The 50,891-nt window shown below is 36.0% G+C and overlaps 2 protein-coding genes across 8 annotated transcripts; both read right to left on the reverse strand.

The window, feature by feature from the left end:
- Window positions 1–3,421: 3,421 nt before the first annotated feature.
- LOC121316849 (muscular LMNA-interacting protein-like) lies at window positions 3,422–34,648 on the reverse strand. Of its 7 annotated transcripts, none has more exons than XM_041252119.1 (15): window positions 32,701–32,874; window positions 25,137–25,259; window positions 24,498–24,665; window positions 22,620–24,206; window positions 22,156–22,227; window positions 21,123–21,197; window positions 20,955–21,038; window positions 20,790–20,849; window positions 19,658–19,702; window positions 12,208–12,252; window positions 11,366–11,473; window positions 10,011–10,166; window positions 6,624–6,677; window positions 5,558–5,720; window positions 3,422–4,332 (listed from the first exon to the last, which is right to left on the reverse strand). In XM_041252119.1, the coding sequence occupies exons 1-15, from the start codon at window positions 32,857–32,859 to the stop codon at window positions 4,328–4,330; spliced, it is 2,904 nt and encodes a 967-aa protein (XP_041108053.1). In that variant the 5' UTR covers window positions 32,860–32,874; the 3' UTR covers window positions 3,422–4,327. The 7 variants fall into 7 exon arrangements, with proteins under 7 accessions (XP_041108053.1, XP_041108052.1, XP_041108059.1 ...); XM_041252118.1 differs by having other exon boundaries at window positions 10,011–10,238; XM_041252124.1 differs by lacking the exon at window positions 32,701–32,874 and adding an exon at window positions 34,101–34,648 and having other exon boundaries at window positions 3,423–4,332; window positions 10,011–10,238; window positions 25,137–25,210.
- A 2,534-nt stretch (window positions 34,649–37,182) lies between these two features.
- Window positions 37,183–45,991, reverse strand: LOC121316643 (erbin). Its single transcript, XM_041251684.1, has 8 exons — window positions 45,968–45,991; window positions 45,140–45,334; window positions 43,659–43,904; window positions 43,056–43,145; window positions 42,103–42,180; window positions 41,378–41,656; window positions 40,457–40,555; window positions 37,183–37,335 (listed from the first exon to the last, which is right to left on the reverse strand). The coding sequence occupies exons 1-8, from the start codon at window positions 45,989–45,991 to the stop codon at window positions 37,186–37,188; spliced, it is 1,161 nt and encodes a 386-aa protein (XP_041107618.1). The 3' UTR covers window positions 37,183–37,185.
- Window positions 45,992–50,891: the final 4,900 nt, after the last annotated feature.

Genomic DNA, 50,891 nt, shown 5'->3' on the forward strand with positions numbered 1-50,891 from the left:
CGGTTGTGTCAGAAGAGAGCAGGAGAGATTTTAATTTTGTTTTAAATGTGTTTCTGAAATCACACTCACTAGTCAGTTTTATAAGGCGATATTTAGTTTAATAAGTAGAAGCTGCTGCTGCATGCTATGTGAGACTTGCGTGGTGATTTCTCTGATGTCTTTAGAACAGTGTTACTGCAGCTGCTTACCTTCTTTGTTCTGTTCTCAAATACCACAGTAATTCTTAGTGACAGAGATGAAAAAAAAAAGGTTGTTGGGTGATTTAAATGCTATTTCAGTTGTATGATGACATTTTTACCTACCGAAACATTGTTTAGATAATTATTACTATTAAGGTGTAGTAATATTTATAGATAAGGTAAGTAAGTTGGTCTATGATGTCATAGCCGTGCGGTAAGACAATTCTTATCTCACAGTCATGTGATCTTGTTAAACCAATAACAGCACTTAATTTATCCAAGCCATTTTAGAAAATCAGATTATGTACAATAGCTTGTATTTTATTCTCTATGTATGTGTGTATAGTACATATTGGCAACGATATCTGCAACAGTACAAAGCTATGTAACAACTATTAGTTATTTTTTTCTATGGTCCACTATGGTGTGACTCCGCTCATATCCTGTCAGTGTCATTGGAGTGGAGACTACCTGGCTGTTCTGCACTGTCAAACTTCTGTAAAGATTTTCTGCCATGGTTTAAATTGATGCTGTCTATCACAAATCAATAAACTAACATAAAACATACTCTCCTATTTGTGAAGCTTTTAAGGGATTTGTGAAATGGCAGATATACAAAACACTCCAAACTCATTTCTAGGGTTCAGAAAGTACACTTAATAGCCATAGGACCATATTTTATGATGGTCTGTAATGTTGAGCAATTAAAGCCCAATTTCAATCTATATTTCTTTACTTCCAATCTTCATCATCTCTCTATTTAATTGTTGGTCTATTCAATAGACTGCCAAAGCAGATTAATAGTATGTAGAAAAATACAGATACATTTTTCAAAGAGATTTTAAAACCAGTAAATTGTAAGCTTGTATGGTCCTCAAGATATTTTTTCCCCCAGGTATTTCTATTTTTCTAATTTCTATTTTATATAATAATAATAATAATAATAATAATAATAATAATAATAATGACCTTTATTTTTAATATAGCGCCTTTCACAATATATTTTACAAAAGTGCCACAAAGCATTTCACATGAATGAAAACATTGACAAATATTAATAAAAGGATGCAAGATAAAAAAAAAAAACACATAGAACAATAAAACAACACAGAGAATAAAAGGAACATCATTTTTAACATAAAAAACGCTACAATGTAAAATTGTGTTTTTAATCTTGTTTTAAAAGCAATCACACTTGATGCCTCCCTTACAGAGTTAGGCAAACCATTTCACAGTTTTGGGGCTATATAACTGAATGCTCTACAACCTCAGTTTTTTTTATTTTTGTTTGTGGGACAGTAAGCAACTTGGCATTCTGAGAGGAATATATGGTATTAAAAGATCACTTAATGCCTTATAAGTTAAAAGCAACACCTCATAATCTCTCCTGAACTGGACCGGAAGCCAGTGCAGAAATGCTAGCACAGTAATGTGATCTTGTCTCTTTGTCCCAGTTCAAATTAAAGCTGCAGCATTTTGTATAAGTTGCAGTCGAGATTTCACATGGCTATGAGTACCAGAGAATAGGGCATTCCATAATCAATTCTAGAACAGACAAAAGCATGCAACAGTCTCTCAGCATTTGAGTGGGAAAGAATACTTCTCAATTTGGCAATATTTTTTAGATGATAAGATATTTTAGTAATATTCCTAAAGTGTTTGTTTTAGTGTAAAGTAGCCCTTATTTAAGTAAAATACTGGGACACAACATTGTGAAATAGTAGTCCATGATTGTATTGTTAAATACATCAAATTAATAAACAAAACCATGAAGGCTGAAACTACTAAAGGTATTATACTCTTTGTAAAAATCAATACAATTGAAGAGCTGACAAATCCAGACTTTCTTGACATAGAACGTTGATTGCCTTTCTACTGCCATCCATAGCCAATTTCTACAAGTCCTGACATTAAATAGCCATTTTTTTTCCAATACCCCTTTCCAAGCTAATACATTTTTCTGTTCCTTAATTGGTCTGGCCTAAGCTTGTAGATATCCAGAGTCCATCATGAGAAGCTGGAGAATACACAGGTTACTCGGACAGGGACTATGAACTGATGAGAAGTTCCACAAATGGGTGATATTTTATTTTATTCATTCTCTCTCTCTCTCTCTCTCTCTCTCTCTCTCTCTCTCTCTCTCTCTCTCTCTCTCTCTCTCTCTCTCCATTTATTTTCTCCTTTTAAAAAGGAAAACATGGTTTTACCAAAAAGTGCATATTCAAAAGAAAAGGTATTGTAGGCACACTAAAAATGTAAATAATTGATTAACTAAATTTTTTTATATCAGTCCACAATATATATATATATATATATATATATATATATATATATATATATATATATATATATATATATATATATATATATATATATATATGGTTGCCGTGCATTGTGATCAAGGGTTTTTGTGACAACATAAACTACGTGAGCAGAGGCACTGCCAAAATATAACTGGTGGCCGTCTTGACAAGAGTGCAGGAACAGCCTGGAGTCGAGATGGCCACCTTTTGCACAGCCACCTGTTGTAAATTAGACTGGTTGATTGTCAGTCAACCCCTGGCCACGTGCTATAAAAACAACAAAATAAATGTTTGTTTGGAGTGTGTGTGTGTGTGTGAGTGTGGAGAGTTCAGTGAAGGTGTTTCCAAGACAGAACAAGGTAAGAGAAGGAAAAAAAAAGAACGCACCAATATAGCTGTTTTTAGAGGTTGGGATTTGTTTTGTTTGTTCCTGTTTTGTTTTGAATAAAAAAGTGTGCCAAGATGCTGAACTGCAGTTGCTACCTCTGAGTCTGCTATTCCTACCGTTGACCACCAGCCCTGACCACCTGCCACTTTACCACAATATGAATTTCACTCTATGGCAGAGCAGAGCTCTGCCCTTTAGAAATTGGCAGTTATGGAGTTAAATTCCCCTACCTGCCTGGGTTTATTGTGTTCAAGTGGCTGGGGTTGATTAGTTAATTAGAGTAATTAACAATCAATCAGCACCCAGCCACCTGACATAAAAGGAGGCCTCAGCTTCCCATTAGGGAGAGGAGGGAGCTGAGGAAGCAAGTTTGTGTTTGTGTTTGTGTTTGTGTTTGTGTTTGTTGTTTTTGTGAATTTTCTCATCCAGTGAAGGCATTGCCCACCCTGGAAACCTTTATTTTTTGTAATTTTTGCTTTTTGTGTCTTTCTATATTGGTGTTTAAATCCCTTTGTTTTGGCCCTTGTGCCCTTTTATTTTGTGTTTATTTACAATTAAAGCATTATTTTTTTTTAACTGCAGTCTGTCTCTGGGCCTCTATCCACTCGCCAGCCTGTCACACACTCATTTTAAACTACATGCAATTAACTATGACAATTGTTAAGTACTTTTATGAATAGAGCTCTATGTGTTAATTAAATAAATAACAAATGATGTGTCCCCCATATACTGTACATATGACTTCATTAAATTGTCAAACACATTCTTTATTTACATCAAACACTGGAAATGTCAAATTAGATCATACATAACAAACAGTTCCTACATTCTGTATTACCAGTAATATTACTGGTATTAAGATGCAAAGCAGTATACATTCTCTAAATTCTTCAAGGCTGTGTTTTTTTTTTTCAAAACAATTTAGAAATTAGACTTTTGGGATTATTATTGGGAATGGGTAAATCATTCTTATTTTCAGTCCCCTTAGAGCTGAAATTAATTACCTTTGTGCCAACTATGATTCTTCATTAAAACATCAAGAAACACTTCAAATACACACAAGGAATTGATGTTCACAGCATGATAATTTACAGATCGCTGCTGGGGTGACGTTGTCTACTCTGAAAAAGTAGATTATCATGTTGCTGTATGTAACAGCATTGAATCAGTTTTAATTAACAAGTGTGTTCATGTTTAAAAAAATAAATTTCACTTGACTGAAAATGAGTGCAAAGGGTTCTTGTCCATCCCTTGATATAATGTACAGAACCTTTATGTTTATACAATGGTAGATTGCCATGCAGTATTTAAATAACATTTTAAAGAAGGGTTAATCAGTGTTGCATGCATAATATAACATACAATACAAAATGTGTATTTAATAAAGTAAAACAAAATAAAGCAAATATGTCATAATATAGTACAGTCTTGATAATCATCTTCAATTCAACATCTTTTTAAGCTGCAAAATGAAAGTATGACAATGGGGATTTAGTAACAGATCACTTATGATCTAAACAGTAGCAGATATAAATACTGCAGTCCTTAAAATAAAAAAAAGATTGTCTTCAACACTGAAGCAGACAGAAATGCACTAATGAGACTCGCATGTACTATTAGATGTTTGATTGTCATAAACGTGATGCACCAATTACATCTCCTATGTGTATGTCTCAGTCAACGTATATAGATATTCTGCTGATTAATTGAATAGACGCCTGTGTGTTTTCACCAAGTAGTAAAGAGTTTAATTGGAAATCTGACATTCCCTCAGCTATTAATAACATCTTGCAAAGAAGCTTAGCAAGGACATAGAACATGTTCCCTTATGTGTAAAGAACAGGCAACTAGTTAAGGAAACTGGAAACTAGATTTTGTTATTTCAATTTTACAAAAGGGTGACATATTGTAGCTTGTGGGCAAAACCGTATGATCATAGTGAAGTCCAGAGTTACTGAAACTTCAGTTATGCAAGTAGAATGTCATGAATAAGGACACTGTTCTATTGCTTTTGTTACTATCAACTTTTAAATTGCTTTCCATGCCTCAAGATGGCTTCCTATGTACCCACATGGACCTCTCAGAACGACATTTCCCATCATCCTCCTGCTCACATATGTAACTGAGATTGTTGTACCAGTGAGCAGAAGGATGATAGGAAATGTAGTTCTGAGAGGTCCATGCGGGTACATGGGAAGCCATCGTGAGGCAGGGAATGCAATTTAAAAGTTTAAAAAAGTGGTCAAAATGTAAAAAAACCAGTAATTCAAACAATACACACACCTTATGTAAACAGCTGTAGCAACACATGGGAACATGTAACACAATAAAATAAAAAGGTCTTTATGTACCCTTTAAATCATTCTAAAATTATTATAAATGTATTTCCATTTAATTTGTAAGCAAGACTTCAATAGCATCAGTACCAAAATGTCACATACTAGTTCTGGTGACACTTTAGCCTTTCCGCACACAATTCTTGGCAGTATTTAAAAGGTTTATTACTATATACATAAACAATGTAAATAATAAACCAATGCTACTTCACCACATCATTTGTGCATGATATGCTTAAACGCAGTTTGGGGTTAGAGCAAACACTCAGATTTAAATGCTAGTTTACCTACCCATCCTCTCAGCTGCTGAGTTAATAGAACTGGATATGGTGCTTAGGGATGGTATCATACCTGTGGAGGATGAATTCACTTTCTCGTCTTCCTCTTCCTCTTCCTCTTCTCTAATTTGAAGTAACACATGGCTGTGTTCATCAGGTCTATCTTGGAGCCTCATCTTCGGGATACCAGGGCATCCAGTGGCATCTGTTCTGCTGAGTCCTCTCACTGTGTTAAGCTGTGGATGAAATGTCAGAAAAGAGTAAAGATGGATAATAATAATTTTGGCCCTACTGTATCCTCAGAACTTTTTGCATTTCTAGGTTTGGCAAATAACCTTGTACTTGGCTGAAGTAATTTGATGTTAATTCTCAGAAATAGGAGTGCATTGCGTTTTTTTTCCATAGATTTTTGGAGCGGACATCCACCAATTTTGAGCTGTTTTCAGCCCACCAACCAATAGTGATGAAAGTACATTATAAAGGCACTGCTACTCTACTTGGGAAAAATCATAACTATTATTACCACCCTACACAATTTCACTGCTAACTGTAAAAGTAATTTGGTTCCCTGTTTGGAAATGAATAGGTCACCAAACACTTCCGAAGATCACAATCCCTGTTTTCCGGTGGCTGCGTTCTGTAAGGCACCACAGAATTAACAGCTTGGTTTATTGTAGACTTTACATATTGTACCTTGAATAACTTCTGATGCTCTTCTGCTCTACAGGAGGCATGTTTCAGGATTAAAATATATTATTCTCACACCATTTCCTTCTTATAAGGTGCAATATCACAATGAACAATTAATGATAATGTGAGAAAGTATACATTTTACGTTTACATGTTACATTTATTTATGTATCTAGCTTTAAACCCTTAAAGAACACACACACACACATATATATATATATATATATATATATATATATATATATATATATATATATATATATATATATATATGACTAAGTCAGTCTGAGACAAACATTACATTACATAACAGAAAACACTTCATCGGGCCTTGAGTTCTAATGAGGGTATATACTATAAAACAGAAATTCACACACTGTATACATAGTTTTATAGCTTACAGCCTTTGCAAGCAAACAGGACATATTACACAACCAGTTAATAATTACCTCTTTTGAGCTGAGAGCTTCATTTTCATGGATAGTCACTATAGGGTGTTGGGGCTTCACAGGGTAGAAGTCAAGGGTAGAACAGGGAGTGGGAGATAAAAATGCAACATTCTACTGTAAACAAGCAGTGTTCACATATTAATGTACAAGGACATGGAAATAGTAATGCATGCAATCAAAATCATATATTAGTATACTATTGACAACATTTTGGATTACATACTATAAAATGAATACAAAAAAAACTGGCATACTGAAAACTTCTATATTAATGGATTGAAATCAATTGTAATATTAGCATAAAAGATATAGCATTGTAGTGATGCATCCTGTAAAGGTGCTCTGCTTGAGTGCAGGATGTGCCCTATAGCCTGGACGTTGCCGGTTTGAGCCTGGGCTATTCCACAGCCGACTGTGGACGGGAGTTCCCAGGAGGTGGCGCTAGCGTAGCCGGGGTGGGGGAGGGTCAGCTAGGGTGTCCTCAGCTCACAGCGCACAATCGACCCCTGTAGTCTGGCCGGGCGCCTGCGGGCTTGCCTGTTAGCTGCCTGGGAGCTGCATTGTCCTTCTACGCTGTAGCTCTGGGTGGCTGCATGGTGACTCCGCAGTGTGTAAAGAAGCGGGCAGCTGATGGCACACGCTTCGGAGGACAGCGTGTGTTCATCTTCGCCGCTCCTGAGTCAGCGCAGGGTGGTAGCGGTGAGCTGAGCCTAACTAATAATTGGGCATTTCAAATTGGGAGAAAATAACAAAAATAATTGGCAACGACTAAATAAATAAATAAATAGAAACCCTAGTCTGTATGTACAACCTGGGACAATGGCCTGTCGATGTGAGGAGATGCTGCCAGCTTTCAGAGATGTCATTGGTGGAGCAAATAATGCCCATGTACCATTCTCAACTAGTACCCATGGGGAATGCATCCCAAAAGGAAACTATGACAGAAGACCATACCCTATCCGAGGTGAACTTTTCATGTATTGTATTTCTGTGCGGTGGCGCCGATGCCACTGGGCTAGAAGAATTGGAGGTACATGTAAGGATGAGGTGGCCATTCAAAACAAGTCCCAAGTACAGAGATTAAAGAAACTACTTCATTGGCATTCAGAGGTGTTCTCAAAGAGCGACCTGGATCTTGAGGCAGCACTCTATGTAGTGCCCGGGCTCTGCACAAATTAGACACCATGGATGCAAATCCAAGTTTCTTTTTTTTTTTTTTTTTTTGAAGCAAGAACTTCTGGTCTCCAGGTGTGCTTTCCCACTTCTAACATCACCTGTGACAGGACAGCATCACTGACAATGCTGTTTCGACCAGGAAGGGAGACAAATAAAGAAAACACTAAACAGAACAAAACACATTGACAAAATAAAATGGTACAAGAGCCAAAGCAAAAGGTCTACACAAAACACTCACAAAAATGTAAACAAACAGATGAGACAGCACGGAACATGAAATCACATTCCCTCTCTCCAACACCAATACATTAACTCTAACCATTCTAACACCCAAGCTAACCACTTATCCATGTCTTCTGGATGACATATATATTAAAATAAAACTAAAATAAATAACTAAATCAAGGAAACTTTAACCTTTTTTTTATTTTTTTTTTTTTTTTTAAAGCTATGGTGTAGCCATTTTTCATTTAAAATATTCACATGATCACGCTACCCACGCTATTGCGTGCCTTCATAGGAGTTTATGGTATTGCTGTGTTTATGTAAGCAATAAAAAAAAAAAAAAGAAAGGAGAAATCTATATAGTTTCTAAAGAGGTATTAACATTTTGAGGTACTGGTATAACCTTCCACAACAGAATATGGTCCCTATGAACTAAAAATAATATTCAGGTAAAACATTTTTTTAATACATTTTTTTTTGTTTGTTTGTTTCAGTAAATGCAATTATTATTATTATTTTTTAATAAAGACTTTAAATAAATATAAAAAGGCCTTGCTTAGATGTATTTCAATTAATTTGTCTTTATAGACATTAATTTGAATGTTGTTGCTAATTGCACAATTATTAAAGTAACTGTCACATGCTGCAGAAGGAGGCATTAAAGTGCAGGCAGAGGTTTTGCTCTCATCTAATCTTGTTTGTTTATTTGGCGATGCCGTGGACTGTTCCCCTGCCAAGATGTTGGCCAGCATGTTCTATTTTCTAGCGAGGGTGTCCAGTAACTGCAGGGAGGTCTCAAATCTATGATCGCTGATAGACTTCATTTCAGTCGCTTGCAGTCCAGCGTTGGACAGTTTCTGCATTAAGGTACAGCTGATGCTATGATTAGTGTCTGCCTTCCTGTATATTCTACATAGCATTGTTGCTAGGTAATCCATTCCCATGGGCTCTAGCATATACCAAAAATCACTAGAGTTTAAGATGCTTTGTTTTGCTTTGTTGGGATTAAGATAAAAGGCAGGCAGATTGTCTAGAAGTTCTAATACTTATCGAGTGAGGATACCAGGCACAAACGGTTTCCGTTCATGTTGAGATTCTTTGTTCCGTTCATACGGATTTTTTTTGTACTTTCTTTAAAAGCCATGATGGCACACCTTGCTCTGTTTTATAATAGAAGAGTCAGCTTTTAATACAGTAGCATATACTCCATGTACATAGACTTTACACTGGGGGCATGTGCCCCCTCAAAATAAATATTGGAGGGGCAAATGCCCCTTTACTAACTCTGTGCTTATGGGTTATAGTGCTGCACTTTCTGTAATTTTACAGCATTTTTGAAGTGTATGTTATTTTCTATTATAAAGAGTCATACAACAAAATGCTACATAATATCCTATAGGAATCTTGCAGCTGATTCTTGAATATGGCATTATGTGGCACCATTCTGCCCATCTATTTTGACAGTCCTATGCTAACGCTGCCAATGCTGTCAAATTGGTCTATTTGTATTACATTTCCTGGTGCTTTTAATTTTTATTTCAAAAAAACAAGGTTCTTCTGTATAGCTTCAGTGAACTCATAGTCCAATCAAAGCAACAAACTTCAAACTCATTCTAAAATAAAATAATCAATAGTTTGTGCTACTTGACCTTTCAGAAAAAATACATTCCCATCCAATAAGTAAATGAGCCAGTTTTTAAGCAATGCATTCACTAAAGGTTTAGTAAATAGGAGTTATTTTAACAATCTAAACTGTACAGATATTCATACTGCAGCTCTAAGGTGATAGTAAAACAGATAAGGAATTAAATGTTAGGGGTTTCTAGAAGATACAACATGTATTTTGCTAAGGAGGTTACTGTAGTACAACATTTCATATAATATGAACAAAGCAGAAAAGAAGAAGAAGAAAAGCATAACTAAAAATAAAAGGAGAGGGGAAAGTAGTACATTAATCCCAGTAAAGAAACCATAGTAACAGCTCACCTTGTTGTACAATGAGCCAAGACTCAGGGGAAGGTTAGTTTGGTAATTAGGTTGAATGATAGAAGACAAGTGAATGTATGGTCCAGGAGTAAGACATTTCACACTAGAGAATGAGAGTGGCTTTGACAGAGAAATGTTCCTAGGGGACAAGATGGTCTGGCACAGGTGATGATAGAAGGTAGGATGAGAGACAAAGGAAGTCAGGAAGGAGGGGGATAGAGACAGCCTCTGTTAGTAGAGAAAAATGTGATGTATGGTAAAATAGCATTGATTAAAATAAATATGACTCAGGTGAACTAAGCAAAGATTAAATAGCATGGGCAAATGAAACAAATGACAAGATGAGGATTATGTGAGATATATCATTTTTTTATCATCACTAGTCTTTTTATCCCAGTGGTCCTCAAAGCTGTGGCACATGACATATTTGTGCCTATTATGGTAATTTAAACTGGAACACAGTCATTTTATTTTAAGGCTTTCATGACATTTGTAAATCTGTATTTTAATTTCATTTCATTGTATTTTACAGTTTGGAATAATACAATTGATAAATGTCAACAGAGCAAAGTTACCTTTATGCATTATATTTCCCAGGATAAGGGATGTGCAATTTGATTATTATTTTTTATTATTATTTAACAGTTAAAGTAAAACACAGAAACAACACTTGAGCATCATTTTCCTTGAAAAATTAAAAAAGCCATGCTTTATTTTAACAGCACAGTGGCAAATAAATAGAGCCCAGTTTCATATCTTTTCCTACATACGTTTACTGATATAAATACTATATTTAACAACGTTTAGATATTATATATATATATATATATATATATATATATATATATATATATATATATATATATATATATATATATATATATATATATATTGCTGTTCACCAAAGGTCCCCATCCAAATATGCAAAGCTGGTAGAGACTTATCCAGATAGACTCATGGCTGTAATTGCTGCCAAAGTTGCCTAACCCTAACCTTAACCCAAATATTGACTCAAGGGGGTGATTACTTATGCAATCAATTATTTTCTGTTTTGTATTTGGAATTAATTTAGAACAATTTGTAGATTTTATTTTTCACTTTGACATTATGGACTTTTTGGTGTTGATCAGTGGCAAAAACTCCTAATTAAATCCATTTTCTTTCCATGTTGTAGCACAATAAAATGTGGAAAACTCCAATGGTGGTGAATACTATAAATATATCATTTATATTATTTGCAACGTCTTTGTTTAAATGATGTATAGTATTTCTATATAAATAACGTAAATAATATATCAATTAGCTGGTATAGTGTGTTTCATGTTAGTAAGTCAGCACATTGTTTGTGAAGTCACCTGCTCAGCATCTGAAGTCTCTTCAAGGTACTGTCTGAATGGATTGGGCTGATGCTTCTCTTTCTCTCTAGCAATAACTGCCACTGGTCGTATAACTCCAGGCTTGGTCTACAAGCAGGAAAATATTTACAAAAGTTAATGTCTGTTTATCATTGTTAAAAAAAAAAGAAGCATTTTAAACCTGTTACGTGACAGATGTTAATTGGAAACCACCTGACCAAACTCCTCACAACTAAACATTACTATCTGTACATTTGAAATGAAACAGCTCATGGCAGTGAATTATTAATATACATCAGTTGTTGGAATTTCTAAATAGCCATCTCCTTCCAGAGATAAATACCATTGCTTAGGTGGTGGAGGGGATGCGGCGCGGCAGAGCAAAGCACACAGACGAAAAGAACGAAGACATACCACAGGGTTTAATAGGGAAACTGGAGATGAAAGGGAGCCATTGCAACGCCTCTACTAAGGTTATAACTTAAAATGACATTTGGTGTTTTCTAAGATTACTTGATTGATGCATTGTCTACCTAATGCGCATGCAGCTTTCCTCCTGTAAAAAGACTTTCAGTGCTCCATTAAGGGAAAATTTAACAGACAATGAGATGACAAAGGCTTAAGTCATGGGGAGGAGAGATTATGGGGTACTTTAACTGTCAGAACTAATAAAACTTGTTTTTGGAAACAGTCAGAGCAACTTTTCTAAAGGCAGTTAATTATTGTTCCTGTTAAATGTCTTTAAACATGTAATTTTTTAGTTGGACCAGGTACAGTTATTTAAGCAATTTTTTAAAATCACGCCATGTCATTTTAAAAGAAACATGGTTTGTAATACATACCAGTTGTTTCTCAGCAAAACCAGATGGCAACAGATGTGAAGTGGCCTATTAGAATAATAATAGTAAAATGTTAATTAATCTTGCTCTTTGATTTATAGTTGTATTATGTATAGAATGTTCTACAGATTATTTAGCCTGTCCGCAGAAACTCTAGTAGTGTAATTCAGCCCATGGTTATTTTTTTAAAACATCCAGAATATGTAATTGCTTACATTTTAACCCTTTGTATGCCATTTTTGCATGACGGTGACAGCAGAGTTTGCTCCATTGTTGCTTTGGAGCAACAAGACATTAAATGTTTTCAGGATGTACATACTATATTTATTTATTTAAGTATTTATTTAACCAGGAGATTTACCCATTGAGACCAATACCTCATTTACAAGGGGGTCATGGAAAACAATAAACAAAAAAAAATAATAATTGCAATGTATTAAAATTATATGTGGTTCAAACTTAATCAGCAGCATACAGAGATCAAGAATAGTATAAATACGTCATATCTATTTGTTAATGTGGACTGAAGGAGAAGCATTGGCAGCTTCTAAACAATTCCAGAATTCCACGATCTTTAAAACCAGATAAGGAGAAATGATCAAATTCCTTCTTCATACTATGATGGAAACCATTGCAAAAGCTCAAGGCTCGTTGGGTTAAAATAAAAGGTCATTCTGTCATTTATTTTTTCATGTTATAAGGAGAATTGACAAAGCGAGGTAGGCATTTTTTTCTAAACAAGAAATCAGTGGATACAATGCATTTCAATATAGTGGTTTTGTCTTTGTTGTATTTAAAAAACCTAATCTATTTTAAAATAAGTCAACTGTCAAGCTGTAAAATCTCTGATACCGATAATTTACATTTTTTATGTTTCAGTCTTCTGCGATTGTAAATCAAGAAATGATGATGTTTTGAGATGGTACAGTACACACTTTATAAACAGTCTTCATATAATATTTTAATATTTTAGAAATATTATAATAACAGTATTTTTTATTCACACATTCTATATGTGATTAGCTTTCTCACGTTTGTGAAAGTTTACATTATTTCTCAAATTAGAAAGTGCAAATTCTGTCATGCTTTGTGGAGTTTTTTTCCCCTCTCTTTTCATTATTGAGAAATCTTGTAGAAAGTAGAAGCTGTATCTGAGAAAAGGGTGCAACAAGGTGAAAAAGGTGAGGTGTATACAGTTTGTAAATGATGAACACTCCACACGATGAAACGTTAAAAAATATGCGCTCCTAACGACAACAGTTCTGTTCACCAGACCAGTCAGCCTGCCACTAATATTGTTCAAACCTGAAAATTACGTTAACCATGGCTTAGAAAAAGCTCCAATGCCAACAACAAAGCACAAAACCTACAAGACCATGATTTCAGTAGTTTTGACAGGCAATGTTTTATTTGGAGGGGAACATCTTCAACTATACTCTTATAAGGTTAAAAAGTGGCATGATGATAGTATTTTTTTCTTGTTTAGATTAAATTTATATTATTTTCTGTTATAGTCATCACATTCTGGTGATTTAAAAAAAAAAAAAAAAACATCATTGACTTTTCAAAATAATCAAACTACAAGTATATCTGCTGCAACCGAATGTAACCACGAACCTGCCTCCCTGCAACTCTGCACCTAGAGAGTGTAATTAATACATTCCATGTGAGTTCTGTTTGGTGTTTCTTACCAATGCATTTCTTAAACATAATGGAAATAGATTTTTTTAAATAGACTTCTAAGTATGGTCAGTACCACCAACTCTTCTGAACCTCCCTTCTAAAAAAAGAAATTTAGTTTTGTGTCTGGGCTAAATGATCACAGTAAAACTTAATACCAGTGGTGATCCAAGTCAAATATTTATAGCATTAAACTTATTAGAACATGCCATCATGAACCATCATCCAGGTGGTAGGTGGTTGATCCAAACTTCCTGAAAATCTGTAAAGGAGGTGACCATCCATGTTCCTTCAGGGTCGATGGTTTAGTTCTTCTGGACTGGTCAGACCTCAGCTTCATACGTGGCTGCTGGGCCTTTACTTGCACTTGTGTGGCTGAAGGGGCAGGTCTACTCTTTGTAAAAACTAAGACGATCGAGAGGAAGTTGTAGTTCTCTTCCCAGCATCAGCGACGCTGGAGAAACCTCTGTAGTCCTGTGCTTAGAGGCTCGGAAGTGAGTGTGCAGAAGGGCTGCTTCAAACTGCCAACCTTCAGTCAAGTAAGCAAGAATGCCATTCTTTAGAGACTGGATAAGGCGCTTCACGCTTCCATTAGCCAGAGGATGGTACCCAGATGTTCTGATATGTTTGACAGCTCGCACTCCCTGGTAGTGGTAAAGTTGCTGAAATGAACTGGAGGCCGTTGTCTGTAGTGATGACTTCTGGCAGGCCCCAGCATGCAAACAATGAATCCAGCCCTCAAATAACTGCTTGGGTGGTGATTGACCCCAGGGGCAGAGCTTCAGGCCACTTCGAGTACAGGTCATAGACCACCAAGAAGTATCTGGCATGGTCTGGTGTGCCATTTGGTTCTGCACAGAGGTCTACCTGGAGATACTTCCACTCTACCAGAAACAGAAAGGCAGGAGTTGGTTGATTAGATTTGCCCCTGAGAAGACATGCAATGTAGTCCTTGACCATCATCTTAATGTCTTTATCAATGTTTGGCCACCGGACAATGTCCCTGCAGCACTGTTTTAGTTTAACTATTTCAAGATGCCCCTCATGTACCATTCCCAATACATGTGCTGTAAGAACTGCCGGAATCAGGGTGTGGTAGCCCCTGGCAATACAAACATCCTCCCAGCAGGATAATTCTTCCCTCACTCTGTAGGGTGGTAACAGCTCCCTTTCCATTTTAGATGGCCACCCCCCTCTGATGTAAGTGCAGATAGTGGTAAACAGTTCTTCCTGGGATTCTTTCAGCAGCTGTCGATTGACACAACGGCTGTTAGGGGTGCTTGAAGCATGTGCACTAAGTCCTATTCCATGTCCTTCACCTGCTGGACTGTTGTCATTGGTGTTATTGCTCACAACAGGAGATCAGCCACTACGTCCAGACATTAATTGTAGAGTAAAACTGTACTGGTTGAAACAGTCTACCCACCTTAATTTATGCCCCAAGCTGTTGGTGGCAAGTAATGCTGTGAGAGCTTGATGGTCTGTCCACAGCATGAAGGCTCTACCTTCTCACCCACAGGATACTTTGTTCCGCCACAGGTTTTTCTATGCCATTATGTAGCTGGTACAGCACAGCGCCCAGGGAAAACATCGAGGCATCACAGGTGACAATTGTGGGTGCTGTGAGACTCAAGTGTGAGAGTTTAGGATCAAATGTGAGCTGGTGCTTGATGGTTTGTGCAGCCTGTCCACAAGCAGACGTCCATTCTCAAGGCACATCCTTTTTTAGGAAGTGGCGTAGTGTGGACGTAGTGGAGGCATACTGTGGGAGGAAATGGAGGTAATATGTGGCCATTCCAAGAAAAGATGTTGACTGTGGGTCAGGATGTGTGTGGATGGTGTCCATGTGAGACAGTATAGGGGTGATGACTTGTCCTGAAAGCTTGTTCCCTACAAATTCAATCTCTGGAACCCCAAGCAGACATTTCTCTGGATTGAGAGTCACAAGATGGAAGATAGCTGATGGAAAACTTGTAGTAAACAAGTATTGTGTTGCGACTGCGTAGATCCATACACCACAATGCCTGGTATGCTGGCCAGGGTAAGGGATATTCTTTTTTTTAAAGCAGCTGGGGCAGAGCTGAGGCTAAATGGCATACACTTGTAAAACCCCCATGTGTGTCACAGAGGCTGTGAGGTTTCTACTAACAGGTGCCAGTGGCACTTGTAGATAACCATGTAGCAGATCCAGTATGCTGAAAACGGTGAAGCCATGGAAATGTGTGGAAAGTTCTTCAGCCATTGGCAGGGGATATTTATCTGGTATGATGGCTTTGTTGACAGCACATAGGTCTACACACTGAAACAACTTCCCAGATTTCTTCCAGGTAAGGACCAGGTTTGAAATCCAAGGTAATGCATTAATGAGTTCAATGATGTCAGTGTCCAGAAGGCGCTGCAGTTCTGCAGAGACTTGGTCATGGAGTGAAAGAGGCATCCTCCATAAGGGCAGGATGACAGGTGGTGTAGCATGGTCAACTGCTGGTTGGTGTACAAAGTCAGTAATGTGCCCCAAGCCTTCAAACAATGCACGGAACACATGGTGCCAAGTGGTTGTGACATGTAGGACATCAGTACCACAGGAATCAGACAGTTGGAAGTTAATGCTGTGAAATGAATCCAATCCCATCAGGTTGGTACCAGCGAGGGTGATGTAAAATATTGATGAGGTATTAGTGTGGGCTTTGTACCGTACTGGAAGGCAGATAGTGCCCAGAACTGTTATTTGGGTGTGGCTGTAACCTGGGATTGTTGCAGAGGAATGTGTGAAAAAAAATTGGCGTTTGTTGCCTTATATAGGAACAAGAGCTTGGCGCCTGTGTCAATCAAAAGTGGAATCAGGATATCGTTCACATAGCAACCACATGTTTTGAATGAAGTATTTGGCTGGGACACTGAATTAACTGTTACTGGTACAGTGCTGAGTGCTGTAGCAGATGAGGTGGGCACTGGACGATACCAACGGGCGAAGTGGTGCAGTTTTTAACAGTTCCTACAGCGCAGGACACTTAGGGGGCCGGGCTGCATGTCTGCATGATCCACAATTAGAGCAGCACCTGGAAATTGGTTGGGGTTATCCTGTACTTTTTTGTACTGTTACTTGGGCTGTAACATCAAAAGACGGTGTAGTTGAGGTGCCTGATAGTTAACACGCCCCTGGTAAAGCAGCTTCTGCTTGCTTTCCAATCTCCAATGCTTTCCCCAATGTTAAATCATGATTCTAGTAATAAGCGCTCCCACAATTGTACACAGGATGTTTTTTCTATCACTTAGTCCCTAATTAGCTCATCCTGTAGTGCTCTGAATTTGCAATGCTGTACTAACTCCCTCAGTGAAGCCACAAACTGGCAAACTGACTCAATCGTCCACTGCGTTTGCTGGAGAAACTGAAACCAATTGATGAGAATACTCTATTGGGTGCCGAAATGTCCAGAAAGAACAGCAATAGTTGCTTCAAACGTATCATCAGCTGGCTCTAGAGTTGAAAAAATGCTCTGACCTTCTACGTCCAAGCAATGTAAGAGCATAGCTCACTTCCATGGGACTGCCAAGTCTTGCACATCCAGAGCTATTAAGTGCGTTTGGAAAGATTCATACCACTGGCGCTACATAACTGGGGGTTCGCCAGGTTCAGGCAGATACTGTGCAGGCGGAAGTAATAATAATTCAGCCATCCTTGTAGCCAAATTGTGATATAGTGATAAACGCAGGATTCAGCTGTAACTGTAAACTGTAACTGCTCTTTGCTGTTGTTTTTCATACGCTCTCTTAGCCGTCTCTTTCTATACGCTACAAAAGTGCTATGTCACGTTCCCATGACAACACGGCCTTTGTTTCTGAAAAATAATATTGCTGCACCATGCTTACTGTAATGTATAACAAGTTTTTGTGTTTCTTTATAAGTACACATTTTAACGCAGAAAGCAATTTTTATATCCAGTATGTTATAGTGTACTACCGAAGACATTCTATTTACAGAATAGATACAGATAAACATAATATCTTTGGTACTACTCATCTAAGTTTCATGAATAAAAAAAATGAATTACTGGTGTGTTATTTTGTGGAAGGAGAAAACAGTCTTGCAATTTGCAAGAGAAATGCTTCAAAGCTGTTTGCTTATCGATCACCTGAGAAAAAAATAACCTGGTAATATCAAATAATAATCAGATATGATTGAAATTGCATTGGTAATATAAAATATGTTGCTCTTTAATAAGTATGTGTGGTAATGAAAGGATCTCAGCGGAGTTTATCTTTCTTACGCATTTAAAACTGTTAGCTTAATTTAAATAATTATATATATATATATATATATATATATTTTTTTTTAAATGATATCTCTAATACTGAAAGCAAATTCAAATACTGGTGTATAGATTTGTTTTTATTATTTGACTTACTGCAAACAGAAAACTGAATGAACCTCACCTGCTATCCTTCCCTGTAATCCTCATATATAATATTATTAGTCCAATATGCTGTTTTCTTCTACAGAGTCACTTGCAAGGCCATTTACAAGACCTGTTTTCTGAAGCTCACTTAAGAACCAGTCTCTGTCACAATTCTCTGGTTCTCTGTTTAAAGATGTGAAGTTTGTAGTGTCAGGGTACATCTCATGTACTGTATTTTTATTTGTATTTTTTTCTCTTCCACTGACACACTGCATCAGTTTTTGCTATGTGACGCATTGCATGTAGAGCTAATGCAGCCGTGTGATGGTATCTCATCTGACCACGCAGACATGAACACTGCACTTTGTTGAGTGTACCATCTTCATTGATATACATCTGGAATAGGAAAAATGCAATATGCTACATGTATCGTGTAACTTGGATGTATTTACACATAATTACAATGATTAATAAATGAATATCAACAATTTCATCCTGAGTAATGCTTGCAAAATAAGCTCCGAAAAATTCCCAGGAAACTTAAAAAAAGAAAAAAAAAAGAAAATGTGGAACACTACAAGTCTCATATCCTACTACACTGTCTACTAACCTTTACTAAGTACACTGTTTCCCTCATGCTAGCATTGCACATCACCGTACAAAATGCCATCAAAAGAAAAACTGATGACATGCCTGGAATCTATTCACATTTCACAACGTTTTTGTCAATTTAGGTTAATCTCTAAACAGAACTGTAATGCCATAATAACTAGGGGACACCATGTTGTTTGTTTGTGTAGAAACAGACTGGTGGTCATATATCCACATTTTTTTTAGCCTATAAATACTAACAACCTGGCTTAGATCCGTGTCCTGAATCTCAAGACAGTCCTTAAAGGCATAGCTTCTATTTATTAACTTAACAGAGGAACCCTGAACAAAAGTGTGATAGTGTTATTAAATTATAAATAGGCTGTTGTTGGAAAGCACTTAACATTTCGCTTCTGCTATGTATCAATGTGACAGAGTATATCAAATAGCTATTTGCAGCCAGCCTCTTATACTGTAGCTGTAATGCACTATTAGTGATTAATGTTGCTACCTCCTGTGCCATGTACTGGTGTGAATTACTTTCATTTAGTTTTCATGCTTGTTTTGAAATTGTTATTCACAATCTACATTCACAGCACTTGGCATGTGCTTCTGTGCAAATACAAAATAAAAACCATTCAACTGGCTGCTTTTGTTCCAAGGGACTTATTTATTGTATGGCACAAAGCAGAGAGGATTTTCTATTTAAATTGTTAAATATAATATTAAAGTCATGTGGTGTTTTGCAACACTAATAAAAAGTAGTCATGCAAGGAGTGGGGACTTACATATTTAGTCTCCCGCCCAGCAGATCGTGGAAGTGTCGTAAAATTCTGTATAGAAAATAAAAAGACTGATTATATTCCCTGATCCCTGTAATCACCTGTTACTTTTATACATTTGTATAAAGTGGCTGTAGCTAACATAATGAGTGCATCAATCTTGTGGACTGTACTTCCATACTGGTACAAATGGTATTACAGTAGGCTAAAGAAAGTTCTAAGTTTCCATGCTTTTCTCTCAGGAAGTCTGTTACTGCTTCACCTCCAAAGCATGTTACTGGTTGAAAGCATGCCAGTCAATAGGGGAAAAATCTGTGGTTAAATGGTTTCTTTCAAAAATGAACATTTTACACCAATTGGAAGTGCATGACAGGTAAGATTTATGAAACAATCGTGTTAGCTTTACAGGAATGTTTAAACATATTCAAAACATCTTCTGTTCACTAAACAAAATGTGTATTATAAATTTTCCATTCAATAACAATGCAACTGTTTATATAACTATGTAATCATATTGAAAATGAGATCAGGCTGTATACCTTTTAAATAGTTTATAAGCAGGTTACTACTGTACAAATTACCTAAACATAACCAACATTTGTTAGCATGTTAGTGAACTACAGTAGTTACAGATAATAAACAAAAAAGCTCCACTTCAAATATACTGTGACCTGTTATTTTTAGATTGGGCCACATAAAAGCATTTGCTTGAATCAGCAAAGCCATTGAAAATTGATAACACTGTGTAACAAAAAAAATAAATAAAATTGTTCCTGGGTAGTAAGTGTTATTTCCTAATTGCTTATGCCTCAAAAGTATAGAACATGGCTATTATTCCCCACAAACTTTGCTTTTGTTACCAGGACAGTGATATTTCAAAATATCACTATTTCCAATGGGAAAATGGGCAAATGTGTGTCTTTTCGTTCACATAAAGTCAGAAAAAAACAACATATGATAAGATGACTACAAAAGATTTAGAAGTGAGTAGTTTTTTGAGATTTACAATTATACTGTAAATACAGTATAATTGTAAATCTCGAAAAACTACTCACTTCTAAATGAGTAACAAAAATTGTGTTACATAGTGTAATCAAAAGAGTGCTATGCTTTGAAGATTATAATATACTTTACATACTTTTGGTGCATCAGAATCCATTAGTTTCTGCAGGGAAATTGGAACAGAATGGGATCGTTGCTGAAAAAAAATGTGGATGGTAGGTGTGAGATAAAAGGTTAAGGTGTAAAATTTAATTACAACCATAAAGAAATTTAATGCAATGTTGTGGCAGTTCTTTGTTACCATAGGCATAGGTTCCTCTAAGACTTGATCAATGGTGGCATACAGTTCCTCAGACTGTTGGCGAAGCTGTGCAGGTGAACACATCTACGAAAATTGAAAAATCAGTTAAATGGGTTATCTTGTGACAAACTGGAGAAATTCTTTCAGATAAAAGTGTGTACCATCTACCTCTGCATGGGTTTCTGACACTTTATTATCTTCAACAGGGGCGCCCACTGGATTGTCAACTTCCTCGTCTATTGCCTACAAAAACAAATAGAAAACAGGTCTTAAAAAAAATCTCTTCTCCTCATTTACTCATACAGTGCAGCATTTGAGTTGTGGATAACAGCCATGAAATTAGGAAGGGCAAGGTTAGGGTTACTGCTGAAGCAGTAAAATGTTTTTATAACAGAAATGACCGTGTTCAATACCTGCTGCCTGCATCTGCCCTCCTTGCAGTGAAGTAGTTGCTTACCAACGATAGATATATAGTCTGAGAACTGGACCTTTACTTTGTAGCCAGGGCAACAGATTCTCATGTTTATTTTTAGACCTTTATATCAAACAACCAATTCCACATATATTTTTTAAAGCTTTTTGAGTTAAAGCATTTTTGTCTAAATTCTGCTTTTTCAGAACAGCAGATGAGTCAGTGTTTATTCCTTTTTCTCTGACTAAGCAATTTGTTTATCAAGATGCTAAAGAGATATCAATGGTATCATTCTGGCTATAAAAAAATTAAAAAAAATATGCCTTACACCTAAAAGTTCTAAATTATACGAAATTACCTTTCACGTCATCGTAATAGTGTATTTAAATTAAGGGAAAGGCAGGATAACTAATAATTCTGTGAATTACATATCAGATGTAAAAAATTGTTTAGGTTTGCTGGGTGATACAAAAAAAAAAAAAATGTCAGTATGTGTACTGTTTGAAACCTACTTCTTACACCAGAACAGCAGTCTGGAGCAAGTCCACTTAGCAGATTTAGGACTGCCTCTGCTGTCATTAATTTGTGTCAGGGGCCATTGCAGATGTTGCTGTGTATTCTTAACCTCAATGACCATTTCACAATTACCCCAGACCACTTGGAAAGTTCAGGAACATCTGAAGACATAAGGTTAATGTAGCTTATTGGAAATGGTCTCAAGTATGCTGTAGCAATGTAAAAGCAAATGTTCTAATGGATCTGCTTTTGTCTTAGCAGTACAACACTAACCTTCTGCTCCAAGAGCAGTATGTTGGAGGGTATTGCTGCAAATGCCTTGTAGCTGGATTTGATCTTGTATTCCTATAGTCATGAAAAAGGTAAGAAAAAGAATAAAGAAAATAGTAGTGAACAGTAAAGGGGGAAAGCATATATTAAACAAATGGGAAAAGCCAACTGATTGCTGAACAATTGTTTAAAAACAGAAACATTATGTTAAATTATTTTGTTATACTGTAGGAAATATGTATTTTTTATTATTATATTTATATGCAAAGTTTAAAAGTACCTATCTGTCAATTAACTGAAACAGATAACTCATATCAAATGGAACACTGCAATGATGTTTATTCTTGTTACAACTGTATGGTGGGATGTTACATGGTATAATGTGATATTTTTCTATTTGTGACATTCTTAATAATAATTGCGAAAGGAACATCCGTGTGACATGCAAGTGCAACTGTGCACTGTACCTTTGGATTTTTAGTTTCACATTCAATAGAAAAGGGTGAAGTCACAGATCTTGTGGTTGGTGAGGGTACTGGGGGCAGAGACGGAGAAGGTGATGGAGTAGAGCCACTGTTCCCATGTGGTGATGGCGAGGGTGTTAGGCAGTTTGCGGTAGGATTGAAAGAATAGGATCTTTGTGAGTGGGATAGTGTAGAGAAAGAAGATGGACATGGAGAAGGAGAAGCAGAAACAGAATTCGGCCTTGGGGATAGAGAAAGCCCACGGGTAAGTGAGATGGAATTAAATCTCTCAGGTGATGAGCCAAGTGAGATCCTATTTTGCAAAGGAGACTTAGAGCAAGACTGATTGCAGCTTAGCGTTGGACAGCTAGTAACTGCTGGTGTTGGGGAAGCTGCATCATGCCTTTCTGAGGTGCAGAGGGCTAAGGAACTGGACCTAGGGGACAAAGTGTCACATCTAGAAAAGGATGAAGGTGTAATGGGATAAAGGACAGTTGATGAAGTCTCCTTGCTGCTGATCTGTTTCAGAGTCTGCTGTGCTGCGGGGGAGACTGGTTCGTTTCTTGATAAGGCAGAACAGTTTTGCGAAACAGGTGAGAGATTCCTAGGACTACATTTGAAGAGGTCTTGTGAGGGACAAGCTGGTTTGGGGGAATGTGCAGGATGAGAGTGAGGCATGGCTTCTGTTCTGCAGGAGGGTGAGGCAGGTGTTTGATACTTCAGTGATGCTGAAGTAGCTCTATGCATTCCAGCAGGAGACACCTGAAGAGGCTTCTCTGCACTACTTGGTGACTGTGGTCTAGAGGCCTCAAAAGACATAGATGTTAAGCTGGACGTGACAGAGCAGGTGTTAGAGGATAAGAGACTAACAGCACTAGCTGGCCAGGAAGGAGAGAATGGCCTTTGTAATGAGTTGTGTGCTGTTGATGAATGCGGGCGCTGACCAGTTCTAAGAATAGCAGTAAGTAGAGAGAGTTGTGTTAGTGGGGGCCTAGGACTTGACCGAAATAAAGTAGTACTCTGTGAGACCTGGAAAGGGGAGGGTGTGAAACTATCTCCTGTTGGAGAGAAACAGCTGGGTGATGCCTGAAATAGACTAGAGCTGGATGATAAAGAATGGGGGACAATTTTGACCAAAGCTGGAGAGAACATGCCTGATCTTATTGAAGAGCAAGGAGATTCAGTTCTGGAAAGTGAACCCTGTGAGCCTTCGGAGCACAGTAAATGTAAAGCAGATAAACTTTTTACTCTGTCTGGACCTCCAGACAGTATTGATTCTTTTGAAGATGCTGGATAGATTAGTCTTTCTGAATATAGATTGTTTGTTAATGGATCTGGAGTTTTTGCAGTCATTTCTCTTTCACCAACTCTTTCACTGCGGTAGAGACTTGAATAGACTGGAGCAGTATGGGAAGTATTGTTAAACGACTGAATTAGCTGTTGGTGCTTGTTATCAGATCTATTTGATGAAGACTCTGGGAAGTGATGCACATTAATTGTGGGATGCTCTGCTTTCTTTTTTTCAGCAGGGACTGGATGAGTACAAAGTGATACTTGGCTCATATGGTCAGTTGTGGCAGAAGATTTGAACTAGGAAGGAAAGAAAGATGGGAGAAAGATAAAATCATATGGCACTAAATATGAATTATGCTTGTCTAGGGCAGTGAATGAAACTTACTGTAAAAATGATGTTGATTGCTACCATAACCTGCACTATTATTTTGTATACAGTTACTTTAAATATATTCTTAGGAAAATTGCAAAGCTTTAACCCTTTATTATTGTTGCTATTTTTTTCACTTTTGTTATATTTTAAAACACTATCCAATTATAGACTAGAAAACACTAATATAAGTATATCTGGATTGTATATAATGTTACCTGAAGCTGGGGCTCAATTCTTGCAATGTCATTGGTTTGTTCAAGGCAGTGATGATGTGCAGGGGCATCTTCTCCTTCATCTTCTGAATCACCAATGAACACAATTTCTGCTTTGAAAATGTCATGTTGCAGCATGTCAGATGCCATCTCCTCTTGTGTTCCAAAATGCTGCGAGTTGAATATTGTAACAAATCACTTCAATAAGCTATACTGTCTGGCAAGCTCATAGATTTTTAATCTCTACAAAGTGTGGCTCAAGATAAAACATTTAATAGTCACACCTTATTTCAGAATTAAATGTAATTAACTGTAACTGAAAAAATAGCTTAAAAACAACATACAAAATATACTTATATTTTATATATATTGATCAGATGTATTGAAACATCTATCTGTGAAAGTTCTATCTGTGAAAGTTCTATCTGTGAAACTTCAATCTGTGAAACTTCTATCTGTGATGGCCCATTCCAGTTTCCCTGACAGGATAATGTATGAAATAGCTAAACATTCTCCATATTGATAAAAAAAATTTTTTTTATTGCGTGATATTCAGTACACCGCTCTTCTAAACAGTCTCAATAGTTGTTTACTTGGATTATGCATGCTGCAATCATAATTATTGAGTAAGATGTACCATACCTCATTTGGCTTGCATTTGGGTTGTCCACAATTTCCACTGTGTACATAGGCGTGAGTCGGCAACTTTCTGACAACTGGCACAAATGTAAAAGACAGTGGCTGGGTTGGGTGTTCTTTGAGGATCTGCATTAAATAATAATAATAATAATAATAATAATAATAATAATAATAATAATAATAATAATAATAATAATAAATATAGCTTCAAGGAGGAATGACCGGAGTCCCAGGACCAGACCATGCATCCTAAGACTGTATTTCACATATGGCATCATAGTAGCCCATTGGCCTCTACTAATTTGTGTACTAATAGGAGCATATATGGGTTGCTACATGTGTTTCATAGTAACTATTACCCTGTCTGCACTGTAAATTAGTCAGAAGCAAGTTTTGCATTTGACCTTTATATATGTAGAGACTTGCTTTTAACAAACTTAATAGACAACTTTGCCAAGCCTATGTATGCCAAGTTTCACTTCAATCAGCATAACCAATTTAGAGAAGAAGATGTTTTAATATTTTTGATAAATTCAATGTGGCCGCCAAACTACACTACAGATTTTCTTCTCCTAAACAAATCTGAATGTAGGCCATGAGGGGAGTAGGTGAACCAAGCTTCAGATCTCGGCAGATTGCAATTTCAGAGAACAAGATTTTTGAAAATTGGCCAATTTTTGCTCAAAATCCAATATGGTTGCCATGCCATGCGATCTATGGCCTTTGATTTCACTCTGACACAACATCCCATAGGCCTTACCACCGTATTAAGTTTAGTGACTTTTCGTGCAACCGTGTTGATTTTACAAGCATCTGAAAATGTTGGTGGAATAATAATTAAAATAAAAAAGAAATAATAATAAAAATAATCCTAACAATTACAATAGGGATCCAGCAAATTGTTGCTTGTACTAATAATAATAATAATAATAATAATAATAATAATACATACATACATACATACATACATACAAACTATTAAGTAATGTACACTATGCAAAAAGTGAAAGATAAACTAGGCATTTGCAGGGATTTTAGAAAACAGTTCAATGTTGTTTAAGTAAAAATGGTATTTACCGATAAAAAATTATATCTATTTTGAAGCAGTGACCAACAAAATCTGCTTTACTCACTGAATTTTCAATAACATCCTTTTTAGTATTAAAAAGGCCAATTAGCCACTAGGGGTGCATAAAGCCCATGTTATTTTCAGAACATAACAAACAAATATAAATAAACAAACTTTTTAAATAATGAGAAAAAAAAATGCCTGTAATGGTTAGAAAATTAAAATAACTAAAACTTTTTTTTTTTTTACATGTGTATACATATTAAACATATTTTTCTGTGATCATATCTGGTGTACTGGTATACAGTATGCTATTCACTTGTGAATTTTTAAGAATTGACAAAACGCAATTGTCCTACACCAGTGTCTCTTTTTGAGTAAACCAACTGCAGTAAATTAAAGGTAACATTAAAGCAATATACAGACCTTAGCATGCAAAATAAATTAATACATACAAAGAATAAACTAAACTAAACTCTAATATTTATGAACATCTTAAACCAGTGGTTTTCAAACTGTGGTATGCATACCTTTACTGGTATGCGACAGGCTTGCCACTGGTACGCATCGACAGTTCTTTATGACGATATGATTCATCAAAACACAATGCTCTATCAATCGCACTATCATATATCAATCTGTTTGTACCACTGAATCACAAAGAAATGATCAATTATGATGACGCAGTGCTCTAGACAGTGACTAACATGGTTGTATAAAAAAATAATACACGCATTATCACGTGTTTTATAAACTGAAGTGAGATAAGGACGGTAACAATTTGATTGAATAAAACTGCTTGTAAGTGCAGAGAGGTACATTAACACCTGTAGAATATGGAACCCCAATTTCTTGCAACAGTTGTGACGGTGAACAAACATGTGTGAGTACTGTTGTGTAAAAAAAGTAGCTTAAAATGAACGGTTGCATTTAAGAAACGTAGAACAAGAACATCAACTAATACAAATACGCAAAAGGTTTGTGTATTGCACACGTGCCATTAACAAAATGCCCTGGAAACAGTGGCACTGGAACAATTTTTAAAGTGGGGGTACTGTAAGCCATTGAAAAAAACTGTAACACCTGTATATTATGGAAGCCATGCAAAGCCAGGGGTTGCTGTTACATTCTCAGCACTCCTAGTTCCAGCGCCCTTGCCTGGAAACTTAAAATAAAGAAAATAATTAACGAAGGGCTGTATTGCAGCAAAAAGAGCAGACAATGTTATCTTTTGAACTCCATTAAACCAATGTTGTCTTTGGCCAGTCAAATCGTAGAGTGCCTAAATAAAGTTTTGAGTCAACACTTCTGTTACGTCTTGTATCCAAGATGTAATAGATTTAGTTACATTGTTTACCGTCAGCAGTATAAGCATGATTTAATTGCACGAGATTCAAGATGAGCTGATAATATCTCTTCAGCCAAAAAAGCAAGCACAGTAATTTAAGAGCAGCGTTACCATTATGTAAAACAGTATTTAGCGTGAGTTTTGTACTAAAGCAGGGCCAGCTGTTTCAGGAAAAACAAAGTTTGTTTATCAAACTAACCATTTAAAAAATGTGACAACAGAACACACAGAAATAATTGGGACTCTAATTAGGAAGTGTACTATGTACTGCAGATTACTTAATTGCAGTAAACAAAATAAAGCAAAACAAAACATAAAATTAGCTCAGATTGTGCTAATGAAAATATGACAGCGTCCTTGCTGTGCTGTATTTAATATCATAGTTGTAGCAGAATGAACTCACTGCAATTTAAACTTGTTTTTACTGAAGAATAAACGGTATGTGAATCATAAGAGCTGTCTGCGTTACATGCTGTCAGATCAGGATGTCACGAACACTGAGCATGGCAGCTGCGACATCTTGGCTCCATATTACTGTACAATTGTACACAACTAAAGGTGCCGTCACCAATTCCATACACAACACTTGCAAAATATGAAAAATATAAACATGCAGATTTCATGAATAGATTAACCATTCAGCAGAATGAGGTAACAAACAAGCGAGTGCAGACACAAACTTGGTTGTAATGGGTTAGGTCTCGGTTTTAGAGAGTATAGTTTACCAAAATATTTGAATAGCAATTTCAAGTACAACCAATTACATATTTTGAAGACTTGGCTGCAAACCCCATGTAATGAATGTTTTCATTATGATTAAAGACCCTGCAGTAAACAACAATGTTGTGAAAGTACTTTACTGTAGGATGTTCACCTAATCAAAATGTCTTAAAGTTACAAAGCTATTAGGAAACAACCTAAGGTCATCACATTAACCCCAATTTTATTTTTCAATACATGTGGCATAATTCTGATCATACCATTAACTTAAACGGTCCATAACAAATTTCCAAAATCTGAAATTGTGACATGTTTTCCTGGTTGGAATGTCAGATTCTCTCATGTAAATTGACATTTTATTTTGCCCTCCACAAATGACAAGCTTTGCATGGAAAAGCTGGAAGATGCAGGGTAAATCTTTATTTGGCCCAACCTAGATGTCTTGAGTGAAAACACACACACACACGTACACACATAGAAACCGCTTCAAAGAACAACAAAAAAGTAGGTTTTGCCTTTGAGCTCCACCTTTACTGAAAAGCCAACTAAGAATTTTAAAAATACATTTAAGTCGATTTTGACATTTATGTGTATCCTCAAAGCCCTTTTGCAACCAATTCTTTAGCTAGTCCATTCTAAAAGCCAATATGTGATTCTTTAATATGTTTATATGAACTATGAAGGACGTACTAAGAATTCTTGTCTTTATAGAAAAATAAAATTAAGCAAGTGAATCATTGGAAATGAAAATGTATTAAGATACATTGCTCTTCAAACAGAAACATTTAGCTGTGACAATCATAAAAAAGATACCCTGTATCTGTAATTCATTAAAAATCAGAACAATTCTGCATATTAAACATAGCAAGTGATATTTTACACAACCTTTTCAAGTTTTCTTTATTGCAGAACAAAATCTTTATAACCCACACATTATCTTGCTCACCTGCTAATGATTCTGTCTTTCCATTGTTTAAATGCACTTTACGACACAATATACAATTTTAATAAAGACAAGTATAAAAGGAATATCTAGACACAAACCATAATAGGTGAGATATACCTTTTACAGGGGCAGGACCTGAGAGAGCTTCTGAGACATACCTGTGCACATCCACACCCACTGTCTTGTGTAACTACAGTAACATGCAAAGCAGGAGATCAACAAACAGTATGAAGCAGCTGAAGGTTATTACAGGCACTTCCTGTCTGCCAGTAAGTGTTGCTCTCTTAATTGCTCGAAATATCACCAGGGTCATGCCTTTTTCTACAGCTCACATTTCCATCACAGCTATGAAGGGAGCTTGAAATAGTACATTATCCACAAAGGACCTCTCTTAATAGCTGCTGCACAGTGGGCAGAATATTCTAACTAATAAGTGAAGTGCATGTTTAACACATAGGAATACAAACTGCTGACTGCACAGTCATTTAGAATGTTCCTATATAATCATGTTCATATCAGTGTTGCCCAGCTTTAATACTCGAGAAGGCAGTTTGTGTCTTGTTACAAGAAAGTTGCAGCTAATGTTCATATGTAAAAAATCACATTGAAACTAAATATATAAATAAAATAAATAAAGCAATCAACATGCTGTAGATGCTAATTGCTTCTGGCAGCTAAGCTTATGTTATGGTTTATTTAGATGCGCCTCCCATGAAGACAATGCCAAAAATACAACAGAACCATTTATATTAGTATTATTTTTAAAAAAAAAGAAAGAAAAAGAAAAAACAAACCTGCTAATAGTCAGCATTATCATACCGTATAGTCAGTGTATTATTTTTTAATATCATGTATCATATATATCAAATACTGTTTTAAAACAGTTGTAGTTACTATCCTTCAATTATTAATTCACCTTTTGTGAACTAGCTTCACTTTTCAAAAAAAAAAAATAGTAAATGTTTTGATTTGAAGAGGTGATTTGAAGAGATCACATTTATTACATAATCATGTCGTAGAAATACTTGGTCAGACACTACTAGGGCTTGGCATTTTGAAAAGCTCTGTGAGATGCAATGACTTGCGATTTGTTTTTGCTATGTGTGATTCTGGGCAGCAGCCCTCAGTCAACCATAAATCAATCAATTAACCAATCTGCCTAAATTATGCCCTGTATATAGAATGTTAAGCGCTGCTCTACAAGCAGATGTTCACTTTAAGTGTGTGTGGTTGCCAATTTTCTTCCAGGCTCCTTTATGTTACACTAGCCTTTTGAATAGGCCCTTTGACATACTGTAGTCTATAATTCTAGCTAAAAAAAATCTACACATTTTGCAGGAAAAAAAACATTTAAAGAGTAAGTAGCGGGCTTCTGAAAAATATAGCGTTACATGTCCCCATGTGTTGCTACAACTGTTTAAATAAAATGTACCTGTAATTTTTATTTTCATTATTAATATCCTGACAACTTTTTTACACTTTAAAGTCTATTTCAAAGCACTTTTCAAAATGTCCGTTCTAGTGCACTGATAGTGTAAAGATTGTTACCTTCATTGTCAAACAGGTAACACAGCAATGACAATCCATGATGTGATACGTAACAGAAAAGCCAGAGCACTTGTTATGTTTTATTTTTATTTTTTTTTATCCCTCTTCTTGCAGTGATTTATAGGACTCAAACCCCAGTTTGAAAAATGTCCGTTCTAGTGCAATGATAGTGTAAGGATTATTGCCCACATTGTCAAACAGATACCAAAGTTAGAAGACCTGAAACCTCGTGCCTAACTTGAAGTCATACTTGATCTGCCAATCAGCTATCTGTGTAACATTTTATCAGAACCCATCCAAGCCTCTGGAATGTCATTGCCGGTCCAAATTTCATTATAACTTTCTCCAAGGTTTGTGAGTGTTTTTTATAGGTGACAAAACAAATCATCAATTATCCTACCGGTATTTACGAGGAGCTGATCGTGTGTTGGTAGTCTGCCCAAATCAACTACTGAACCATGCAGATGTGAATTGGTCAAGTATCACTAATTAGTGTGCCGTGTTATTAAATTCACGGTGAACAGCAGCTTGTTTTTTAGATGTCTAATAATCCTTGACATTAGAGTTGTCCTTGATGTCCCAGTTGCAGTTATGCACCAACAATTCAAGCATTGACTTTAATACCCTATCTCTTACAAACACAATTACGTTAATGTTAAATCAGAGACTCACAGAAGACACAATGGTAACTGAACTGTTTATGGCTTTTCCAACACAGCTTTTTCTATCCGCTCATGCACACACGCACCCTCTCACACACACACACACACACAACTTTAACCCCATGGTTATTCTAGTTTATTTAAATGTATCTTTTCTAATGTGGCATATTGTTGATTTTTGTGTGTGAAGCACTCTGTAGTGACTTTTGTCATACAAGGTGCTTTATAAAATCTAATTGTATTTTATTTTATTATATATATCTCTATACTGTAGTTGTTCTAAACAACCTGTCAGATTACAGATCACTCACGGTGTTATATACTCTCCACCAATCCCCTTTCACACTGGAACTTCTACCTGGGTTCAGACACGGGTTCGGGCTACCTGGGTCACAATCCCGCGTAGTGTGAAACTACGTACCCAGGTTAAACCGGGTCCCAGTGACCCACCTCAGGATGTGGGTTGACACGCTTTGACCTGGGTTCAGCGAGACATAATGCATGGCAGCTGACAAAAATAACAAACAGCCATGCCTGCGTGAAGGTATCACTTCCGCAAGGAAAGTTTATTCTGTTTAGCCATATTTTTGTTGCTTGAGACACACCATGAGTCAGATTGCAGCAAAACACAAAACACAGGGAAAACACAATAAAGTACAAGTTGTATTGTCAGGAGAAAAAGGGGTAACACAATTATTTGTAGACTTAGTAGAATCAGATAGATACGCAGTGTTATTAGATCAAGGCCAAAACTTTTCAGAAAAGAAATGAATGCCAATGGTTAACAAGAACGTTGTTGTGAAGATGATAAATAATCTTTTTTTCACAACAATACTCTCAGCAGCCCAAAGGGGCTTATTCTTATGTTGACAATCTTTTTATTTTTTTATTTTTTTTACCAATAAATTGCTTTTATCCTATTTCATCTTGGTACCAGTGAGAAACGTTAAGATATTATGGTATGTAATTCCCAAAGACACAAATGCAGTCCAATTCACCGCTGTCATTGTGTCAGCAAAGCCTAAAAACTAAATGTACTAAGCTGTATTGCCTGCACAATTTTCACCACAATCTGTCCTGGTGATAAACATCCCATTATAAATGAACATCCAATTACAATGCTCCCATGAACAAAAAACATATAAAATACCTTTTCTTCAGAGATTCAAGAGTGATGTTTTCTGAGTAAATTGGTGGTTTGTATGATCTCTTGTTCAGTTGGCATCTCAAGCATAGCTAAATCTGTGTCAATTCAATGTCAAATAAATGCTTACCCTGATGTTGAGAAGGTTTCTTTTTTCATAACAATCCCCAGTTAATTGGCAACTCAATCCATACAGTAACTCTAGTGACCTGTCTACATTGATTTCTATGTATATTGAGTATGGAAGGGTTAATCTCTGTCTCTGTGGAGAATCACGAATGAACTGCATTCATTGGGGAGCTGGACAAATGCTGATAGGTGTGTTTTTAGTCTAAAAAGGGGTGGAGTGCTGGAGACGCCACTGACTATGACCAAAGGTTAGAGGAGAGGACCTGGAGGTTGGATATCCTGATAAAATGTCATCTTAGCAGTCATCCTGACTCTGGGATCACTTCACTTATAGTCACTTCACTTTATTGTATTGCAGTCTTGGCTTTAAAAGAAGACATTCATTTACTTTTTATATTCAATATCAAAATGCTGTATCTAACTCGTACTACAGTTGGATTCAGCATTTTTTACAATATTAGTTAGACATTACTTTAAAAGAGTGTAATACAAAACCTTAAGCAACCCATTATCCAGACCAATTGTCACTCAAAGACAACATTCTGCTAACTATTAGCATAGAAACCTATCAGGTTATTTTGGTTAAATAAGTAGTTTCTTTAAAAAATGTAAATAATATATAAAGTAACATATAAAATATGTGTTCTTATTTAGCAGAGCATATTATGTGCCTCAGTAGATTAATAGACACTCATCCTTATTAAAGTCAATCTCACTTTTAAATAAGTCTAAAATTGTATTTGTTCAATTATTTGAAGTCATTGTAAGAGTTTGGACTATCTTTTAACTAAGGTACTTGCTTTTTTTTATCATATATGAAATCTTCTCAGGATTCAAGCATGCAGCTGAAAATGAAGGATTTTTCTTTTTTTTATTAGATCTACAGCTGAGCTAATGACATTGGCATTAGATGCTTGATCACGAATGGAGAAATATAAATTACTGATATGCAAGAGAAATGTCCTATCTAACATTACAACTGATTTTAATGATTTGTTTCCTTAAATATGTTCCCACTTTGTTAGATTTTCTTGATTTCATTGTCAAAACACCATATGTGCTTTCTGGTCTCATGCCTACCTTAAACTATCAAAATAGTTAGAGAAATGGCAAATCACAGGCCAATCCCATAAAAAACATTCTGCATCAACCATCTAGATGTTTCACAGTGAGTACAAACGTTTAGCTTCCAAATGAATGATTCTGACCAAATGTGAATGCTGCAAAAAGTTGAAATTAAAGACCAAATTAGTGCTGAAAAACCTCAAGGTCAAAAGCTAGAGACATTATACTTTTAAGGATACATGAATCAAGGCTGTGACTGCATCGCCGTGACAGCTTTTCTGTTGTCCTTATCCAACTACAAATCTAATTTACTTCAGTAAACAACCTTTTACTTACCACATGCTGGTCCTCCATTGTCCTGTTTAAGAAAATTTCTTGTTTTTCAGTCTCCTTGTGCCTGCATGTAATGATTTATCCTCAGTGCAAATTAGTTTATCCATCTACTTGTTCGAATTCACAATACTTTTCAGCGTCTTCAACTGTACTCTGTCACGCAGCCTCAGTGATTATTATGGACTATGCTACTATGTAGCGTTCCATTTATAGATGCAGTTTATAAAAGCCACAAATAGCTCCCGGAGAGAGGGCAGACTTCCAAGCAAAGATAACAATATTCACCTCAGTACCATCAGTAACTACAACAAAACAAATATGAATAGAAAACTGTATATGTGAGAGTGGTATTTTTCTTTCTATTGAAAATTGTGTTTAAGTAAGACTTCAAGGTTAAGTTCAGGTACAGATCATGTTGAAATAAATGATTTCCCGGTCCTTTTCTTTCCAAGTGTTTTGATAGTTATGAATACAATACTTGAGTACAATCTAACATTTTTATCAATAGCTTTAAGAGGAAATAGCAACACAGTGCACTGACTAGAGAGGTAAAGTTCTTCCTCGAGGGTAAACACAAGTGTGTGTCAACTAACCCAGGCTCAGGGAGTTTCAACATTCGACTTTTCAAAACGACCGCTCAATGCCCCCTGGGATCCAGAGCGCATTTCATAAGCCAACATATTAGGTATGCTACAGCTTTCATTTTCAAAGCAAGGAACACAGAGATGAAATTACCTGTTTAAACCACTGGGGTCAGGATTCTTTCCCGTGGGGCGCCATGGTAATGGTTTGGCATCACATTCCATTGAGTCTCACTTTTCCCCCTGTGAAACTGAAACTTTAAGTTCAGGACCTTAGCTTACTAAATGAGTGTCAGTTCAGTCCACCCTAGTTAAGCGTTTGCTTGTATTAAACTGAAAACAAGGTTATGCATGAATTCAAACAAAACAAAATTCTTAAAAACACAGCCCCGATTGAATCAAAAAAGTGTATTGGGTTTAGAATAACATCAGCTGGAATTATACATTAGCAACTTTTTTGTTTACAGCAGTTTTATTCACCATAAAATCATGCATGGTTGTCTGTGTACTCTGGAATATTCTGGAGTGCCTGCCTTTCAAGTGAAACCAGATCTGTGGAGGGGAAGATCTCATTTAGAGTCTCATTCCACATTCCTGCTGCAGCTGCTGCTATCAGTCTTTGACTGGAGGCTGTGGGCACTGTGGTTTCTGTTAGGCAGGGACAGAGTTGATATAGAGACTGGTATAGTAAACTCACACACAGTAAAAATACTGTGTGCCAAACCTTAAAGTCCACGTAGCTTTAAATGTTATATTATTTATTTGTTCATCTTTTCCTTTGTCGTTTGATGATGTTTTTTGAGAGTGTTGCTCCTATATTGCATTGTCGTTGTTCTTTATATCTGTCTTTACCTGGCTTTGAACTTGATTGAACTTGTCTTGCTGAGAGCTTGCCTAGCATTGAACAGACCTTTCAACTCTACTGTCGTTGTGAATGTTGCTCCAATGGCAGCTCCATGCAATGGGGTTATACCTCTGGGGCACCCGTCCTGATCGACTCTAAATATAAAACAGTAGATATGTATGTTGCACCATCCAAACTGAAAGACCATTCTTGTCACGTTATTTGAATGGAATGTGGAAATGTGTTCAGTTTAAGTTTCCCTTACAAACTCACAGACAGGTGGTAAAGGCAGATGTAGAGCAAAATGATTTTAACTCAGCATTCAAACAACAGAAACCAGAACCACTCAACATAATTGCAAACACAATAAAATGGCAAGGCAAAGGTCAAAAGATAAATACAATTACATTTTAAGCCACTTACTCTTTAACATAACTTAGTATTTATCAGTTATTTATTGATATTTCTGTTTGTTTTACGCTGGATAAAATATTATGCAAGGTAGGCCTTCAATAAAAAATATATGTATTGCACTTAATTATATTGTAGTGTAACAGGACAGCATCAGGAATGAGGCTCAGAGGCTGGAAGCTGCAGTTTAAGCGTTGGGTGTGCACGTTTAATTAACAACAATACACAACAGGAACAAACAAACAGGCAGGTGGCCAAAATAAAAGGTGTAAAAAAACACTACTGTACAAAAACTGGTGTCAGGCCGGGCAATACACAGAGTATTCACAGCTGAGTTGAGCTGAGCTGAGCTGAGCTCACACTCACCTTCACATGGGATTTGTGTGTGTGTGTGTGTGTGTGTGTGTGTGTGTGTGTGTTTGTGTGTGTGGGTGCAATCATGACCAACGAGGTTGTCGATGGTACGTTTACCATGCATATACCTCTGGGGCACCTGCATTTTTTTCACCTGTAACATGTTGCCAAGGATTTTCTCCTCTTTAAATACCATTTTAGGCTACAGCTACCATTCTTAAGGCTACAGCTACATTCTCACATGTTTTCTGGCAGGGAGGATTTTAACCCCCTCCCTGCCAACCCTATGTTTACACACCATCTGTTTACAATAATAAATATACAAATTTACATTTAGGGCTTACACACACACACACACACACACACACACACACACATGTGTGCAGCACACTGTTTTGTTTTTCAGTTAAGTTTACAAACCTTCTATGTGGGTTTACCTTCTGTAACATTAAGTGCTGACTCATTTCAAGGCACATAACTAACAGGGTAATCTGCTGGGTGTAAAAACAGAGCAAAGGGCTTCAATACAGAAGGTCTGGTATTACCCTAACATCCACAACTTTTAACATAAAAAGGAACACCCATCCTTTTAACAATTGAATGCTTTATTGAAACAAAGAAACAAAAATATTTTGCATTATAAGAATAATGTTTCTGATTTGTTAAACAGAGAGTGGGTCGACATTCTTTCTATATAAAGGTTTGCACAGTAAGGCCTACACTTATATTCCCAGTGCCCAAATGTCTATTTGTTTAAGTGCATGTGTACAGCAGCAGTAATTGTAATACCTGTTTGACAGACTGATTGGAGGGGGAGAGTGAGGATGAGAGAGAGAGAGAGAAGGGAGAGAGAAAGAGTTTTACATTACGGGAGATGAGAGTTTTGTGGCTTGAGCAGTCAGGGGGGATAAAAAGCACTGTTTGAGCAATCTGGACAGCTCTGGCAGTCGGCACTGTCTTGCTCCTCAGGCTCTTCTTCTGGATCCTGTGTTAACTGTTCAACATCCTCGTCCGAAGTGGAAGGGTGTGTGAGGATAATACGAGGTATCTTAGCAAGAACATTGAAGGATTGAGGGAAAGAAGTAAGAATTCAAAGAAAAAGACACATTCAGAGAAAGTCAAAATACAAACAAATACAAATAAATAACTTATCAGTAACAATAGTAGCAAAGATTTGAAGAATAAGAACATAAGAACATAAGAAAGTTTACAAACGAGAGGAGGCCATTCGGCCCATCTTGCTCGTTTGGTTGTTAGTAGCTTATTGATCCCAGAATCTCATCAAGCAGCTTCTTGAAGGATCCCAGGGTGTCAGCTTCAACAACATTACTGGGGAGTTGATTCCAGACCCTCACGATTCTCTATGTAAAAAAGTGCCTCCTATTTTCTGTTCTGAATGCCCCTCTGTCTAATCTCCATTTGTGACCCCTGGTCCTTGTTTCTTTTTCAGGTCGAAAAAGTCCCTTGGGTCGACATTGTCAATACCTTTTAGAATTTTGAATGCTTGAATTAGGTGCTGTGTAGTCTTCTTTGTTCAAGACTGAACAGATTCAATTCTTTTAGCCTGTCTGCATATGACATGCCTTTTAAGCCCGGAATAATTCTGATCGCTCTTCTTTGCACTCTTTCTAGAGCAGCAATATCCTTTTTTATAGCGAGGTGACCAGAACTGAACACAATATTCAAGATGAGGTCTTACTAATGCATTGTACAGTTTTAACATTTGTTTCCCTTGATTTAAATTCAACACTTCTTTCTATATAAATCCGAGCATCTTGTTGGCCTACACTTATATTCCCCACATTGTCTAGATGAAGACATTTCTGAGTCAACAAAAACTCCTAGGTCTTTTTCATAGATTCCTTCTCCAATTTCAGTATCTCCCATATGATATTTATAATGTACATTTTTATTTCCTGCGTGCAGTACCTTACACTTTTCTCTATTAAATGTCATTTGCCATGTGTCTGCCCAGTTCTGAATCTTGTCTAGATCATTTTGAATGACCTTTGCTGCTGCAACAGTGTTTGCCACTCCTCCAGCTTTTGTGTCATTCTGCAAATTTAACAAGTTTGCTTACTATATCCAGAATCTAAATCATTAATGTAGATTAGGAATAGCAGAGGACCTAATACTGATCCCTGTGGTACACCACTGGTTACCACACTCCATTCTGAGGTTTCTCCTCTAATCAGAACTTTCTGTTTTCTACATGTCAAACCACTCCCTAATCCAAATACATAACTTATCAGTAACAATAGTAGCAAAGTTTGAAGAATTAAGAACATGGAAATCTAAATAAACCATGTCATATGCTTTGCAATTATCCATTATCGATGTTGCATCCTCAAAAAAATCAAGCAAGTTAGTTAGACATGATCTCCCTTTCCTAAAACCATGTTGACTGTCTCCCAGGACCCTGTTACCATATAGGTAATTTTCCATTTTGGATCTTATTATACTTTCCATAAGTTTGCATATAATAGAAGTCAGGCTTACTGGTCTGTAGTTACCTGGTTCAGTTTTGTTTCCCTTTTTGTGGATCGGTATTATGTTTGCAATTTTCCAGTCTGTCGGTACCACCCCTGTGTCAAGAGACTGCTGCATGATCTTGGTTAGCGGTTTGTAAATTACTTCTTTCATTTCTTTTAGTACTACTGGGAGGATCTCATCCGGCCCAGGGGATTTGTTTATTTTAAGAGCCCCTAGTCCCTTTAACACCTCTGCCTCAGTTATGCTCAGTTGCATGATCTTGGTTAGCGGTTTGTAAATAACTTCTTTCATTTCTTTGAGTACTATTGGGAGGATTTCATCTGACCCAGGGGATTTGTTTATTTTAAGAGCTCCTAGTCCCTTTAACACTTCTGCCTCGATTATGCTAAAGTTATTTAAAACTGGATAGGAACTGGATGACATTTGGGGCATGTTGTCCGTATCCTCCTTTGTAAAAACTTGTGAAAAGTAATCATTTAATATATTTGCTATTTTCTTCATCTATGATTTTGCCATTTGTATCTCTTAGACATTTAACCTCCTCTGAATGTTCTCTTGCTGCTGTAATATTGGAAAAAACATTTTGGAATTGGTTTTAGCCCTCTTAGCAATGTTCATTTCTATTTCTCTCTTGGCCTTTCTAACTTCCTTTTTGACTTGCGTTTGAAGTTCTGTGTCCTCTTTCTGTGTACTTTCTTTTTGGTCCCTTTTTAACGCTCTGTAAAGTGCCTTTTTTCGCTGAATATTTTTTTTAATTGATCTATTAAACCATTTTGGCAATTTAGTTTTACATTTAGATTTGTCTACTTTAGGAATGTAATTGTTTTGTGCCTCTAGTACTACATTTTTGAAGAACAGCCATCCTTTTTCTGTGGATGTTTTCTCTATTTTACTCTAATCTGCTTCTGTTAGTCTTTGTTTCATACCTTCATAGTTTGCTTTTCTAAAATTGTAAACCTTAGCTTTAGTCATTACTTTTGTTTTTTTGTTTTTTTTATTTATATTATTGCTATTAAATTATATTTATTTGTTGCACAAAACTAACGAGGATATTTAAAATACAGGTACACATAGAGTTACACTGTAGTTATCATTTAATAACACTATGTAACACAATTTGAATTTGAACAACAAAAATGACTACAAAAGATTTAGAAGTGAGTAGTTTTTCGAGATTTACGATTATACTGTAAATACAGTATAATCGTAAATCTCGAAAAATTACTCACTTCTAAATCTTTTGTAGTCATTTTTGTATTACTTTAGTATAAATACATGTTAATTTGGATTCATATGTTGTTTTTTTCTGACTTTATGTGAACGAAAAGACACACATTTGCCCGTTTTCCCATTGGAAATAGTGATATTTTGAAATAGCACTGTCCTGGTCACAAAAGCAAAGTTTGTGGGGAATAATAGCCACTATACTTTTGAGGCATAAGCAATTAGGAAATAACACTTACTACCCAGGAACAAAAAAAAAAAAAAAGTGTTACACGTGTAATATTTATTGCATGCACTTAGCACACAGTGAAGTGACTGCACACACAGTTAAACTCTAGCTACTTGTCCTTTTTCTTACCATCACACTGTTTTATAAGCAGTTAATTTTCACTGAGCAAGAATGAGGTACTACTGTGTATATCACAGTATGCTCTTATATTGAGTGTACTTACTGTCATGGTATGTTTCACAATTCGGAATGAGATATTTTTGGGGGGAGCATCAGTATCACATCCAGATTTTGTTAGGTCCTCTTCAGATGCTGAAGATCTCTAAAAGGTATAAAAGCCCCATTTTAATTATATAGAATGCCACATGAAAGAAAATGCTGTTATGGAGAACAGAAACTAGAAACACAACCAGCACCATCTTGTGGACCTGCTGAGATGGTACATTTTTACTCTGTATGGTTTATCCTGTACTCTCTTTTGAATCCAGGCTGCCAAGATAACTGGGAGGTTATCATATAGTACTCTGAAGTGTTCAACAGAGCCAGTACTAGATAAGAAGTGACAACATCAACTCCCTGTTGGCATCACACATGGATTTCTGATCATAATTGTTTTGTTTGTTCTCCTTGCTTTACAGAATGTTAGTCTTGAAATAAAAGCAAAACCAAGTCTGAAATAAGAACACGTGCCATGTAAAAAAAAAAAAAAAGGTTTCATTTTTACACATAACTTCAAAGTCTGTTTCAAAGCTGTTTTCAAAATGGCCTTCCTGGGGCACTGGGGTTTGAGATCTGTCCTCTAAATCACTGCAGGAAGAGTGATTTACAAATGTGTGTTACCTGTTTGACAGTGTGGACAATAATCCCTACACTATCAGTGCACTAGAGTGGTTGTTTTGAAAAAAGCTTCGAAACAGACTGTAGCAACACGTGGGGATGTGTAACGCTGGATTTTTCAGCAGCCCGCTACTTATCTTTAACGGTTTTTACTACACATTGATATGGTTTTTTCCGTGGTATACCAGTGGAAAAGCTTCCAAGCTTTTTAATAGATTTATTTGGGAAAAATCTGCACATTTTTAAATTAACCAATCCAATTACAGTAGGCCAACACATAGAGAAGTTGAGGCAGCCATGAACTAACCATTCCATTTCCATTACAATCCGCAGACTTCTTGGTTTCAGTCTGTATTTTTCCCAACCTGGTTTCGTCACTGAATGAAGTTTGATGTTTTTTGCAGTTGTTATTATCACTGTGTTCTTTAAAACCTTCGGTTTCCACAGCAACAGGATCTGCAGTTTTGGAGTTCTCTGTGCTGGTCAACCTGTCTCTCAAAATGACTATCTTGATACAATTCCCGGCGTTTTTCAGCACACTCACGGCTTCATGATGAGTGACGCTTTGCAGATTCAGTCCATTGACCTGAAAAAAACAGAACTCGTTCTTTTATAGGTCATTATTTTTTGTGTGTTCTCTGTCATGTATTTATTGGCTTGGTTTTCAGTTTCTAAAGTAAGAAAGTTTGGGAAATACCAGTAACCACAGGGGGTCCCCGATTCATTTTCTTATAGAGATTTTCTGTTTACTATACAGATGCACACCCTGTTGGTCATTTTGAAAAGCACTTCAGAAGTAGTCCACATGGTTGAATTTTTAATTTTTTTCCATTAACATTAGCAATTTTAGTATAGTATAAGAACACTTAACGCAACTGAAAAAAGATCAAAAAGAAAAACACTATAATGTATTCAATTGACCCCCAGTATAGACAAAAGTGAATGGTCATCTTAAATCCTGAAATGCATATTACAAAATCAACAAAAGGAAATGTTATAATAGAAGGTCCTGTACTTTTATCTCCTTCGTACCTCTAGTATTCGGTCTCCTATGTGAATTCCTGCTTTTTCAGCAGGTCCTGCTTTTGAAACCCGTGAAATAAAAATCCCCTAAGAACAAAAAAATAAAAACAGTACTTATAATATCATCTCTATAAACATGAAATGAATGACAACATTGTACCAATATTATAAAAAATCAATCATCTAGCACTGCATGTGAGTGTGCAGTATCATTTGTCTGTTTAAATTGCCTTTAGGATTCTATTTTACTGATTTGAACGGCAGCAGAATTTAAACTGCTGTTTACAATATACTTAAATCAAAAGAAATGGCACATTCTAGAAACAATATAAAAACTTTTTTTCTAAAGTTTTCCAGTGTTTCACAATACTAAATCAAAATCAAATCCAACATTAGTCTCAATGCACTAGGGCAGGAATAATGGTTTGGGTCATGATGCTGAAACCAGCACAGTGTGGGCTGATCGGACAGATGTCACCAATAATTGAGTAAGCAATTAAACTTATTGAGAACCATTATCTGTGTGTACAGTTTCACTTTTGCTGAGTATATGTGGGGGATTGTTTGTGATATACATGAATAAATTAGGAATTCAAATGTTATTTTTAATTTTTAGTTTTGATAGGTATTTTAGGATCATGTTCCTCCTTAAACACAATGATATTTCTTCTTGCATTTGGCCATTGACAATAACAGAAAATTCCTTCTTTTCTAGTCACAAGGTAATATTAAAATAATTTCATATAATCTGATTTCAATAGTGCAAATAGCACTTAAAGGTAATGTCCTTGATACACCTGTGACTGTGTTACCTAAATCTGCTAATGTCCTTGATATATCTGTGACTGTTATCTAAATCTGCTAAAGTCTGTGATACATCTATGACTGTGTTACCTAAATCTTCTCCACCCTTAGAGCTGCAGTTCTCGTCATACTTCATGGCCTAGTAAAATAAACAATACCTCATTGTTCTCTTTGTAAGGCGAAGATCCCTTTCCTCCAGCAATACTGACACCAATGCTTCCCTTCTGACCGCATACTTTAATGTGTAGCTAAAGCAAAGTAATACGTAGGTTTAACATAACAGACATAAACATTTTTATTTTAATTCCTATGTAATCAAACTACAATTGTTAACAAAATATACATTTCCTGCTGTACAATTAAAGACTAAGCAATGTTTCTTGTTATTTTATTGTCCCCTTACCTTTTTATGATGTTTGCAGTTATCGTGAGTTCTTCTAATGGCAAATGCTAAATATTGTGTTTTTTGAAGTGTTAAGATGCATTTCGTACGAGCACAGCCATAGACATAATATAAGGTAGTGTCTGTATTAGTAAGCACTAACACCATCTAGTGCACAGCAGTGTATTGCCAGAAAACAGATAAGAAAACATGATCCACAGTGGCATTTCAATAGGTGGTGCAGGCTCTTACTCAAAGTGCTCACGAGAAGAATTCTATAACAAACTGGGTAAACTGGGTATATCATGCCTGTATATCGTTTTATTTAACTGACACATATTAATCCCAACTGTATAAATGTATCATCTTCCAATTTTACCTTTAATGGAACTTTTGCTGGTTTATTGACCTGGCCTTTCTCTGCGTCTCCATCTTGGTCTTCTTTTCCTGCCATTGAACTGCATGCTGGGACAGGTGGATGATGCCTGGTGCGGCCTGGTCCTAGAGAAGAATCTCCATGTTTCTGTGCTCTGTGGTTTTCATGTAAACTTGCTCTCGGGTGCTTGTGCCTCCTTAATGCATCATCTGAATCAGAATGGCTCAAAGAGAACTTGGAAATGGGTTCCTAAAATGTGAAGCAGAACACATATTAATACTAGTTCTCTCCAGTTTGTGTGGGCAGTATGATCAAAAAACCTCCTGTCAACATTACAGAGTATACCACTATGGCCAAAAGTTCTGCATCACCCTATAATTTTAGGACTGAGACATAATAAAACATTTTTTAAAAAATCATATGAATATAATGTAATCAAAGAAACTACAAAATGATATTGCAAAAGTCTACCGGAAGCCATAATAGTAGTGCAGTATTTCATGTTAGATGGAAAACTGCAAAGCGGTATGTAATTCAATATATTAACGCAACATTATTCAACTGTTTTCATTCGACTTTATGAAGCAAAATTAGTTCTTTCTAGTGTGATGCAAAACTTTTGGCCATAGCTGTATATAATATTTGTATAATTTGAATACATTTTAATACTTGTATTTGACTTGTGCCTAATTGAAATCATTTTTATAGTACACCTATAGCCTGTATAGTGATATCATATTGTGTCATTAGGGTGTGGTTTCAATAAAAAAATAAAATAAAATACAGTCTCTTTTTTCAATAAAGGGTTAACAATGTTAATACAGGTTTTACATTGTTATCTTATGAGTCTCTTTACATTTATGTCTGGAAGTGTGTCAGAATGGTACATTAGAACAAGATGATAACAGCAAGAGTCAATAAGTGTGTCCTTATGGGTCTAAAGCAGAGCTGGTCTGCTAAGTGATTTAAGACAATAGTGAATTGTGTAACACGAGAGAGAGAGAGAGAGCAGTCTGTCAGGATTAAGATGTTTAAGATCCCATATCAATGTGTTAAATCATTTAAGCCAGCCCTGAAGTATGCTGAAATTACTGTTTTTAGCAAAAACTATGGAAGTGAACAAATAGCATCTTTAAAGTGTCAATCCTTCCTTTTCAGAATGAGTATCGTTCAGCTACCAGTTCATAGTCAAAAAACAGCTTTGTGTGGAGTCAAATCACAATTTTAAAGATATATTTTGCAAACACTCATTATTTTGTAAAGACATCAATCATTCACGATTTCAGTCCACTGTCTTCTTACTTTACTGCTGTGAATTTTTTAATTTTTTTTTTTAATGGTGTACAATAGACCAACATTTTAAATATATGACACCATCAAATGCCACAAATGAGAACACCTAACAGTGAATTTGTGCCTCAGGGGTCAAACAGCTGTAGCGCTGAAATTCTTTATAAAATAATAAATGATAAAAATGATCTTACTTCTTCACCTGGATCCTCAATTGCTTCTGCCTCTTGCTCTGGGCTGGATAACCTCTCGCTGACAGGCAGGTGTTTATATGAATGTCCACTATATGAGCGCTCCTTGCCTGAAAGTGATACCCAGCGAATACCAGACTTGTTCCAGCTGTGACCACTGTAGTTGGGTGGAGCTTTTGAAGGCCCCTTGTTGAACCCCTGTTGGTATTAAAATAAGGAGTGTTGTAATATAATATAATAAATGAATGGTCTGGTCTTGAGAGCAGATTATCATTGTAGGAAAGGGGTGAGGAGTATTAGGACAACCAGGATACAGCCGAAGATTTGTAAGGGGTTTGCTTGCATGATACACTGTTTAAGAACTTAGTTGAGTGTTGTAAGCTTAATGGGCTTTGTAAAACGTGAATGGTTTTTAAGATGCAAGTTGACTCAATCTAAACCATTCCTCCTTTTTTTTTATAAGTTTACATAAAAAGATAAAGTTTCAAGTTACCCAAGTATAATAAATATACTTTGTGATTTATCATGCACAGTCATTGACAGGGACAGCGTTATTTGTACATGTGAGATGACAGGATTTCTGATATTTAAATACATTATACCAGGGGTGGCCAAAGTTGGTACTTCCAGTCCTGGTCTTTGCTCAAGCCATTATAAAGATTAAACCTGGAGTGAAATAGACCTCTAGGACTGTGACTGGAAACCCTGCATTACACAAAATATAGACGCTGTTTGAATATAAACCTTTTCTTGACCATGAAAAGCTATACAGATTTGCCCTTCTGGGTGATGGATTATTGAATATTGCATTAGCACAATAGTCTACTTTACATGCCTCTGCTGAGAAGCTTTCATTTTGATTTCTCGTCATGCAATGTGCACAATAGACAACCAAAATGAACTACCATTTGTGCTTTTGTTCTGTATCATGATTAGTGTAGATGAAAATGGGAAGTTGGTTTGTTTGGATATTTTGTAATGGTTTTAATGCTTTTATTTTGATACTGGTTTGCTAACAAAGGCAACCGCCAGTGGTCTGGCAGAGTAACCCATTTTTGTCTGTGATTACATTTCAGCAGTGGCACCGTGAAAAATCGTGTCTGAAAGCCCACTGCAGCCTTGCAGGCTCTCTGGGGTGAAATGAAAATGGAACAATTCATCACTCATTTTAGTTTAAAACATGGTTAGGCAGGCAATAAAAGAAAAAAGATAAAATAACAGATGCGTTGCGGCTATCAAGCCTTCAGCAGTGCACCTGGTTTGTGGAAGCTAAAGGACTTGCTTAGGACAAAGAGGAATGCAGCAAGCATTGACATTTAAAAAGCAGTCAATATTTGTCTGCCATTGGTGTCAACAGGTGGCACCAAAAAATATTGATACAGTTACCCCAAATTTTAATAACCAAATAAATAGCTAAACTATTTCAGTTTATACAAATTTGTTTAATTAGTGCAATGCGACCTTGAATACCAGTTATATATATATATATATATATATATATATATATATATATATATATATATATATATATATATATATATGCACACACACGCATACAATGTTCTCTTACATGTTTAGGGTGTTTACAATCATTCTCATTGCAATTACTCAAATGTGTTTATTTAGATTTTTTCATAAGTCGTGCTAAGATGCTTTGATTACGAGTTCAAAAGACACTTCAGTTCTAGTTGCCTGCCATAAACTTATGTAATGTAGACTAGATCAGCCATTTGATCCAAAAATGTCTCTTGATCTAATCTATGTTACATATGTCTATGGCAGGCTACTTAAAATATCATATAATGGGAGTATAAAAAATGAAGAAAAAAAGCAGCTTACTTATTTTTTGTTTCACCAAGCCATGTGTATATTGTAGTGTAAGAAGTGGATGTTTTACTTGGAACTTTGTTTTTAAACAATCAAGCTGAACTATACTATTAAAACTATTGTAATAATAAAGACTTCTGTGGAAAGCTGTAGATGATTTTTTAACCCATTTCTGTCTTTCCCTCCGTCCCGACAGATCACTGTCTATAATACAGCATAATTCTAACAGAACGTGAGAGGTGAGATCAGCACGTCTATATCAGAAACAATGTTTGCGTGCGTGCGTGTGTGTGTCACACGGTTCAATTAACAGAATACCTTGCTGTCATTTTAATGTTATGCTACATATTCTACAAATCCTTTGGCTTTATGTGTTATTTCCGAACTGAAAAGCTGTGTTTCTGTGACAAGACAAAAAAACAGTTTGACGTATTTAACCTGAAGGTTTAGAAAAATCATTTAGGCTCAATGTCTATTAATTTGCAACCCTTAACAACAGTGTGAATCTTATAAAATCTGAGGTCCCATAAAACAAGCTATTGTGTCCTGTTACTGGAACTAAATTGTATCTGTGCTATTGTTTACCAAACAGTTACACCCTGGAAAATGAGCTGAAGCTGTTTTTATGATATATCATTAGAGTCTGAAATTTATACTTTTATTTAAGCTAATAATCCAGCCCTGCTCTAACGTGTACCTGTATGCAGTGCATTTGTCATGAATGGTGCTAAAAACTCTGCTCTCAATTAATTGCTCCCAAAGCATGATATGTAGTTAGTACAGTAGCAGTGTCGTGAATCTTTCGTCCATTGCAAGGACCTACACAGTTTGTTTGTGCTGGAAAGATAATATGTACACCCTCCGTGTGTGTATATACAGTGCCTATAGAGACTCTACACCCCCTTGAAATTTTTTCACATTTTGCTGTGTTAGTGCTTCAGTTTCATGCATTTAAATGAGGAATTTTTCTCCACTTATCTACACAGCATACTCCACACTGTTAAGGGGAAAAAAGTTTTTATTGAGAAAAAAATATATATGTTAAAAATACAAAACTGAAAGTTCATAATTGGATAAGTCTCCACCCCCCCTGAGTTAATACTTGGTGGAAGCACCTTTGGCAGCAATTACAGCTGTGAGTCTGTTGGGATAGGTCTCTACCAACTTTGAACACCTAGATGGTGATGCGCTGTGTTGGGTTTGCGCCAAACATAACGCTTTGCATTTAGGCCAATTTAAGTTGATAATTTTTTTATACCCATCCTCTGATCTGTGCCTTTCAACAACTTTGTCCCGGAGTTCTTTTGAAAGCGCCTGGGTGCTCATGGTTGAGTCTTTGCTTTGAAATGCACTACTCAGCAGAGAGAACCTATGGGAACTACTGAATTTATCCTGCAATCATGTGAATTACTACAATTTAACACAGGTGGAGGCCACTTAACTTGGTGTGTGATTTTGAAGGTGATTGGTTACACCTGAGATAATTTATCCAACCAAACTATTTTAGTTTTTATTTTTAACATGTTTTTTACAAATTTCTAGAATATTTTTTTCACTTGGAAAACACGCCGGTAGGATGTGTAGATAATTAAAAAAAAAAACAAAAAGCGCGTAAAAATTCCAGTCCGATAATTCAACTTGTTTTGAAAATTTTTTTAAAGGGGGTGTAGACATCTGAAGACAGTAGGATATATATATATATATATATATAGTGAAGTCACTATATATATATATAGATATATATATATATATATATATGATATAATATATATATATATATAACTCACAACTTAATTTCAAATGTGGGCATGTTATTTCAAAATATGGACCACAAAGGTATGTACAGGTCTGTGATAACAGTACAATTAAAAGACCATCCCATTAGAAACTGGAATAATACAAATATTGGATTATTTATTTATTTTTAATAAACCATAAACACCTGCCATAACATTGTCAATATGGTGCAGGGTCATCATGAGATAGTATGGCTCATATATATATATGCAGCCTGTCAAATCTGTTAATTGTTCTGGAGTGTTACAGGACTATTTCTCAATGATTTTGGCCTCTGAATTCCTTTAAGACATTGAATTCCAGGTTCTCCAGAGTTTCCCGTTTTGAGACTGTTCCTTGTGAAACACCAGTGGTTGGTTTAGTCTTGGATACAGAAGTACCTGCCAACATACTATCAATTCTTAGGGGTTGCATCATGTCATTTGTGGCTTCTTCAATTGCTGCAAAGGTGTTCAGTGTTTGTTTATTTTATTATTATGATGATGATGATGATGATGATGATGCTGTATTCTATTAGTATAGAACAGTAAAAAATGCAAGTTTCTCAAAGGATTACCATATAATCACATAAATAGGTATGTGGACTTATTCTAGGATATACGATTTCCCTGCATATAACAAGCTTACTTGAGCAGTTATATAATTAATGAAGATCGCTGTGTTCCAAGAGAATCTGACGGAAGACACTACTAAACTCAGAGGAGGAAGGTTTAATACTGGCTGTTTTTATTTATTAATAATAATAATAATAATAATAATAATAATAATACAGATTTTTTTTTTACTTTAGTCTGGAGCTATAAGCATCTGACAAATCAGTGGGATTGCGTCACTTACCTTCCCTCAAAGAAAGCCTGCTGATGGAATGCCATGCAAATCCCAAAACATAATACAATAGTGTACGGACTCTCTGCTACTGACATGCAATGGCAGTGTTATGTTACTTTGTTATGTTACTATGTGTCCAGTGTACGTGCGAGACATTCCAAAGAACAAATAGATTCAAAAGGAAGCCATATATTACTTTGTGGGTTTGGGGAAATATACGTTATTGGGGTGGTAAACACGTGGCATGCAGGGTGCTTCAACAAATACACACCAGCAGGGGGCAGAACAAACCACTCACAGCACATGAAGCACGAGAGGTGAAAAGGTACATTTCTTTGAAACACTGAAATAAGTTTACTTGTATCAATAGCTATACATTTTTAGATAAGCGGTAGTTATATGCCAGCTAAATAAACCTGTCTGCATGCTGTGCAGGTTTTTAAACAATTCTCTGCAGATGGAAAGTGTAAAAATTATATGCCAAAGTTTAAAGAAACAACGTTGTTTGAAAAACCATTTAATTCTAGTTTTATTTCATGTGAGGTTACACTCTTTCCTGTTACTTTTATTGTGTATTTAGGAAAAACAAAAACAAAAACCTAAGAACATTTATAAACAAGTATACTGACTATAGTTGCTGCTTGGCTGAAAGTTTTTTAGAAATTGTTTGTGCAGTTTTGCCTTACAAATGTTGCAAAGCCTGCCAAAAAAAAAAAAAAAATAAAAAAAACCTGTTAAAATATATTAATTAAGCCAATTAACACGATTACATTAACAGCACTACTATGTTCTTAAAGTACTTCATATTAGGCAAGATTATATTTTGTATATTAAATATTTTAACATGGGCACAATACTGAAGATAAGTTTTTACTTTGGCCAAGTGCTGTACTGTATAAGGCACACCAATAGAGCAGAATCAGAACACAAAACTTGAAATAAAATCTAAAAAGATTTAAAAAAAAAAAACTAAATAATGGTTTGATGTTAAGCAAGTAGACAGAGCGAGGAATGTAGGGTTTGTTTATTAAAAAGGTCCAGGAACTGCCTAAACGGACCAGGGGCCCTATTAGGAAGTCCTTGCCACATTTGAGTTAGGAATATTAAACAAAATGTTATGATATAAATTGGCTACACAGAACAGTGTCTAAATTTAATGTAGTCTTATACCTTTTAAAATGGTTTATTCTTCTGAGAAATATTTTCCTTTGCACTTAATTCAAAACAGCGCCCCAGCTTAAATAACTAAGTGGTATTTAGCTTCTGTAATGAAACAGTCTTATTTCTTTACACGTGAAGAGCC

This window comes from Polyodon spathula, chromosome 6 (genome assembly GCF_017654505.1).
Source record: "Polyodon spathula isolate WHYD16114869_AA chromosome 6, ASM1765450v1, whole genome shotgun sequence".
NCBI classification, from domain to species: domain Eukaryota; kingdom Metazoa; phylum Chordata; class Actinopteri; order Acipenseriformes; family Polyodontidae; genus Polyodon; species Polyodon spathula.

Coding starts and splice junctions, on each gene's coding strand:
- LOC121316849 (XM_041252118.1), bottom strand. CDS start 32,859: ATGCAGTTCATTCGTGATTCTCCACAGAGACAGAGATTAACCCTTCCA. Junction 24,207..24,497: donor GAATTGAGCCCCAGCTTCAG/GTAACATTATAT, acceptor TTTCCTTCCTAG/TTCAAATCTTCTGCCACAAC. Junction 21,198..22,155: donor TACTGCTCTTGGAGCAGAAG/GTTAGTGTTGTA, acceptor TTGTTTTTGTAG/GCAATAGACGAGGAAGTTGA.
- LOC121316643 (XM_041251684.1), bottom strand. CDS start 45,991: ATGAAAGCTTCTCAGCAGAGGCAT. Junction 42,181..43,055: donor CTTACAAAGAGAACAATGAG/GTATTGTTTATT, acceptor TTTTGTTCTTAG/GGGATTTTTATTTCACGGGT. Junction 41,657..42,102: donor TAGGAGACCGAATACTAGAG/GTACGAAGGAGA, acceptor TGTTTTTTTCAG/GTCAATGGACTGAATCTGCA.